The following is a 72,089-nucleotide window of genomic DNA, read 5'->3' on the forward strand; positions in this document are numbered from 1 at the left end:
TGTCAGATCGGGACCCACGCTTTACGCCAGCGTTCTAGCTCAGACTTTAAAAAGCGCTGGGTACCCGCCTCAACTTTAGTACCGCCTTCCACCACAAAACAGATAGACAAACGGAGTGTTTAAACCAAATTCTAGAGGACATGTTACGCGCTTGCGTACTAGATTTTAAGGGAAGTTGGGATTCCATACTCCACCTCATGGAATTCTCGTATAATAACAACTTCCAAGCCACTATTGGTATGACACCGTTTGAGGCCTTGTATGGGAAACGGTGTAGGTCTCCACTATGTTGGGACGAAGTAGGCGAAAGAGAGTTAGTAGGACTCGAGCTGGTTCGACTCACCAATGAGGCTATTCAGAAAAATTCGAGCGAGGATGTGTACTGNTAGAATTACCCAAAACGCTTAAAGGCTATACAATGATCGGGTAGTTGTCGATAGGTTGACCAAGTCAGCACACTTCCTACCTGGGAAAGCTACATATACAGTTGACAATTAGGCAAAGCTGTATGTGAAAGAAAGAGTAAGACTACATGGAGTTCCAGCATCTATATTGTCAGATCGGGACCCACGCTTTACGCCAGCGTTCTAGCTCAGACTTTAAAAAGCGCTGGGTACCCGCCTCAACTTTAGTACCGCCTTCCACCACAAAACAGATAGACAAACGGAGTGTTTAAACCAAATTCTAGAGGACATGTTACGCGCTTGCGTACTAGATTTTAAGGGAAGTTGGGATTCCATACTCCACCTCATGGAATTCTCGTATAATAACAACTTCCAAGCCACTATTGGTATGACACCGTTTGAGGCCTTGTATGGGAAACGGTGTAGGTCTCCACTATGTTGGGACGAAGTAGGCGAAAGAGAGTTAGTAGGACTCGAGCTGGTTCGACTCACCAATGAGGCTATTCAGAAAAATTCGAGCGAGGATGTGTACTGCTAAAAGTCGACAGAAAAGCTACGCCAATGTAAGGCGTAGAAGCTTAGAGTTCGAGACAAGGGGCCTAGTATTCCTCAAGGTGGCACCTATGAAAGGTGTCTGGAGGTTCGGACGTACGGGCAAGTTAAGTCCTAAATTCATTGGATCATTCGAGATTCTCGAGTAGGTCGGTCTAGTAGCGTATAAGTTGGCCCTACCTCCCGCCCTCTCAGGAGTTTCCGNGTGAAAGAAAGAGTAAGACTACATGGAGTTCCAGCATCTATATTGTCAGATCGGGACCCACGCTTTACGCCAGCGTTCTAGCTCAGACTTTAAAAAGCGCTGGGTACCCGCCTCAACTTTAGTACCGCCTTCCACCACAAAACAGATAGACAAACGGAGTGTTTAAACCAAATTCTAGAGGACATGTTACGCGCTTGCGTACTAGATTTTAAGGGAAGTTGGGATTCCATACTCCACCTCATGGAATTCTCGTATAATAACAACTTCCAAGCCACTATTGGTATGACACCGTTTGAGGCCTTGTATGGGAAACGGTGTAGGTCTCCACTATGTTGGGACGAAGTAGGCGAAAGAGAGTTAGTAGGACTCGAGCTGGTTCGACTCACCAATGAGGCTATTCAGAAAAATTCGAGCGAGGATGTGTACTGCTAAAAGTCGACAGAAAAGCTACGCCAATGTAAGGCGTAGAAGCTTAGAGTTCGAGACAAGGGGCCTAGTATTCCTCAAGGTGGCACCTATGAAAGGTGTCTGGAGGTTCGGACGTACGGGCAAGTTAAGTCCTAAATTCATTGGATCATTCGAGATTCTCGAGTAGGTCGGTCTAGTAGCGTATAAGTTGGCCCTACCTCCCGCCCTCTCAGGAGTTTCCGATGTATTTCACGTGTCGATGCTGAGGAAGTACATTACGAACCCTATCCACGTAATAGACTATGAACCACTCCAACTCAATGAAGATCTGAGTTACGAGGAAAAAAAAACCAATAAGAATCTTAACAAGAGAAGTAAAAGCGTTACGCAACAGAAACGTTGTGTTCGTTAAGGTGTTGTGGCGAAATCACCACACCAAAGAGGCCACGTGGGAGAGTGAGGTCGAAATAAGTGAAAAATTCTCCGAACTAGTACAAGAGTTGGGACTTTCGAGGATGAAAGTTCTTTTTAGGGGTAGATAATGTGACGCCCCGTTAGGTTTAATATATATATATATATATGAAAGTGTGTATTAAAATAAAAATAACAAAATAAAGAAAAGAAAAAAAAAACTGACCACCTCCTTTCATCTCTCCCTCCTATAATTGAGAGATGTGTCATACAATAATGGAGAGATCCCGAAGGAAGGCAGATAATGGAGAGATGGTAGACAGAGGAAGAGAGATGTCATTTGAAAAGATTAGTCAGATTTTTTTTATTTTTTATTATTATTTTTTTTGTATAAATTATCTATCATCGCCAGAGTCCATTAAAATTGATCAGAGAAAAAAAGAAAATGGATAAGAAGGAGAGGAAGATAGGGAAAAGAAAAATTTGAAAACATATTCAAATAAAAAAAATCTAAAAATATAATTAAAATATGAGACAGAGAAGGAAAAGAGAAGAGAGAAAGATTGCAAAACGGATCAAATTAAAAAAAAAAATACCAAATTTGGAAAACATAATCAAAAGAGATTTTCACATAAAAAAAACAATGGAAAGAGAGGAAGATTAGATTTGGAAATAGTAAAGCCAAATAAAATCTGGGGAGGTAGAATTAAACCTCTTGAAATAAACTACTTAACCGAATGAAACTAATTAGAAGAACTAAATTTAAAGCTTAAAATAATTAGATATGGGAGTAGAGTTGAAAGGCTAAACAAAATTAGAGTTAAAAGAAAGAAAGAAAAAAAACAAAAAAAAACAAAAGAGAGAGGATTTTAGGAAAGAAAAGAAAGTTAGAACCGTTTGAAAATGATAATTACCGTTCATATGACAAGTACTGTAAATAGAATTAAAATATGACATACAAGAGAAATAAGTGAGAGAAGAAGATATGAGAAATTTTTATATTTATATCGATATAACATTAAATGTTAATTATCCAACCCACTTGAAATATTCATAATATTGACATATTATTAATTCAAGTTTTAAGTTTTATTATCCTATATAATTTAGAAATAATAAAAACATGGAATTCGATTTTTATTGAGACTGTTTAGAGCCGTTTTTCACATGGTTAGTTGGATTATTAATTAAAATGTGACATACTAACAAAAGGCGACGAACGATGCGATAGGAAGCAAACCTCGGCAATATTTGGTGTAGTTCTCGAGAAACGGGAGCTTACGTAAATAAATTAGGGAATTCTTCGGCTAAGGCCAACCAGGTAAGTGGTCTTACTATAGGATAGGCTAAAAATTGTATGAGTTACGATGATTTATGAACTATGTCGTACAATGCGGTATATGAGTTATGATGATGTATGAGTTATGATGATGTGTGAGTTACAATACTTTGTGCCAATATGATGAGTATGATGATTGCGTGACGTTTACCTTAATATGATGATGTCATTGAGCATGCTATATGATGATGAGTGCCATATTGCATCATGTCGTTAGATCGACATAGGACACAACCCTAAGAGCGTGAAAATGATATTAATATAAATATCCACGAGTATGTGTTACCTAGAGTAACAAAGAGATGAGACTAGAGGGTTGTGTCAGAAGAGACATTATGATGGATTTAGAGGGACCTCATGCATATTGTATGTTCATAAGCATAGGGCTACTTCCCCTAGAGATGATGAGTGCGGACGTGCACCATATGATGAGTGCGAATGCGCACAGGTGCGAACGCACACAGATGAGGGTGTTCATGAGGCGCATGACACTATGGGGTTCCGCTAACCTCCGAACGTCGTTAAAGATTAGCTTGACCAGAGGGTCCAGGGGGTGTGCGAGCGCCCTGGGGATTCACACTCGCACGTGTGAGTCGTGTGTAGGGAAGTACTACACATCCAATTTGTTCGAGACTGGAGGCCACCCCTAAGATGAATAGAGCTAGGTCCCTAAATCATGATTGCATGTGTTTGCATTTGCACGGCCCCTATAGTGGGGTCACTTACTGAGTATTCTTTGAAATACTAAGGCCGTGTGCCACATCATTTTTTAGGTAAAGGCAAGACGCACTTGTACGGAGGACGGCGGCATCGCGAGCAGAGACTGTGGCACGTGCATAGGGTAGACTCATATTTAAATTATTAGTTTTAAGTTAGAATAGGTTGTTTTGCATTCCATTGTTTTAAATTATTTTGTATTTGTTTTTATTTTCTCTAAATTTTAGTATTTGATATTTAAACACGTAAAACCATGACTGTGTTTTCCAGAGAAGAAGTTGTTTTAAGCACTTTTGAAGTTTACGTTATAAATGATGTTCATGTAAGAGCTATATTTCCGCTTTATAGATGAGCATGACACGTTAGTGGCGATTCTAGATATGTGGAAATTTAGGGTCGTTACACCTCGACTTATCTACCTCATTCAGCATCGCAAGGCCCTAGTTGTGGCTCAATGGCTCCATGACTCAAATTCAGCTTATCCCGCTCGGGTCTTATATTTGGACCCCATTTTCTATGTTTTGGACCCTCCCACGGCTAACTTTGACCTTATTTAAGGCATTTAAGGTTAGTATGAGCCATTTTTCTTAGTTTTAAATTAAATTAATTAAGAATTCGACTTTTACTAAGGCTATTGAGCGAATTTTGCAAATAGATGAAGTCTCGTCATAAGTGAGAAAGAACTCGAAGGACGAAAGAAAACTAAGTTGAAAAGAGAACGTCGGCTAAAACCATCCAAGTAAGTGACCTTACTATCAGCTCGGTCGGAAGACATTTCTTATGTCTTGTAGCACGTGCCAAGTTGTCCATGCACATGTCATGTAAGTTGATATGATGCGTTATGATGATGCAATATGATGTGATGATGTTATGATATGTTATGATGATGACGACATATTATGATATGATGACATGAGATGTATGATGATTGATATAATATGATGTCATCTCATGTTACGATGATTTTCATGTATGAGACATTATATTACATGTATGATGTGACATGTCACAACATGTATTATTATAAGGAGTTTTACGAGGCACAACCTCTGAGTCATGTTATGATGATAACTGTACGAATGTTTAAGCATGCATGTTACCTAGAGTTAAATGTAAAGGAAGTGTGGGGTTGTGCTGATCGAATGGTTTAAGATGAAAACTATAAGGGACTTCATGTATATTGTATATTCATTTACATCGGGATACTTCATTTTTTATGATGATTACATACGTGTACACTATGATGATGATTATCTTCATCATGCCTTGCATGGTATTTAAGGGTTTATTGTACCTCTAGACGTCCAGCTATAGCCAACTAGCTCGACCATGCAGGCCCAGGGGGTGTGCGAGCAAACTTGGATGAGCCCACACTCGCACGTGTGGTCGCGTGTATAGGGAAGTATTACACCTCAAATTTTTTCGTACAGGAGGTCACCTCTATGATTGTTTTCAATGATAGGTTTTTGATCATTAGTGCATGTGTTTGTAGTTTCCTTAACACCAATAGTGGGGTCACTTACTGAGTATTTCTTAAAATACTCAACTCAAAGTGGTACTTTTATATTTAAGGTAAAGGCAAGACAGCTCTGTACAGTTGACAAAGACATCACATCTAAAAACCATGAAACTTGCATAGGGTAGTTGCGTTTATTTTAGTAGATCATATGTTAGTACAGGGCATTGTTAATTTAACATTTTTGTTAGTTTCTTTTTTGTTTATTTAAATATTTCTTTTATATTGTTATAGGATCCTTTCTTGAATGTATAAATCCATGACATCGTTTTACGAAGTTATTTTAAATGAAGGTTTTCTGCATAAAAAAGTTAGGTAGCGACTTTAGGTTAGTAGAAAACTAGAGTCGTTATAGTTAGTATCAGAACTCTAGATTATAGATTCTATAGACTAGCTTACATGTTTTGTAGACCAAATTTGATGAATTTGAACCTTCCTCGCAACCGGCCATATCCAAAATAGTCTCTGATAACCTGATTTGTAGACCAAATTTTCAAAAGAACGTGCTAAAACAAGCAAAACCCAACACAGCCCATATGCTTCTTTTACTGTATCATTCTAATACCACCAAAATCGGGCTCCTAACATGGTGTATCATCCTAATACCACCAAAATCGGACTCCTAACATGGTGCTTCCCATTAGACCATGCAAGTCTCCCAAACACAGCCCCTCGATGATAATCATTTGGAACCCTCTTCAACACAACTGTGAAGCTCTTCTCTTCACCGGTTCTAGTGAACTTCAAAGTATTTGGCTCTACTGAAACTGAAACTCTTGGTGGTGCCTTGACGTTAGCAACATATGTGCCTGGACTTCCCACATTCTTCACTCTTCTTTTGATCTTCACTACCTCTGATGTCAGATTATCTATCGTGATTGATGGGTAGTTCAAATCTGTTACTTTGAATTTCTTTGAACAAACAAATGAAGTATCATTGGAAAATAGCTTCATTTGTGTTTTGTTGTAGCCTCGAGCACATAGAAAGTTCAAATAGTCTTCGATGGAGAGGTCGTAAACAAGGCCTGGATTCGCTGCTTTGTTTGGATTGACATGGCCTGCACCATATGCAAATGAGTTTGCTTTCTCCTTTCCTGAGTTTAGTATTGGATTTAAGTCATTGGCTTTGGTTCTAGCTGCCAAACAAAAACCATTAGTGTTTCGAGATTTAAGTCAAATATTCCTTATGTAAATACAATAAATAATCTCTTACTATTCATGGTTTGAAAATAAACTAGTTTAATTAGTCCTTGAGTTTTATAATGATGGAAGAATTTTAAGCACCGAACCTGTAGTCATGATTGCAGATTTCATAATCGCTGGACTCCATTTTGGATAAAGGGTTTTGAGAAGGCCAACGATACCAGAAATATGAGGGCATGACATAGAAGTGCCAGATAATATATTAAATGGAACCCGCCGTTTATCAAAAGACAAATGAGTTGGTGATGTTTCTTCTGTAAATGCAGCTAATATATTCACACCTGGTGCAGTTATATCAGGCTGCAAATCAAAAAGAAAAACGAAAAAACACAACAATTTGTAATGATTGGCAATTGGCACATTAAACTTTGTATTAAAAAGTTACTCAACACACCGTCTTTAACCAACCTTGAGTATTGAGGGCTCAATTATATTGGGACCTCTTGACGAAAATCTACCCATAACTGGTGCTGGTTTGACTCCTAATTCTGTCCTCACACGAGTCATGTAAGCCATTGGAGTTCTGATTCAACCACACAACTTGACATATGAGTTATAACTTTAGTGCTACTTCAACTTCCTTCAACTTTTAAATTTGTGTTTAATAAGTCATAACTTTAAGTGTTTAAAAAGTCAATAAAACTTTTAATTTTGTTGTCTATACATAAAATTTTATAAGATGTCAAAATGACCCTTACCATATTTTTTAAATTTTTAAAAAAATTGTACAAAATTGAAAATCTAGAGACTCCTCCAATCATTTTTAAATTGAGTGATGAAATCGATACCAACCGAAAAATTTAAAACAAAACATAATGAAAGTTCATAAATAAATGGGGTAGTCGAATAAGATGGAATATTTACTTGGTAGAGTTGATATATTGGTAGACTAATTCACCATCAACGTAGTTTATATTGGAAGCGGGAAGTAAGTGTGCATCAACCTCAAGTCGATCCCCATCTTCCTCGTCATTAGCAAGAATCATCCCAACAGCACCGGCTTGAGCAGCCACGTAACCTTTTTCCACATTTGTAATGTCCCCACTAAGGCAAACCACAATTTTCTCTTCTACTTTTTTAGGATCAAGAGACCCTTCAAGACATAATACGCTACAAGATCACAATAAAATTTGTTTAATATCATGTGGTTATTGTGGTTTTTTTTTTCCTTGAATCTTGAAACATACACTGTAAGAAAATACTCACGCCTCGATATCAGAGACATTGTTGTTTTTTGCATCTAAAGCACGTATCAATGGATAAAACTTCTGAACTGGCAATATTTTATTAGAAATACTTTCACCCTGGTGTTGACAATCGAAGATCATTAAAGATAACAAAATCATGGTATATATATCATTTAATATCCTGAGGAAATTCAAAATTTGATATCAAATTAATTTATATATTTATATGTTTGAGGCATGAATTTATATAAACAACATTAAGCACATAACTATCTAGTGTTAACAAGTGTAAATAGGTATCCAATAAATGTCAGGTACAAACCTGTTAGTTAAATTAAAGTGTTTGTGTTTCCTAAAAAAGTACCTTAATGTGTCTCTTATCTCCGAGCGCCACGTAAGTGGTAAAAAGCCTGTCAGTGGTGCTAGCTCCTACGGTTATCAACCATGGTGCGACATTTGCAACCGTGCCTGGAGATGGTCCTGAGTTTCCAGCAGAACAAACGACAGTGATGCCGTTCTTTACTGCATGGAAAGATGCTATAGCTATTGGATCATCATGAAATTCTAGAGGACTTCCACCTAGTGAAATAGACAGAACATCAACTCCATCACTAATGGCAGCTTCAAAGCCAGCCAGAACGTCGGAGTCAAAGCACCCACCAACTTTCACACGAGGCCAACATACTTTATAAGCGGCAACAAGGGCTTTAGGGGAGCCTCCTTTTGCAGTACCATTACCATTCCCAAATATGTTTGCTCTTGAAACAAAATGGCCTCCAGCCGTGGATAAAGTGTGTGTTCCATGCCCTTGATCGTCTCTTGCTGTTGCGTAGCTTGAGTTGAGAGGCCCCACGATGGATGCATACCCTTTGTTGAAATACCTTGCCCCAATCAGCTTTCTGAATTTAAAAGCTTTAATTTCACTTCAAGGTCACTCGTAAGCATACAAGCATTGGATACAACAACTTGCTAGAACACAAATACTATAAGGATAGATATATTATAATTTTTATATAAGAAGAAAATTCAAAATTCAATGAGCTTATACATTTATATTCTTAATAACATATAAATGTTGGATTAATATTCATAACAATAGTGTCAGAGCGTGTTTATTTTGCTAATAAAAGTGTCTAATTTGTGGTTAACTTATTAGTAAAATGAAAGTGTTCGTATTTCTTAGCCGAAAATAATTAAATAGAGGTGAAGTAACAATAAGAGATTTTAGGTTAGAGACCTGTTGCAACTAAAGTTGGAGCCACCTTCACAACTTCCTTTCCATCTTTTTGGGATAGGTCCATATCCTTCATCACTGAAGCTCTTTGATTCGGGCCAAACGCCTGTATTAATACCAATTACAAGAAGAGGTATCCAAATTATTACAAAAGCGGTCGAATGTTCAAGAACTTATAAGAGGAAAACAAACGAACCTGTGTCAAGGTTGCCAATGATTGTAGATTCACCAAAATTTGCAAGATTCCAAAGAGAGTTTGGAGGAAGTTCACCATTATTTTCAACTCCAAGAAAACTCCACGAATTTGTTGCATGCAGTTCTCTTCCTTTGTTTTCATGAACTGATACCACACTTGGATGTTCTAAAAAAGAAATGAGAAAAATATCATCATTATTAAATAGAAAAAAACGAGTCTTGCTTGATAACTGTTTATTATTTTTTTTTTTTTTTAAAGTAATCTTTAAACCATACTTTCAAACAATGAGTTCCCTTGTTTTTTTTATTTACTGTTTAAATGTTTTCAAAATTCATGCCAAATTCAATTGTTTCCATAAAAATATAAGAAACCCAATAATTTGGGAGAAACAATTTAGCTTTCAAAAACAAAATCATTATCATAGCTCAGATAAATTATTTTACTTGCTATATCTTCTGCAACTTTGTGATCAAGAACTGCTGCAAAACCATTGATATGTCTATTGTATGAGTAAAAGATTGCTTCTTTAGCTGCTTCATTGCTGTACTTGGAAACAAAACATAAGATTGTAAATGAAGAGTGAGAGTTCAACAAATCTGCATTACATTACATGATTTGGACGTAAAAGCTTCACCTTCCTAACACAGATCCAAGTAAATTGTAGTGGGTTTGGGTTGCAAGTTGAAGATCAACGGCAGAAGGATTCAACCCATGAGAATGTGATCCCAAATAAACAATATAAGACTGCAAAAAAAAAAAAAAAAAATCGAGGGTCTAATAACGCATTTGATATAAACATTAAAAAGCATTTATAAGTGATCAACGACTAACCTTCTTGAGTGCAATGGTGGATGTTTGGAAAAGAGCAAAAAGAAAGAAAGAGAGAAGTAAAGGAGGAAGATTAAAAGCTTCCATTTCTTTTTGGTCTCAAAATAATGGTTCCTTCCGATACTTATCAGTGTTTTGAAGTTCATGGTATGTTGAAAAACTTGTTAGGATAATTATGGTAAGTGAAAATTTTGATGGAATCAAGAAGGGATGTTATCAAATTTGAGCAGGGAATAAATATGGTATACGTTTATGTCCCATTTGACAACACCTTCCAAATTAGATAAAGCTTTTTAAGTAATGGAATCTTTATAAGTCCTTTTGTTCGGTTCGAGTCCCTTAATGGTGTGGGATCTCACCAATCAATTTGTTCGGGGTCAGCATCTAATTCTGATACTATTTGTAACAACTAAGTCAACCACTAGTACATATTGTCCGTTTTGGCCTGTTACGTATCGTCGTCAATAGTAGAGGTTTCCACAGCCTTTTAAGAAATGTTTCGTTCCCATCTCTAACTGATATTGGATCACACAGTTTTAAACTACCTTAAATGACCTAAAAAGTTCATGGAAAAAAGTACATTTTTTTTGTTCATGAGTTTTCAAGCTCGATATTATTAAGGTCTTAGGTTTGAATTTAGTAAAATGTTAGTCCATTCCTTGTTGTCATTGTTGTCGTCGTCCTTGTAGTTGTCGTTGTTGTTGTCGTCCTTGTTGTTTAGGGTTTAGGGTATAGGGTTTTTATTTTTCCTTTTTTTATTTTCTATTGTTTGTTATTTTTCCAACTCCTTGATATTATTAATTCCGTTTTTATTTTATAATTTTTGTTTTCTTTTCACAACTACACAATTTTATTTATTTTCAATTAATTAATTAAAAATTGAAATTTTAGAATAATAATGTGAAAATACATTTCATAATCTGATTTGTAAACAATTTCATTTTTATTTTATTTTTATTTTAGTTTTTTCTCATCTATACAAGACTATTTATTTTCAACTACTTAATTGAAAATTAACTAATTAATTAAAAATTGAGAGTTAAAATAATAATAGAAGGAATATATTTCATAACCTAGAATAACATTTTTTTTCTTTTTTCTAATAAAGCTTTGATAATATCAATTTCATTTTTTTATTTCATAGTATTTCTTTTTTCTTACCTACATAATCCTTTATTTTCAACTAATCAATTGAAAATTAATACTTCAAAAAAAATTATATGAGAAAATTAATTCTTTAAAATAAAATACAAGAGGTATTTAAAATTGTGGTTATCAAATATTTTATTAAAAAAACAATGTATTTTTTTTAATTATAGACATATAAAATTTCATGTCATTTCGAGGTCACTTTGGTCATAAGCTAGTGGTACATAATTAATAGGGACATTTTAGTCATTTTACACCTACCTTTGGTTTAGTACATTATCATAGTCTAGCGGTCACCAAAATTTCATAAATAACCTTATCATGTCACATTCATTCTTCTCCTAAAATTTTATGAACAACGGAACTCATTTAGTAGGTTTGTTGTTCAGGTGCTTCATTGAAATCAATGTTCACGTGGATACTAAGATTGACAAACTTACTCAACCTCAATCCCAAGATCCTCAGTTTTTTTCATGATGATTGTCTTCTTCCATCAACTAGATCAATAGTTCTACTAGTTTACTGCATTACATTGTCGTCCAAGTCAAATTCAAACTTAGCTAAAGGTTTAATAACCGACATCTTTGCCAATACATCCTCAAAGTTTCATTTTAACCATTGTCCTGTGACTCTAACAGAAAGGCACAAACTTTTTTTTTTCAACTCCAAGAAGGAAGCTTAACAAAATTCTCTTCTAAAAATTTGTATCCTAAATTCGAGTACTTTTCTCTTACCTCATCTCCTGGGATCTCTTTCATATACGGGTTTCATCTCTTATCTCCTGGGATCTCTTTCATATACGGGTTTCATCTCAGTATTTTGACGAAGGCCATCTCTTTCTTGCGAAACCTTTCAACTTGCAGATTAAGAATTTTCTAGACTTCCCTTTGTAACTTAAGTCCTTGTTAATTTGACAAGGTTCATAGTTCATTTACGTGAATGAAGTCTGTCAGGTAGTAGTAGTCTACATGCCATCGAACTTTCCGCTAATTTGTCTCCAAAATTTTATTTAAACTAGGATCCTTATATTATGTTTCCAATGATCGATGTCTAGATGCATCTAGTTATCTTTCTACTTGACCATTAATGTTGGTGCAACTCAAGGATATGACGGATAAAGCCCTTACCCAATAAGCCTTGTAATTACGTCTCAAGTTCCTTTAATTATATTGATGTCATGCTATAAAGGCTTTGGAGACGGGGTATTCTTGGTAGGTCTTCTGAAAATACGTTCACGAACTCAGTGTGTTTCATCAAACTTACAATCTTAACCAAAGAGGCCTAGAGGCAGACTTAAAAAGAAACAAGAATCCAATAATAACAAGGTTGAAAAACATAGGAGTAACTTAGAACATGAAGAAGACGGAGTTGATAAGGGACCCAACAAAGTTGACATTACAAAGAAAAGTGCAGATATTCTAACCAAGGAGGTGGGTTAAACATTGCAGATATGCCGGAGTTGGTCTAAGTAAACGTATTCTTGAGCTTAATGCGCAAAAACAATGAGGGATTAGCTCAAGGAGTACTAAAAAAAGGTGCTAATGGTAGTGGACTTCCGCAGGTAATGAAAAACTTAAAAACTGAAGTCCATTTCTTTGAAATCCCACTGTAGTAATACCAATAAAAAGAGAAAATGAGAGACCCAAAGTACTGAGAAAATGATTTGTAACTGTGAAGCTATAAGGTATCATACCCTAAGGATTACGAAATAACGAAAAAGTAAAAGTGGCGGAGATGCGAGGGAAAAACTTTTGTTTAACATTTTCGGAAAGACCACCTATTTGTTCGTTTACCAGGTTTGGCACGAAGCCGGAGTAGGTCTAAGTGAAGAATCTTTAGTAAGGTTAAGTTTCACGAGAATATGAGTCATAAAGACATTTATCAACTTAGAGCAATGTTAGGAATTTCGTTAGTGCTATATTAAGAGCAAGAGCAATGTTAGTAATCACAACTTTTACCTGTTTTAATGAAAGTTTAAATAATTTGTTATACTCGTATGTTCTATTCAAGCAAGTTGTTCATTATCATGGGAGAGAAGAACTTTGAACAAAAATAAAAAATAAAAATTCATTTATGGACTTAATACAAGCTCAACTCGACCCAACTAATGTGCTTCTTTTACTGCCTCTCTAATGTCACAAAAATCGGACTACTAACACGATGCTTCCTATCAGACCACACTAGTTTTCCAAACATATGTCCTTTAGTTTGATTATTTGGCACTCTCCTCAACACAACTTTGAAATTCTTCTCTTCACCAATTTTGGTGAACTTCAAAGTACTTGGGTCTACCGAAATCGAAACTCCTATCGGTGACTCGATTTGAGCAATATACGTGCCTGGACTTCCCACATTTTTTACTCTTCTTTTGATCTCTATTGGATCTGATTTCAAATTATTCATCGAGATTGATGGGTAGTTCAAATCTGTTATTTTGAATGAATTTGAACAAACAAATGAAGTATCATTAGAGAATAGTTTCATTTGTGTTTTATTGTAGCCACGGGCACTTAAGAAGTTCAAATAGTCTTGGGTTGAAAGGTCGTAAACAAGGCCAGGATTTGCGGCTTTGTTTGGTTGGACATGGCCGGCACCATATGCCAATGGGTCTGCTTTCTCCTTTTCTGAGCTTAGTATTGGATTTAAGTCATTGGCTTCGGTTTCAACTGCCAAACAAAACCATTAGCTTTCGAGATTTAAGTCATCATGCAAATCCCATAGCAAATGCATCTTACTATTAATTGTTTGGAAATACACTTTGACATAGTACTAGTTTAACTAGTCCTTCAACTATTAAAATGATTAAAGAATTTTGCATAATGAACCTGTGGTCATGATTGCAAATCTGATAGCTACGGAATTCCATTGGGGATAAAGGGTTTTTAGAAGGCTAACGATTCCAGAAATGTGGGGGCATGACATGGAAGTTCCCGATAATACATTATATAGAACCCGACGTTTATCAAAAGGTGAACCAGTTGGTGATGCTTCATCAAAGAAAGCCGCTAGTATATTCACACCTGGTGCTGTTATATCAGGCTAGAAATTGGGGAAAAAAAAAACTATACTTCAAATTTTGTGACGGTTAGCAGTTGACACATTGAAGTTTATACTATAAAATTAATCAACACAGATCTTAACCAATCTTGAGTATTGAGGGCTCAACTCGGTTGGGACCTCTTGACGAGAATGAAGCCATAATTGGTGTTGGTTTGATTCCCAATTCAGTCTTCACGCGAGTTATGTAAGCCATTGGAGTTCTAATTCAACCACAAAACGTGATTTATAAGTTACAACTTTTGAGTCTAATAAATTTTTTAACTTAAAAAATATGTTTAAAAGCTTCTAAATTTATGTTTATTAGATCATAAAGTTTAAAAGAGTTCGGGAATAAGATGGAGCACTTACATAGTAGACTGGATGTATTGATTGATTAATTTACCATTGGTATAACTTATATGTGAAGCTGGAAGTATGTGTGGAGTAGGAAAAAGTTCATCACCACTTTCCTTGTCATTAACAATAATCATCCCAACGGCACCTGCTTGAGCTGCCTCATAATTTTTGTCCACTTCTAAATCGTTCAAATTATGGCAAACTACAATTTTTTCTTTTACCTTTTCAGAATCAAGAGACCCCATACTACATATTTCGCTGCAAGATCACAATAAATTTTGCTTAATATTTATTATATGACCATTATTACTTTGTTCTTATTATGACGTGGAAACATGTCGATTAAATTATACAAAATACATATTTCAACTATGTTCTTACATTTTCAAAAGTTTTATCGTTTATTTCCATGGCTAACATTATTTACACCTTTACAATAGAAAATTCCTTAAGGCTAGTTTTTTTTTTTAATCTATTTCAAAATTTAAGTGTTAATCTTAAAGACTAGGACATGATTTAATGTATCCAAAATTTAAATAAATTTTGTATAATTTAAATAAAAATATACTTACGGGTCGTTACTAGAGACATTGTTGGATTTTGAACATAAACATAGTATAAAATTATAAATTCAATTGATATGAAAAAATTTATATGCGCAATGCAATTTACTATGTTAAAAAATGGTTCGATACTTATCTAAATATTTGTATAAATAGTGTCAAGTACATAACTTCATAGTACTAACAAGTGTCGGATAAAGTACCTTGAAGTGCCTCTTGTCTCCCAACACCACGTAACTTGTAAAAAGCCTGTCAACTGTGCTAGCTCCCACAGTTATCATCTATGGTGCGACATTTGAGACCGTGCCTGCAAATGGTCCTGAATTTCCAGCAGAGCAGACAACAGTGATGTTGTTCTTCACTGCATGGAAGGACCCTATAGCTATTAGATCTTCAGAAAATTCTTGAATATCTCCACCCAGTGAAACCGACAGAACGTCAACTCCATCACTAATGGCAGCTTCAAAGCCAGCTAGAATATCGGCCATAAAACAATCACTACCCCCATTGGAGGCCAACATATTCTATAGGCGGCAACATGGGCTTTAGGGGAACCCCTTTTGCAATGCCATAACCATTCCCAAACTGCTTACTCCTTGAACGAAATTGCCTCCAGCCGTAGATAAGGTGTGTATTCCATGCCCATTATGGTCCCTTGTTGTATCATAGCTTGAATTCGGAGGTCTAGGTTTCCTAATGGATATATGTCCTATGTTGAAATATTGTGCTCCAATCAACTTCCTTCATTTAAAATCTATAATTTTACATCTACATCACACGTATCAATACAAGCGTTTGGTACAATGAATAGCTAGAACACAAACACGAGAAGGACAGATCTGTTATCATTTTTATATAAGAAGAAAATTTAAAAGTCGATTAGTTTATGCATTTGTATGCTTAAAAAGACTAAGTTAAATGATAAGTTTAGTTCTTCAATTTTTTTTTTTTTTGTATTTATATATATATATATATATATATATATATATATATATATATATATATATATATAAACTAAAATCATGCTTAATAGGTTTTACTATTGTATCAATTTTATTCTTCAACCTTAAAAAATATCTTAAAGTCCTTAAACTTTCGACAAACAATAAATCTTGAAATTTCAATTTTGTGTCTAATAGATCATTGACGCATTTAAGGTTTATTTCAAATTTAGGAACCTACTCAACAATAAATTGAATATTTAGAGTTCTATTAGACATAAAATTTAGTTTTATATCCAACGGATCAATCAATTCTTAAATATCTTAATATGTCTAAAACCTATGAGACACAAAATTAAATGCTTCCGACCTATTACAAATCTTAAAAGATTTTTAAACACATTAATTAAAGTTCAAATATAATACTTTTTAAGGTTAAGATATCTTAAACATAAATCTGAAAGTTTAGGAACTGTTGTTGTGATTTAACAAAGAAAGTGAATTTGATGTAATTTTGCTCTAAAAATATATGCATTTATGTGGCTATTTAGTATTGGTAACAATGATTCCATATGCATCTAATAAATATTAAATTAATATTCACTTTGAACAACTTGTGTCACGTTTTTCATCTATTATACTATCAAAAGTGTCAAATACGTGCTTAGCACATTAGTCAAATGAAGGTGTGTATTTCTTAACGTAAAAGTATTAAATAGAGGTAAAGTAACACTAAGAGATTTGATTTGAGGGACCTGTTGCAAAGAAAGTTGGAACCACCTTCACAACTTCCTTTCCATCTTGTTGGAATAGGTCCATATCCTTCTCACTAAAGCTCTTTGATTCTGGCCAAACACCGGTATTGATCCCAATTACAAGAAGGTACCCAAATTATTACAAAAGCGGTCGAAATGTCTAAGAACTGTTGAGAGGGGAAAAAGTCTGACTTGTGTCAATGTTGCCAATGATTGTAGATTCACCAAATCTTGAAAGGTTCCAAAGTGAGTCGGAAGGAATTCCACCATCATTCTCAACTCCAAAAAAGTTTCATGATCGTGTTGTATGCAGTTTTAGTCCTTTGTTTTCATATACTGATATCACATCAGGATGCTCTAAAATGATAAAAACACCATCATTATTAATTTAGAAAAATGAGTCTCCCTCCGTGACTATTTGACTTTTGAAAATCTAGTCTCTAAATACTACTCCCAGCCTACATACTTTTGGAAACTAAAAAAAGTAGTATGATTTTACTAAGAAAGAAAATCAACAATTAAGAATGAACGAGAATGATTTTACTAAGAAAGAAAATCATTATCAAATAATTAAAATGGATGAATCATTTTACTTGCTATATCTTTGGCAACTTTTTTATCAAGAAGAGCTGCAAAACCATTGATATTTCTATTGTATGAGTAAAAGATTGCTTGCTTAACTGCTTCATTGATGTACTTGGAATTAGAAACAAAAACATAAGAAGGTAAATCAAGAGTGGGAGTTCAATAAATCTGAACTACATTATTTGAAACTAAAAGCTTCACCTTCCTAATACGGATCCAAGTAGATTGTAGTGGATTTGTATTCCAAGATGGAGATCAAAAGCAGAAGGATTCAACTCATGTGAATGTGATCCCAAATAAACAATATAAGACTGCACAACATAAACAAAACGTTTCAATGTCTAAAACCCAGTTGATATAAACATTAAAATGCATTTATAAGTGATGATTGAGTACCCTTCTTGTCTGCCATGGTGGGTGTTTGCAAAAGAGCAAAAAGGAAGAAGGGAGAAAGATTGAAGCCCTCCATTTCTTGTTCTCTCAAAATAATTGTGTTTGTTAGAATGGTATACTCTTTGTTCCTTGGTGCCTTTTATAATGGTGGTCAATGTTTTATGATTGGACTCAAATTTGGAGTTTCATTTTTATGTATAGAAAAGTGATGATGGTAAGAAAATGAAAATGATTTAATAACACACTCCTCCAAAAGCCTAGAATTCAAGAAAGAAATATATTAGACTTAAGAGTAGAAAATTAAGATGATATGGTTGTTAGTTTTTTAGAATTAGCTAAAGGAAGCTAATCTATCTCAACTCCATGTTAGCTAACTAAGAATGGACCCAAAGGACCAAATTAATTATAACTACACAATTGAAAAAAATCATATTAATTTCATGTTGATTTAGATTTGAATTTAATTTCATGAAATCAACATTTTAAGCCTAGATTTGATTGAATAGGCTAGTGTAGAGTAAAAACATATTATTTTTCTAATGATTTGATATACATGCATATTACTTTATACTTTTTTGTTATTTTTAGTTTTGTAACATCTAAAATTTAAAATGGGTTACCTATGAGATGATAATTGATATAATTTGAACTTCACTTCCCTTATTATCAATATCTTTGGAAAGTCAAAAGAACTGTTGAGGTATAGTTCTTCACGAAATGTGGCATGAGACATGTGTCGGTTGTGGGAGTCGAACATCCAAGCAAGAGATTAGAACAATCCAATTCATCCTAGGAGATTGAAACACTTCTCGACCTTCTGTGGCGTACTCAATTTCCCATACATTTGATTTGACCCGTGCAAGTGAGATACACCACTCTAAGGAAGACTCTTAATCAAGACTGCAGTTAGAAATCATTTATTGTGCAGCTTTAGGCATTTTGGCTTGATGGAACTTTGAAGGGTTTTGAAATTGTTTGAAATAACTTAATCCTAAAACGATGTTCCTACATCTATAATATAAATGTTGGATTATGAAGAATACTTGTCACGACCCGAATTTTAAGGGTACAAAACTCGGATCGAAATTAAAATGATGAAAGCGAAAATAAAATAAAATAAGAAAATACGAGAAAATTAAAATCAAATTTATCAAAAGAACCTTCCATTAAAATACAAAATTACATCTAATTATAAGATGATAACTGGTCAAATTTATGAGAAACGATGTAAATGAGTTTGAGATACAATTACAAAACAAAGTACAAAAAACTCACATAAAGATGAACGGACTGTAAGCCCAAAAATAAATAAATAAACAAATAAAAATTATTATTATGTATAAAAAAAAAAAAATAATAAATTAATAAATAAGTAAATAAAAATAAAAAACCATTATTCCCTCTTTTCTCTCCCGCAAGTCACTTTCCCAATAATCTCTCCTCAACACACCTCACAATCCTGCCAAATGAAATAGAAATGAAAAATCTCAGATTTGAGAAAACAGACATGCCTTCATCAAATTTATAGGAGATGGGTTGACGGAGATGATCAAGATTTACGTGGGAGAGGGGAGAGAGATTTGAGATTTCTCCGTAAGTTATATCTCAGATCTCCTTTTCTTTTATCCAATTATTTAGTTTTATTTAGCAATTTAATTAGAAAGATACGTCATAATCAATAGCAGAAACAAAATAGAATCGATTAAATTGACCAGAAGTAATTGCCAACCTAATTGAAAAAGTAACAAACAAAAATAAAAAGAAAGGATTAAACAGATTTAACTAATCAGAATTTCTTCTCTCCGGCAAAAACAAAAACAAGCACAAAAAGGGTTCAGATTCAGTTTTGTTTTGGTAGAAAGAGATATTTTGCTGAGAGGAGATATTGCATCTGAAGAGNAAAGGATTAAACAGATTTAACTAATCAGAATTTCTTCTCTCCGGCAAAAACAAAAACAAGCACAAAAAGGGTTCAGATTCAGTTTTGTTTTGGTAGAAAGAGATATTTTGCTGAGAGGAGATATTGCATCTGAAGAGTCAGTAGTTTTCCTTTTATTTTATTTAATGATATTAAGAGTCATTCTCAAACAAAGAGAGATAATTAAAGGAAAGAAAACACAGTAAGAGACAGAGAGGGAAGACTGTGAATATAATTGAAAATTATCTGGAAAATGTTAAAAGGATATTAAACACCATCAGATAAAATAGAATATCTGGTAAATTTTGATGAGTATTAAATGGTTTGTATGAAAATAATACTATAACAAACATATATAAATATTTCAACACCTAACTCAAGCAAAGACCCTAACGTTCAAGACTCTAACGTTCACATGAAGTATAACACATGGGTCAACATAAATTAGAGAAATAATTTTATAGAGTTCAAACTTGAAACTCATGTCATGGGCTCACATAGGTTGACTTGGAGTTCAATGGACTTTCATCAAGGATAATGACGGAATCGAACTTTCATTAAGGATATATTCGTGACAACGACTTAAGCTAATCAGGTAAGTGACCTTACTATCGGCAAGGTTATATTTGATGTTGACACGTGCCCTGTGATTCTGCACATGTCATATATATTGATATGTGTGAATTGTCTGAGGATCGATATGCTTCCTATATGTTATGTTATGTTATGTTATGTTATTATATGTGGATTGTATGATAATAATTATGGTACGATGTGCTCTAGGAGATGTTTGAGATAGGGTACGAGAAGGATGCACAAAACGAAATGTAACGATAGGAGTAAGATACGTTCATGAAACGTTAGAGTTAGGTTACATACCGGAGTGCTATGGATAGGAGAGATTGATGAAAGAATACGGTTAGGTTATGGGTAGAAAGGGATAGGTTTGTGATAGATTGATAGAACGATAGCGTTAGGGTACGTTCTTGTGACGATATGACTAAGGTACGTCACGTAATGATATGTCTGTGATAGGTATAAGAACGTTAAGGCTATGGTAAGTTAGAGAACGATATGACTATGAAGTGTTTACGTTATGACTTGGTTATGATATGATACATTGTATGCTAGATTATTGTGCTTAAGTACGAAATCATGTGAACGTGAATGTATGTTATTTATGCTGCTTAGTTGATGTGATATGAATGCATGTGACGATGTGTGGCCCTTGTACGATTATGGCTTGTTGTATGAGTATTGGAATGTAACTGAATGAATTGTATGACATGAAATACGGTAAATTGCATGATACATAACCCCGCTAGGAATATGTATGATATGTAACGAAATGAGAATGAGAATGACATGTAAGCATGAAAACGTGACACGGGGTTATGTTCATTAAATGATGACTGTAGGACTAGTGGGACCTCATGCATATTGTGTGATCATGCATTTGGGGGGATACCCCTATCCCATCACGAGGGTACGGACGCGTACATCCAAATGGCAGGACAACGATCGTTATGCCCTGCATAGCGCTGCCGTGACGGTTTTAGTTTTAACGGGTCCCGGTGGGCCCCCAGAGCATGCCCACCGGCTAGGGACAGTGGCCCAGCGGTGTGCGAACTAGCTGGTGAGCCCATACTCGCACGTATGGGCTGCGTGTAGAGTATATGGTACACGTCCACGATTACCTGTTAGGATTACACCGTAGGGAAAACGAAACGAAACGAAACGAAACGAAACGAAAGATAGGTCCCATCATTTCATTGCATGTGATTGTTGCATTTAACCCCAGTAGTGGGGTCACTTACTGAGTATTTCTTTAAATACTCAAGCCATGTGCTACTACATTTTTCAGGTTAAGGCAAGGCATTCCTGTACGGCTGACGACGGCATCGCAACTCGAGATCATGGCACATGCATAGGATAGTGGTATTCATTTTCTTAGACTTAGGATAGAATAGGATGTTTTAAACTTAAACGCTTATTTATTTTATTTCGGGTCTTTTGTTGTGTCGTTTTAAAGATGTTTTCGAAACACGTAAGTCCATGGCTGTGTTTTAAGTTAAAGGTTATGTTTTATGGAATTTAAGTGAAGTCTTCCGCATTCAATGTTTATGGTATGTATATAGTAGCGACTTTAAATTAAGTAGAAAATTTCGGGTCGTTACACTGACGCTCCAAAACGATCCCCTCTATGACTGCGTAGCTCTCAAATACTCATCCACCTCGATCTACAAGATACAAACACCTTAAAAAAGAAGGAGAAAGAAGATGCGTATCAAAATATACTTAATAAGCAACTTACTTGTAGACTCTCATAGCATCCTTGACCTAATAGAAGACCACGAGCTTTACTCTCAGCTCTAGGTGAAGAGCTCTTGTTGTTCACATAATTAAGTAACTAGTTTAGCCTATGCTGCAACAATACTCTGTATATGTGGTTTAGGTGCTACCTTAAAAAACTTTCTCTATTAGGCAGAGACAACATGGTGATTGCTAGCCTACTTGTCATCCATGGGAGGTTAGTTGACAAACCTATCCGATCATGTAGTCGTTCAAGGTTAGGGGGAGCGACACCCTATACATGTCAACTCTATTGACTACCCGCATGATCAATGCCTACCTACAGGACAAATCCATCATGCAAGGTAATCCAAGCAAACTATCAAGTTACACAACTCTAACCAACCTTACGCCTAGCTCAGTGATACCGTATCGAAGTGAAATGGGAAGTAGAAGTACTACAAACATTGTACCAGCTGCTATCGGCCTAGGTAGCTAGATTTGTTTCAACGTTATCATGATGGTTTCTTAAAACGTGTTTTTTATAGGACATATACATCAAATTCATCAAATTTTAACACGCTCACAAAAAAAATGAAAAATATTGATCTTACCTCAGTTTTTTTTACCTTATGCTTTAAATGGTAAAATTAGGATTTTTCTGGTCTAGGTTTTGATTTTAAGGTCTGTATACAAGGTTAAATGTTTTGTTTGTTTTGAATTTTAATCTCACGAAGTCTCTAGTAGACTAAGTATAAGAAAAGAAACTTGCTAACACACTATTTTCAAATATGAAAAAATTACAAATGCTACCCCTTTGAGAAAAAAAAAAAAAAGAAAAAAAAAAAGAAAAAAGCTGGAATCAATCAAATTTAAACCTTCCTAAAAAAAAATTAAAAATTAATGATCATGATTAAATTCTTTTATTTGAGGTTTTAAATGACAAAATTAGAGTTTTCTTGTAAAAATTGGACACTCAAAGATTTTGTATCTTTTGAATTTTAGTTTTCAATCATCTCTAGTAAAATAAGAATAAGAAGGAAAAAAATTCCTAATTTGCCAACGACATTCATTTAAAAAATGAAAAAAGTCGTCAATGATACCCTTTAAAAAAAATATATAGAAAAATGGTCAGTGAACAAAATTTTTAAGATGTTTATTTACTGAATATTTGTGTCACATTCATCGAATTCCTCACATCTGATAGTAAGAATCGTTCTTAATTATCATACAAAATATTTCAGTGACGGGTTTGATTAAGTTTGAGAGGATGGGGGCTTGAAGGAGGAAGCCTCCACCCAGCTTCATTACACCAAACATGAGCTTGAGTTCTAAATCCAAACCTAGAGAAAGCCAAGGCCATGCCCAAATAGGCTCTAATAACTTGATTTGTAGAGGTGAAGCACCAAAATATCCATTATTATTAGATATGAGAAATGTGCTAAAAACAAGCCAAACCAAACACAACCCATGTGGTTCTTTTACTAAATCATCCTAATACCACTAAAATCGGACTCCTAACACGATGCTTCCCATTCGACCATGCAAGTCTCCCAAACATAGCCCCCCGACGATAATCATTTGGCACTCTCTTCAACACAACCGAGAAGCTCTTCTCTTCACCGGTTTTAGTGAACTTCAAAGTATTTGGCTCTACTGAAACCGAAACTCCTGGTGGTGCCTTGACATTAGCAACATACGTGCTTGGACTTCCCACATTCTTCACTCTTCTTTTGATCCTCACTACCTTTGATCTCATATTATCTATCGTGATTGATGGATAGTTCAAATCTGTTACTTTGAATTTCTTTGAACAAACAAATGAAGTATCATTCGAGAATAGCTTCATTTGTGTTTTGTTGTAGCCTCGAGCACATAGGTAGTTCAAATAGTCTTCAATGGAGAGGTCGTAAACAAGGCCTGGATTTGCTGCTTTGTTTGGGTTGACATGGCCTGCACCATATGCAAATGAGTTTGCTTTCTCCTTTCTTGAGCTTCGTATTGGATTTAAGTTATTGGCTTTCGTTCGAGCTGCCAAACAAAACTATTAGTTTTTCAAGATTTAAGTCAAATATTTTTTAACGTAAAATAATGCAAATACAGTAAATAATATCTCTTACTATTCATTGTTTGAAAATACACTAGTTTAATTAGTCTTTGAACTTTATAATGATTGAAGAAGTTCAATTAACGAACCTGTAGTCATGAGTGCAGATCTCATAATTGCTGGACTCCATTTTGGATAAAGGGTTTTGAGAAGGCCAACGATACCAGAAATATGAGGGCATGACATAGAAGTACCAGATAATATAATAAATGGAACTCGTCGTTTATCAAAAGGTGCACCAGTTGGTGATGTTGCTTCCGAATAAGCGGCTAATATATTCACACCAGGTGCTGTTATATCAGGCTGAAAATCAAAAAAGATAAATGAAAAACTCAAAAAAAATTTATGGTTGGCAATTGGCACATTAAACTTTGTACTAAAAAGTTACTCAAACACACCGTTCTTAACCCACCTTGAGCATTGAGGGTTCAATTGTGTTGGGACCTCTGGATGAAAATGTAGCCATAATTGGTGCTGGTTTGACTCCCGATTCTGTCCTCACACGAGTCACGTAAGCCATTGGAGTTCTAATTCAACCACAAAACTTGACATATGAGTCCTACTTCAACTTTCTTAAACTTCTAAAGGACTTCAACTTTCTTAAACTTCTAAATTTGTGTTTAATAGGTCATACATTTAAAAGTGTTGAAAAAGTCATTAAAACTTTTAATTCCTATGTCTAATATATCTGTAAAACTTTATAAGATGTCTAATAACTCATACGATCTTTATTAAAGTTTAAAGACCTATTAGTAAAAATTTGAAAATCCAAAGACTCGTCGAACTAATTTATGAATTGAGTGACGAAATCGAGACATACCTAAAAACTTTAAAACAAAACACATGTAATTTTCCAACCAAAGTTCATGAATAAATGGAAAAGGTGATGGAATATGATGGAATAATTACTTGGTAGAGTTTATGTATTGGTAGACTAATTCACCATCATCGTAGCTTATATGTGAAGCAGGAAGTAAGTGTGCATCAGCCATAAGTCCATCCCCATCTACCTCGTCATCAACAAGAATCATCGCAACAGCACCTGCTTGAGCAGCCACATAACCTTTGTCCACTCTTCCATTGTTCCCTCTATGGCAAACTACAATTTTTCCTTTTACCTTTTTAGGATCAAGAGACCCTCCAAGACATAGTAGGCTACAATATCAAAATAAAATTTGCTTAATATCATGTGGTTACTGTAATTTTGTTTGCCTGAATCTTGAAACATACACGGTAAAAAAATATACTCACGCGTCCATTTCAGAGCTATTGTTGTTTTTTGCATCTAAAGCACGTATCAGTGGGTAAAACTTCTGAACTGGCAATATTTTATTAGAAAGACTTCCACCCTGGTATTGACAATTGAAGATAATTAAAGACAACAAAAAATATGATATATATATAACACCATAAAGAAATTCAAAAGGAATTTATATATTTATGGATCAATACACAATTAGAATTTATATAAACAGCTGTTAAACACTTAACTATCTAGAGTTAACAAATGTCAAACACTAATATGTTAGTTAAATTAAAGTGTTTGTGTTTCATAAAATAGTACCTTAATGTGTCTCTTGTCTCCAAGCGCCACGTAAGTGGTAAAAAGCCTGTCCGTTGTGCTAGCTCCCACGGTTATCAACCATGGTGCGACATTTGCAACAGTGCCTGGAGATGGTCCTGAGTTTCCAGCAGAACAAACGACAGTGATGCCGTTCTTCACTGCATGGAAGGATGCTATAGCTATTGGATCATCATGAAATTCTAGAGGACTTCCACCGAGTGAAATAGACAGAACGTCAACTCCATCACTAATGGCAGCTTCAAAGCCAGCCAGAATGTCGGACTCAAAGCACTCACCAAGTGCCACAGGAGGCCAACATACTCTATAAGCAGCGACAAGGGCTTTAGGGGAACCCCCTTTTGCAGTACCATTACCATTCCCAAAAATATTTGCTTTTGAAACGAAATTGCCTGCCGCGGTGGATAAAGTATGTGTTCCATGCCCTTGATCATCCCTTGCTGTTGAGTTGAGAGGCCCCACCATCGATGCATACCCTTTGTTGAAATACCTTGCCCCAATCAGCTTTCTGCATTTAAAAGCTTCAATTTTACATCGATATCAAATTTGCTTGAACACAACACAAACACGATCAAGAAAGTTCTATTATCGATTTTATATAAGAAGAAAATTCAAAATATGATGAGTTTATGCATTTATAAGTTAGATTAATATTAACTTTATAATACTAGTGTTGAGTGTATATCTACCAACAACAGTTTTTAATTTGTGCTTAACATATTAGTCAAATAAAAATGTCTGTGTATCTTAGTGTAAAAGAATTAAATAGAAGTGAAGTAACCATAAGAGATTTGATGCAAGGGACCTGTTACAACTAAAATTGGAGCCACCTTCACAACTTCCTTTCCATCTTTTTGGGATAGGTCCATATCCTTCATCACTAAAGCTCTTTGATTCTGGCCAAACACCTGTATTGATCGCAATTACAAGAAGAAAAGGTATCCAAATTATTACCAAAGCTGACGAATGTCCAAGAACTTACAAGAGGAGAGGAAAACAAGACCAACCTGTGTCAAGGTTGCCGATGATTGTAGATTCACCAAAACTTGCAAGATTCCAAATTGAGTTTGAAGGAATTCCATCATGATTCTCAACTCCAAGAAAACTCCACGAGTTTGTTGTATGCAGTTTTCTTCCTCTATTTTCATGTACTGATATCACATCCGGATGTTCTAAAAAGATAAGGAGAGAAATACGATCTTTATAAAATAGAAAAAACAAGTCTTGATTAAGTACGGTTTCGTTTTTTAAAAGTAAGCTTATAAACAATACTTTCAAATTATGAGTTTCTTTCGTTTGTTAATTTGTTATTTGCTTTTTAAATGTTTTCAAAATTGATGGTGAATTTCACTTCATTAGAATCGGATGAATTAGTTTACTTGCTACATCTTCTGCAACTTTCTGATCAAGAACAGCTGCAAAACCATTGATATGTCTATTGTATGAGTAAAAGATTGCTTCCTTAGCTGCTTCATTGCTGTACTTGGAAACAAAAACATAAGAGCGTAAATGAAGAGTGAGAGTTCAACAAATCTACACTACATGATTTAAAACTAAAAGCTTCACCTTCCTAACACAGATCCAAGTAGATTGTAGTGGGTTTGTGTTGCAAGTTGGAGATCAAGGGCAGAAGGATTCAAGCCATGTGAATGTGATCCCAAGTAAACAATATAAGACTGCACAACATAAACAAAACGTTTCAATATCTAAAACCCAGTTGATATAAACATTAAAAAGGATTTATAAGTGATGATTGAGTAACCTTCTTGGCTGCAATGGTGGATGTTTGCAAAAGGGAAAAAAGAAAGAATGAGAGAAGTAAAGGAGGAAGATTGAAGGCCTCCATTTCTTTTCCTCTTTCAGAATAATGGTTCCTTCCTCCTCATCCCTTCTTCCTGTATTTATAACGTTGATGAGTGCTTTATTTGAAGAAATTATTAAGAAAATTATGGTAAGAAAATGAAAATTATTTAACAACTCATCCTCCTCCAGAAACATGGAATCAAGAATGAATATGTTATGGTTATATGGTCATGTCCCATTTGACAGCCAACATCATCCTCTTTAATTTTGTTCATACCACCTTCCCAAATAGATACAACTTTTTAAGCAATGGAATCTCTCCATTTTAAACCCTTTTAAATTTATTACAAATTTTAACTCGACATAAATAATAATATAAAAATATTTTAATTCTATTCAACTTGAGCATAGTTCAACCGATTTTAATATGTATAGCACTTGAGCATAGTTCAACTGATTTTAATATGTATAGCGGATTAAGATCATATAAAACTCAAAAAATAATAATTTTTTTTTATATATATATTATCTTAAATGACGTCTTATGTTTGAATATATAGTCTTATCGAACTCAAAACAAAATTATATATATATTTTGTTTGTAAGCTTGATATTACATCTTAGGTTTGAATTTTGTAAAATATTAGTAATGTCGTTTCTTTTGTTTGTTAATAAGCTAATGTATGGTTGATGTATCTTTAATTCTTTGTTAGATTAACGAAAAATTAACATCAAATTCATATTAATTTCATCTTTCCTATGTTTGGATTTAATTTAATGTAATTAAGACTTTAAACCGAATTGTTTTTTAATTATTAGTTTATAATTTTTAATAGATTATATGTATATTCCTTTATAAAGTAATTTCTTTTCTAAATTTGTTTAAAATTGATATTCTATTAAAATATGAGAGTGAATCGTTCAATTTTTTTTTTTTTTTGTTGTTATTTTTCCAACGCCTTGACAATATTAATTCCATTTTTATTGTATAATTTTTATTTCCTTTTCACCGTAATTGCCCAAAAAAATTATAAAAAAAAATTATTAAAAAAAATAATAAATAAATAAATAAAAAGAAACTCTTCTCCATTTCTGTGACAACCTTTCCTCTCCTTCTCCAATTATCTCTCCTCAACCTATATCCTTAAATTATAGTTACTGCAAACAAAAGCAAATAGAAGGAAACAAAAAAAACAACAAAGGAAAAATGAAAATATTTAGCCTTTACCCAGTTACAGATTCACATGTACACGAGATAGATTCACCTGTGGATTTACCTAGTTACAGATTTACCCGAGATAGATTCACTTGTGTATTTACCCAGTTACAGATTTACCCCGTGACAGATTCACCCGTACATGAGATAGATTCACCTGTGGATTTACGTGGAGAGATATTGTCAATAAGTATATATTAAATTTTCCTTTTATTTTATCATCATTCATTTTTTTTAGAAATCACCGCCAATTATACATTCTTCACTAATCAATTATATGTTAGATCAGTTATACTTAGATATTCACTGAATCATTGCAATTGTTTAGCTTTGATTTAGAAACTAAATGTCTATGAACTCTAGTAAATCACGTCTAGTATTAGATTAGTAAAATTTATATAAGTAGCTAATGTTGGATGATTGAAAGTCCCACGTGTGCTAATTTAGGAATGATCATGGGTTTATAAGTGAGGAATATTAACTCCATTCGTATGAGGCCTTTTGGGGAAACCCAAAGTAAAGCCATGAGAACTTATGCTCAAAGTGGACAACATCATGCTATTGTGGGGAGTCGAGAAGATCTTTAAACATAATAAATATAGATAAGAAAGAAAGAAAAAAAAATTAGTGAATTCAATTAAAAACTTGAACTAAATACTTTGAAAAAGAGATTTTTAATAAAAATAAATAAATTTATATATATATATATANATATATATATATATATATATATATATATATATATATATATATATATATATATATATTTTGAAAGAAATAATTTTATCGGAGTTTAAACAAACGGGTGTCATGATTCACAGGTTAACTTGGATTTTAAAGGATAGAATCAAACTTTTATTAACTTGGCTTTACTATTGGCATGGTTATAGTTCATGTTGACACTTGCCCCGTGATTTTGCACGTGTCATATATATTGATATGTGTGAATTGTTTATGGATCAATTTGCTTATGATTTGATATGTATATGTTATAATATGTGAATTATTTATGGATTGATTTGCTCATGGCTTACGGTACGATGTGTTCAATGATATGTTTGAGATAGGATACGAGAATGATGCACTAAACATAATATAATGATAGGAGTAAGATATGTTCATGAAATGTTATAGGTTATGTATGGAAGTGCTATGGATATGAGAGATTGATAAAAACGATATGGTTACGATCAATTGATAAAAGAATATAGTTAGGTTATGGGTAGAAAGGGATAAGATTATAATAGATTGATAGAATGATAGCGTTAGGATACGTTCCTGTAACGATATGACTAAGGTACGTTCATGTAACGATATGACTGTGATAGGTATAAGAATGTTAAGACTATGATAAGTTAGGGAATGATATGACTACGAAGTGTTTACGATATGATATGATATGATTATGATACGACTATGGTACGACATGTGAATGACGGATATATATATGTTGTGATATGATATGAAATATGTTATGGTACGAGATATGTGATAAATTGACATGTTTATGATATGATATATTGTGATACGATGTTATGGTATAATATGTATATGATGAAAATTGTTATGTCCGGAAGCATGAAATGTTATGATATGACATATTTATGTACTTTGAATGATATGATATGATATGATTGACATGCAAAACGACGAACTAGCATGAAATACAACCCCACCGTATGTATGAAAGATATGATAAATGATATGATAAACGACCATTCATCCTTCACGATAATACAGACCTATACGTTACGAGGCAGGAAAACGATCATTGTATTTATCATAATGTTGCAATGATCAAGTAGGAAACCGATCATTATATTTATCATAATGCTGTGACGATCAGGAAAACGATCATTATATTTAACCTAGTGTTGTCATGACGGCTACTATTTCTAATGGGTGTCCGGCATTAGGAGCTCCCAGAATATACTCGCCAGACAAGAAAAGGGGCCAGCAGTGTGCGAACTAACTGGTGAATCTATACTAGTCATTAATTTTTTAGCTCGGTTACCTCAATAATTTATTAAATTTTGTAACATTTTTTTTTTGGTAATTTAGGATTCCCAGTTCACGACCATAAACATTGTAATTTAAAATTTCCCTTTAAGCTATTTAATTTCCGTTAAAAAGATAAATTTTTTAGATTTATTTATGAATTTGTAAAATTACAATATTTTTTCTTACCTCTCAGTTTTGTTTATAATGTCGGGTAACAAATGCTTGAAAAAGGAGTATCAATAATTTTATTATATTATTTAATTTTAAATAATTAATTATGGTTTGACTATTTTATTTTTATTAAGTTCGATTATTAAAATAATTTTAATTCTTTCCAATTTAATTTAATTGATTTTCAATTTAAAAAAAAAAAATCATATAAAATATTTAACATTTTGAACGAAGTCCCACCTACCCGTTCATACTTCCCTTTTTCTTTCGAGGCCTTGTGTGCCTCTCAAATTTTCATTATTTCTTCTTCTCTATCGTGATTGAAACCTCGAACTTCTCATCGATAACTATGCGTTTTCAGTGTTCGGATCCACCCGCAACAACTTCACCAATGACTCGACCTCTTCATCTTTACCATCTGGTTACTTCTACTCCTTCTTTCACGATGTTTTGCCCGATAAATAAGTTCTGTCACTTTACAATAACTTCAGCGACCACGATTTCTCAACAAAATCCTTTTCAAAATAAGTTTTTAAAATTTGTAATCGATCTCAACATTCTTCAATTCCACAATATTAGTAAAATTATTGAACTTTATATATTAAGAATAGATCTAGAAGCAAGATTTGGAACCTAGTTCTAAATTGAGTCACTCCATCATCAAACTTGATCAAGACTTATTAAATGACTCGAATGTAATCTACCATAAAAATTACTTAAAATCTTAAAAAATGACAAATTATGGTCAAATGTTTAAAAAATATCCTTTTAACTCTATTATATTTGAAATCAAATATTAACTAAATTAATGTATATTAGACGTATTAAAGAAAAATATGTAGGGGATACAATTTATTTGATTTTAATATTTATTTCAAATAAATTGATAATGGTTTTTCTTCTCCTAAATCATCCTAAATTCACTACAATTGAGCTTCTTACATGATGCTTACCATCTAACCATTTCAAAGACCCAAATACATACCCTCGATGCTTGTTGTTTGCCACACTCCGGAATACAACTTCGAAAGTCTTCTCTTCATCAGTTCGAGTAAACTTCAACGTACTTGGCTCAACTGAAATTAAAACTCCTGGGGGTACCTCCACCTGAGCTACGTATGTGCTTGGGCTTCTCACATTCTTAACTGTTCTTTTGATTGTCACAGGTCCTGATTTCATATTGGGTATCGAGATTGATGGGTAGTTGAAATCTGTTAGTTTGAATGACTTTGAACAAACGAATGACGTATTGGAGAATTTACTGAGTTGTGCTTTGTTGTAGCCTCGAGCACATAAGAAATTTAAATAGTCGTTGGTGGTAAGGTCATAAACAAGGCCAGGATTTGCTGCTCGGTTGGGTTGCACATGTCCCGCACCGTACGCGAATGGGTTGGCTACAAGCTTGGTTAAATCTAGTATTGGATGCAAGTCATTGGCTCTAGTTTCAGCTGAAGAAGCGAAGGAAATGTTATTACAATGGGAATGAGCACAAATAACTTCTCGAATCACCATGGAACTCTAATTGATTACGCTAAATTTGATTATATCGAACAATTTAACGCAGTTAATTCTTTATATCTTAGCCCAACTATTTACCTAATGATTTGATTATTTGAATGTACCTGTGGTCATGATGGCAGATTTGATAGCTGCTGGACTCCATTTTGGATAAATGGTCTTGAGAAGGCCAACAATACCAGAAATATGGGGACATGACATGGAAGTGCCAGATACTACATTAAATGGAATTCGACGGTTGTCAAATGGTGAACCACTTGGTGATGCATCTTCTGAATAGGCTGCAATTATATTGACACCTGGTGCTGTTATATCAGGCTGAAGAAAAGAAAAAGTGAGATACACACTTAAGATTTCGAGTTGAGCATTGAATATTCTACGGTAGAAACACAATTTAAATAAAAAGGAGAGCAAACATGGAAACCTTGAGTATCGACTCCTCGATTGAACTGGGACCTCTAGATGAGAATGAAGCCATAACAGGTGCAGGTTTGATTCCCGTCTCTGTCCTTACATGAGTCATGTAAGCCACTGGAGTTCTGGTTGTTAAAGTATAACGATAAGTTTTGTGATTAAGACGTTATTAGGAAAGACTTTCTAAGTGCTTAATTTATTAACAACACTTTTTCAAACACTTAAAAGTCATCCAATTTCAATAGATGAAGTAATTACTTGGTGGAGTTGATGTATTTGTAGACGGTTTCACCATCGATATAACTTATGTGGGAGACAGGAAGGATGTGTGCATCGACTACAACATCATTCCCATATTTCTCGTTGTTGGCTAGAATCATCCCAACAGCACCTGCTTTAGCAGCCACAAAACCCTTGTTCACTCTTGCATCGTCCCCTCTAACGCAAACTATAATCTTCCCTTTCACCTTTCTCGGATCAAGAGACCCCTCCACACACAGTTTACTGCAAGGATGCATCACAATTTTCTCATTAGTGTTCTTACCTAAAAAGTGACCATTGTAGTCGAACTTTAAAAGTACATGGACCAAAATGGACGTTTCAAATGCAGAAGAACGAAAATGAACCAAATTAACAGTATATGGATCAAAATAATATTTAAACCTATACTCACGCAGCTTCAACAGACATATTGATAGCTTTCGCATCTGCCGAAGTAATCAATGGATAGAATTGCTGAGCTGGCAATATTTTGTCGGAAAGACTTGCTCCCTAGTGTTGATAATTTGAAGATCATTAAAGATGGCAAAAAAAACATGAGAAAATAGAGGAATAAAATGAGTACCGTGATATTCTTCTCGTTTCCAAGGGCCACATAACTAGTAAATTGTCTGTTGATTGTGCTAGCAGCCACAGTGAAAAGCCAAGGTGCCACATTTTCTATGCTCTGTGGATCGGGTCCTGAGTTTCCACCCGAGCAAACGACAACGATCCCTTGTTGAACCGCATGGAAAGCTCCGATCGCTGCTACGTCGTTGAAAAACTCCGTGGGACCTCGACCCAGTGAAAGTGAGAGAACATCAACACCATCAGTAATAGCAGCTTCTATGGCAGCTAGGATGTCTGCATCCGAACACTGACCACCACGAAATGTAAGCCAGCATACTTTATAGGCAGCAACAAGGGCTTTAGGCGAACCCCCTTTTGCAGTACCATTACCATAACCAAAAACGTTAGCTCCCGAAACGAAACTGCCTCCAGCCGTGGATAAAGTGTGTGTTCCGTGCCCTTCTTGGTCCCTTGCTGTGTCAAAGCTGATATCAAGGGATCCCGCAAGGGAGACAACACCTTTATTGAAATACCGCGCTCCAATTAACTTCCTGTTGCAATGAAAATTAGAGCCACCCTCACAACTTCCCCTCCACCGGGAGGGAATAGCCCCATATCCTTCATCACTGAAACTCTTTGATTCTGGCCAAACGCCTATACCAATCCAAATTTTAGAATGGTCAAAAACTTAGATGTTTTCGTAGCAACATATATATAAGTTATACTTTCATATTCTATTATAACTATATAAAAAAATAAAAAAAATATTATAACTATATAAAAAAATAAAAACAATACTATAAAAAATTCCGAACTTTTAATAACAGGAATGTTTTCATAGAAACATATAAGTTATAGTTTCATATTCTATTATAGCATCCATTATAGCTATTAAAAAAATGTTATAAAAAATCCAGACATAAACCTTTTCATAACAACATATATGAGCTATAGTTTCATACTCTATTACCATCTATTATAGGTATAAAAAATTGCTTTAAAAAATTCAAGATTTTTAATAATATGGGCTGTCACGACATATGAAAAACGCTATAAAAAAATCTATAATAACGTTTTTCGTAAGTTATCGTATTCATTATTTCTTGTAGTGATAATCAGGACTGACCTGTGTCAAGGTTGGCAATGATGGTAGATTCACCAAAATTGGAAGCATTCCAAATGGAATTTGGAGGAGTTCCTCCACCATTCTCTAGCTCAAGAAATTCCCATGAAGTTGTTGTGTGCAGCTTTCTCATCTTGTTCTCATGAACGGATACGACAGCGGGATGTCCTACCATGATATGTAGCCAATTAGGCAGCAAAATGAGTATCGATTCATATTAAGTATTGGATCGAATGGTTTACTTGCTAGATCTTGTGCAACTTTGTGGTCAAGAACGGCAGCAAAGCCATTGATATATCTGTTGTAGGAGTAGAAGATTGCTTCTTTGGCCATCTCATTGCTATACTTGAAAACATAAGAAGATTAAGCAAATTGGCAAATAAAATGTAATGATATAGACTAGAAGCTTCACCTTCCTAACAATGACCCGAGCAAACTGTAATGAAATTCCGTTGCGACTTGGAGATCGGCTGATGACGGATTCGAGCCGTGCGAATGTGATCCCAAATAAACAATGTAAGACTGCACGAGATGAACAAATGAGAAATAGGATCGAAGAAAGAAAAAATCAAAATAATGGTTGATCATTGGCTTGCCTTTTGGGTGGCAATGGTGGATGTTTGCAACAAAGGGAAAAGAAAGAAGAGAAGAATCAATGAAGATAGATTGAAACCCTCCATAGCTTTGTTCTTGAAGCTTATGAATGAGTAACTCCCTCCATTCTTTTCAGCTTTATAATAACAAACCTAAATGGCCTATGCTTCATTTGACTCTTCATTTTTATTTAAAGAAAGTTTTTAAATGAATTGGTGCAATTTTCGAAAGGAAATGAAAAACATTTAAAACCATTCATAGCGGTAATCATCAAATTAAAATCTTTTGGACTAACTCGAAATTTTGGGTTGGTTTAGTCGCTGACTTAAACAATTTGAATAAAGTTCAGAACCCACTACAGCTCTCTATTTTTCGTCCGAGTGTTCGTTGTTTTTTTTTTTTTATATAAAAAAAATATACTACTTATATATCATATATATTATATTGATAATTAAAATCTCTGCATCACTAACATCAATTACAAACGTCAAACCGTTTTAATCTTTGCAACTCTATTTTTGGGCTGATCAGGTTGGACCGACCAAGAAAATGTTAACATGCGAACCGATTCGAATTTTTTGATTTTCCAAAAATTTAACCTAACCTATATTGAAAAAAAAAATTAGGTTGGTTGGGTCCTCGAGTCATTTGAATACCTCGAGTATAGTCCATGACCTCTATTAATCATATTGTATTTTTTTGTTCGGAAATGAAAATTATTATTATTATTTTATAATGATTACTTTTATCCTAACGCGCTGTAATTTGTTTGTTTTTTATATGAAACAAAAAAGGAAAAAAAATGAAGGGATTGTGTATTTATAAGAAGGAAAGTTAATAAGTTTATATAATTTATAATTACCATAATTTAAACGGTGGCATTGAATTAATAATATATTTAACCAAAAATTAATTCAAGGAAAATGGATTTTTTTCCTCTTTTGCCCTTTCCATTAATCTTCCCCATTTTAATTTCTCTAATTGGGTATATGTATTCTAGGAANTTTTTTTTTTTTTTTTTTTTTTTTTTTTTTTTTTTTTTTTTTTTTTTTTTTTTTTTTTTTTGTAGTTTTTAAAAAGGTTTAATGATGTTAATAAAAGTTTTAAAAACTAAAAGAGTATTTTGAAAAGGTTTTGAAAGTTTTTTTAAAATTGTTTTGAAGGTTAACTCTATTTTTTAAATAAAGTATTAATGGTTTCATACAAAACTAAACCATAAGTATTTTTAAAACTTTTTTTTAAGGAATAAAATGAAAAACACCTTAAAAAACGTTGAACAGAGGAGAGAGAAAATTCATCGGAAAATCTCGTCGTGCATCGGGTGAAGAAGAAAGGATCCGACAGATCTAAATACGGGTCGGTTTCACCTGTGGCCTTCCTTGCCTCATTACAGCAGCCTGCAACCAACACGAACCGAGACCCAATCCATATGGTCAACCCACACAGCTTGCAGCACCCGTGACCCATGACCAAAAGCCTCGACTCAGTCCATCTATAATAGTCGTGCCTGCAACAATCTGAGAACCCGAGGCCCAAATCGCAACCCAACATGCAACCCGTGACTGTAGGCCATGACCCATGACCCGTGCCTCAAACCAAGAGGTAAACACAAACGTGGCCCACTCCTATTGTGCCACGTGTCGACCTACATAAAAAAGAAGCCCTCAACTTTGAGGCTCACCTCAGGTACCCCAATTACCCCCTCGAATGTGTTTTCGACCCTAATTAAGGTAATCGAGGTCGTTTTAATGTCGTATTTCACGTATGTCAATTGAAATTACTATTAATTGTGAAATACTAACGAAAGGTGACGAACAATCTAATAGGAAACGAACCTCGACAACATTTGGAGCAGCTTTTGAGGAACGAAAGTTAACGTTTATTGAATTAAGGAGAACGTCGGCTAAGGTCAACCAAGTAAGTGACCTTACTATAGTATAGGCTCGAGACTTGTTTGTTGTATGACGTATTGTAACGATACACCATNAAAAGGGGCCCCCGCCGAACATCAAGAGATTTCGGCGGGATCCACTCAGGCTCCCGTAAACCCTAGGAGTGGCCGCCTCCTTTAGAGAGAAGGGAGCGCTAGTGTGGTTTGAAGCAAGAGGAAGCCGACGCGCCACCGGAGAACGGACGAACGACGACACATCCACCGACGACAGTAGCCAAGCCCTGCGATTTGGACTGTCGGGACTTTTGGACGAGGAAGACGCAGCGCAGGCGTGGGTCGACCCCCGGCATTCCGCAAGACGTCTTAGCCAGCGTGCAGCCCACGTTCGGACACCACCCCGGAGCCTCGTCCCCTTTGTGGCCCAAACCGGAGGTGCGCCAGAAACCCTGCGCCGGCGGTGTTCGTCGCAGCCATCGGTTTCTGCTCCATCGGCGGCTTCCCGAACCTCCAGCTCGGTTAAGTGCAGCTTGGCGGCTCGACATCCGAATAGTATATTGATTCCTAGGTCTTTGACCCTTTCGAAGCCATTTCCACCCTCGTTTCAACCATCTGAGGTCAGTATAACTCCATTTTTGACAAATAGCTTGCGATAGGGACGTACTTGGTAGCTAGGTACGAGGGATAGTTGTGAAGGCGCTCTAAGTGTATCATGTTGTCTTATAGGAGGTAGTTAGGCGCTTGAGTTAGCGTTGTGGGCGACTTCGGTCAAGGCCAAGGAGGTAAGTAACCTTACTGTTGGCGTTAGTTATGTATGTATGTTGGTGCATGCCCTATGACCCTTGCATGCACCATATGTTCTTGCTGTATGCTAGGTTAGATGTTTCTTGTCGTGAAATGCTATGCATGCTTTGTTTATGTATGTGATTCTTGCAGTGAATTGCTATGTATGCCATGTTTATGAATATGATGTTGTGACGCGTTTTGTCGCCCTGTATGTATGATGAGCTTGGTTGACATGTCATGATTGTAATGAGAACCCCACATGCCATGAATGAGATGACTAGTATGCTAGGATATGCTTGCTCAATGTGGACCCGGTTATGCTATGTTATGCTTGCCTAATGTGGACCCGGTTATGCTATGTAATGCGGCGAGGGGATGGAGCGTCGTATGTGTAATGCCATGGAGGTAAACCTTAAGAACCTCATGCACGCTATGGTTGGGGCACTCCCCCGTTATGCTACGGATGGTATGGATGCGTATATTCGATATTGTGTTCGCCACGATATCATGCAGGCCCTCCTTTGTCCGTGGCGTCCGGTATTGTATGTCATACATACCCAACCAAGCCAGGCCCAGGGAGTTCGCTTGCGAGCTCGCCTGGTGGGCCCACAGTCACACACGTGGGCCATGTGCGGGAAATTACCATGCATCCACCCCCGCCCGGACAAGGCAAGGGCCTAAGGCCATGGGAAGGAATGGAAGACAAACCCCTCTCTCAGCTTCGTTCTTCTAACATTGTGCGGCATGTATGGTAATGATGTGCGACATGTATGGGTATTCTGTGTGACATGTATGTGTGTTGCATGCGTCATGTATGTGTATCGTGTGCGACATGTAGATGTATTGTGTGCGACTGCTTGTATCCGAATGTATGAATATATACTTAACCCCAACAGTGGGGCGACTTACTAGGTATTTTATATAATACTCAAGCCACGTGCTACCAATATTTTCAGGAAAGGGCAAGGCTCCCATGTACGGGTGACGGTGGATGATGCGAAGGGCCATGGAAATCTTGAGGAGAGTTTGTAGTGTCGTAGGCGCCTGTTGAATTCTTTTGGGTTCTTAGTTTTGCGAATTGTTTCCTCTAGTTCTCTGTTGACTACTTCTAGGCTAGGTTGTTGAAATTGTTTTCCTAGGTATGAACTACTTAAATTGATGAATGCATTTTCGTTATTGAGACTGTCCCATGTGAACTCTTGTCCTGTTGATTTGACGAGTATAAGGTAACGTCGCTAATTAGGGTGGAGAAAATTAGGGGCGTTACAGTTGGTATCAGAGCCCTAGTGTGACCAAGGCATTTCCATGGTCCTCCAGCAACCACACCGTCACCGTCAGGTATGTGTACATAGTGTAAGAGAGAATTACGGATGTAATTTGTCTTGATGTTGATATGTTCCATGATGTGCCCGATTTATGCTTGTGTGTGTGTCCGGCTAATGCCATTGCGTGTGTACGCGACTTATGCCTTTGTGATTGTTTATGGAAGTGGGGAGAATAGTATGTAACCTCATCGCTATTGCTAGGCGTAGATATGCCACCCAGGACGCGAGGAGGGAGTACCAGTAGGCGAACCCCAGTTAGGGGTAGGAGCGTGAGGAGGCGGGGTCCCGGCCGCGAGGACACCGGGGAGGAGCTCCTCTATTGTCAAGACACACAAATCACATAAAGGAGAACACTCGCACACCCCAAATTATTACAAAAGCGGTAGAATGTCCAAGAATTTATAAGAGGAAAACAAGACTGACATGTGTCAAAATTGCCAATGATTGTAGATTCACCAAATCTTGAAAGGTTCTAAAGTGAGTTTGAAGAAATTCCACCACCATTCTCAACTCGAAAAAAGTTCCATGAAAGTTCCATTGTGTGTAGTTTTAGTCCTTTGTTTTTATACATTGATATCACATCACATCATGACTAAAAAAGACAAAGGAGAAAAATACCATATTATTAAATTAGAAAAATGAGGTTGACTTGATAACTATTTGACATTTAAAAATTAAGCCCGTGAATACTACTTTCAATCTACCTTCTTTTGGAAACTAAAAAACAAAAAGATTTTATTTTTGAAATTTTTATGTGAGAATTCCAATGTTTCTATAAAAATATAAACCCAATAAATTAGGAACAAATTAGTATGATTTTATTTTATTGAGAAAGGAAATCATTTTCCAACAAAATGATAGCCCTAACCCACAAAGAGATGAATTATTTTACTAGCTATATCTTGTGCAACTTATTGATCAAGAACAACCACAAATAGTATGATTAAAATATTACTTTCTTAGCCATTTCATTGTTGTAATTAGAAACAGAAATATAAAAGCGTAAATTAAGAGTGAGAATTGAACAAATCTACCCTGCATTATTTAAAACTAAAAGCTTCATCTTCCGATCTAAGTAGATTGCAGTGGATTTCTGTTGCAAGTTGGAGATCAACAGCATAAGGATTCGACTCATGTGAATCTGATCCTAAGTAAACAATATAAGACTACACAAAATAAAGCAAAAAAATCTTAATGTCTAAAACGATTTAATATACATATTAAAAAACATTTATAAGTGATCCTCGAATAACCTTCTTCGCTTCTTGGCTACCATGGTAGGTGTAGAGGAGGTAGATTGAAAGCATCCATTTATTTTTCGTGTCAGAATAATTGCTCATTCTATTCATAACAACGTAATAGAATTAAAAAACATAGTGCTTAAGGTTGTGAGTCCAAGAAACTCTCCCCTCAAGTTGTTATTTCTATTTCATTTATTTGTTTCGGTATATTTCAATCCCGGGTCAAACCAACAATTGTACCGATCTAAGGCAAATGTTCCATTTCGTTGTAAGAACAACAATCAACGTCTATTGACCAATGTATATTACATCCTGAGTTTGCAGAACAATATTATTAGGCTCGTTTATCAAGATATTCGATAGAAACGGAACTCTGTTGATGAAGGTAAAATGGTCACAAAACCGCTAGTATAAGGTACTAGTGAAAGACCTTCAACATCTTCCAAACCTTATCATTGGAAGCAAGAAAGAGAAGAAGAATGAGTATGCCAGGAGAAGAAGGAACCGAAGAACAAAGCTAAGAAGAAACCAACTAACATAGCTAAGAATAAATCGGAGGCCACTTCAATTAAGAAAGAGCAACCTATAAGTCAATCTGCGCTTCATCAGACTTGCCTTCTCAACCAAAGAAGCCTGGAGGCAAATATAAAAAGAAACAAAAATCCAACAATAACAAGGTTGAAAGAAAGAGGAGTATCTTACAACACGATGAAATTCCTATGCAGAAGAGAGAGGCTAAAGAAATTATACGTTATTAAAATTTCTTATGAAGAAGATAAAGTTGATAAGCGACCACTCAACATTGAAATTACAAAGCAACGTGCAGATATTCTAACCAAGCTCTAGCAAAGGTTAAACTTTGCAGATATGCAGGAGTCGCTCTAAGTAAGAATCTCGAGTAAAGTCAAGCTTAAGGGAAGAATATGAGTCAATAAGTTTGACTTAGTAAAAAAAGCTATTAACTTAAGCAAGTTTAAGAAAATGATAGTGTTCTATTAAGAATTGTTAGTAGTTGCCCCCACTGTGTAATAAGTTTTGGACAATAGTTAGTAATTTATTTAGGAGAATTGTTAGCCCTTTTAACTTAGGGAAAGTTTATAAAATTTGTTTGCGTTTTTTCCTCAATAAATACTCATCAAATTTATGCTCTATCCACGCAATATAAGAAGATTATTGAAAAGCATAGTTGTAAAGATCGATCCTTGGTCTAAGAAACTCTTCCTTCAAGTTGTTATTTCTGATTTTTTTTTTCTCATTATATCTCCGTCCTTGGTCAAAACCAACATTGCTCGGAAACTTCAATAAATTAATTTTTTTTTAGAAAAAAGCAATAAAAGAATCTATTATCATTGAGAACAGGAAAATAAAATTTCAATTATTGAGCTAAAACAAGCTATTCTCAACCCAACTCATGTATTTCTTTCGCGGCTTCCTTAACGTCACAAAAATTAGACTGCTAATGCAATGCTTCCCATCAAACCACACAAGTTTTTCAAACACATACCCATTAGGTTGATTATTTGGCACTTTCCTCGATACAACTTTGAAATCCTTCTCTTCATCAGTTTTGGTGAACTTCAAAGTACTTGGGTCTACCGAAACCGAAACTCCTGGCGGTGCCTCAACTTAGGCAACATACATACCTAGACTTCCCACATTTTTTACTCTTCTTTTGATCTCTACCGCCTCTGATTTCAAATTATTCATCGAGATTGATGGGTAGTTCAATTCAGTTACTTTGAATGACTTTGAACAAACAAATGAAGTATCATTGGAGAATAGTTTCATTTGTGTTTTATTGTAGCCATGAACACATAGGAAATTCAAGTAGTCTAGGGTGGAGTGGTCGTAAACAAGGCTAGGATTCGCTGCTTTGTTTGGTTGGACATGGCCGGCACCATACGCCAATGGGTTTGATTTCTCCTTTTTTGAGCTTAGTATGGGATTTAAGTCATTGGCTTTGGTTTCAGCTGCAAAACAAAATCATTAGCTTGTGAGGTTTAAGTCAAAATGAAAATCTCATAAATGATATATCATACTATTCATGGTTTGGAAATACATTTGAGAAATTAATTAGTTCTTGAACTTTTAAAATAATTGAAATTTTTTTCCTAATGAACCTGTGGTCATGATTGCAGATCTGATAGCTGCTAGACTCCATTTTGGATAAAGGGTTTTGAGAAGGCCAACGATACCAAAAATATGGGGGCATGACATAGAAGTGCCTGATAATACATTATATAGAACCCGATGTTTATCAAAAGGTGAACCAATTGGTGATGCTTCGTCAGAGAAAGCCACTAATTTATTCACACTTGGTGCTGTTATATCAGGTTGGAAATTAAAAAGAAAAATGCAATACTTCAAATTTTGCAATGGTCAACAGTTAATCCATTGAACTTTATACTATAAAATTACTCCACACATATATCCCACCAACCTTGAGTATTGAGGGCTCAACTGTATTGGGACATCTTGACGAGAACGAAGCCATAATTGGTGCTGGTTTGATTCCTAACTAAGTCTTTACGCGAGTTATTTTAGCCATTAGACGTCTGATTCAACCACAGAACGTGACGTATAAGTTACAACTTTTACGTATAATAAATTTTTAACTTAAAAAAATACGTTTAATAGATTCCTAATTCTTAAGCTTCTAAATTTATGTTTATTAGATCATAAAGTTTAAAAGAGTTCGAGAATAAACATAGAAGTTTATGAAATAAGGAGTAATTATTTAATAGACTTGATGTATTGGTTGATTGATTCCAAGTGTGCGCAAAAGTCCATCCCCTCTATCCTTGTAATTAACGAGAATTATCCCAATAGCACCTGCTTGAGCAGCCACATAACCTTTGTCTACATCGCTGTGCAATAGGAAGTAAGTGTGCAGCAGAAAAAAGTCCATCCCTAATATCCTTGTAATTAACAAGAATTATCACAACAGCAGCCTGCTTGAGCAGCCACATGACCTTTGTCCACATTAGCTCCCAAATTAACTCAAACTACAAATTTTTCCTTTTACCTTTTTAGGATCAAGAGACCCTTCCATACTTGTTTGGCTACAAGATTATCGGCGCCCATATTCAAGTGTTAATTTTAAAGACTAGGGCATGATCAAATGTATTCCGAATTTAAAGATATTTTGTATAATTTAAATAAAAATATACTCACTCGTCCTAATGAGAGATGTTGAATTTTGCATCTATAGCATGGATCAACGGATAGAACTTCTTAGCTGGCAATATTCGATTAGAAAGACTTTCACCCTGATATTGATAATGAAAAATTATTTAAGACAACATAAACGTAGTACATAGAAATATACACAATCGACAAATATAGAGACACGTATACGAAAAAAAATTATATGCCCAATGCAATTAACTATGTTTAAAAAGGTTTGATACTTACCTAAATATTTGTATAAATAAGATCGAGAACATGACTATATAGTACTAATAAGTATCGGATAGAGTACCTTCAAGCGCCTCTTGCCTCCCAACACCACGAAGTGATAAAAAGCCTGTCAATTGTGCTAGCTCCCACAGTTATCATCCATGGTGAGACATTTGAGACCATGCTTTCAGTTGGTCCTGAATTTCCAGCATAACTAATAACAGTGATGCCATTCTTCAAGGCATGGAAGGACAAGCCATTAGATCGTTAGAAAATTTATTAGCATCTCCACCAAGTGAAACCGATAGAACATCAACTCCGTCACTAATGGCAGCTTCAAAGCCAGCTACAATATCGGCGATAAAACACGCACCATCCACCGTTTAAGGCCAACATACTCTATAAGCGGCAACAAAGGCTTTAGGGGAACCCCCTTTTGCAGTGCCATAATCATAAATGCTTATTCCTTTAACGAAATTGCCTCAAGCTGTGGATAAGGTGTGTGTTCCATGCCCACCATCGTCCCTTGCTGTTTCATTGCTTAAGTTGAGAGGTTTAGGTTCCACGATGGATATATATCCTTTGTTGAAATATAGTATTCCAATCAGCTTTTTGCATTTAACATCTTCAATTTTACATCCACGTCACACGTATCAATACAAGCATTTGATATAATGACTAGCTAGAACACAAACACGACAAGGATAGATCTATTATCATTTTTATAAGAAAATCTAATACTTGATGAGTTTATGCATTTGTATGCTTAGAAACATAAGTTAAATGACAAGTTTAGTTCATAATTTTTTTTTTCTTTGTATTTTTATATATATAATATATTGTGATCCGATGTTATAGTATGATACGTATATGATAAAAATTGTTATGTCCGGAAGTATGGAATATTATGATATGATATATTTATGTAATTTGAATGATATGATATGATTGACATACAAAACGACGAACTAGCATGAAATACAACCTCATCGTATGCATGACAGATATGATAAATGATATGATAAACGATATGTGAAATGATATGAAAAACGATATTGTAACGACTCTAAATTTCCACATACTCAGAGTCGCTACTAACGTCTCATGCTCATCTATAATGCGGAAATAACATGAACATCATTTGTAACGTAAACTTCAAAAAACGTTTAAAACAACTTCTTCTCTGGAAAACACAGCAATAGTGTTACGTGTTTAAATATGAAATACTGCAATTTAGAAAAAAAATATAAAATAATTTAAAACAATGAAATGCAAAACAACCTATTCTAACTTAAGACTAGGGATTTAAATATGAGTCTACCCTATGCACGTGTCACAGTCTCTCGCGATGCCGCCACCCTCCATACAAGTGCGCCTTGCCTTTACCTAGAAAAAAATGTGGCACACGGCCTGAGTATTTCGAGGAATACTCAGTAAGTGGCCCCATTATAAGGGGTCATGCAAATGCAAACACATGCAATCATGATTTAGGGACCTATCTCTATTCACCATAAGGGTGGCCTTCAGTCTCAAACAAATTGGATGTGTAGTACTTCCATACACACGATTCACACGTGCGAGTGTGAATCTCCAGGGCGCTCGCACACCCCCTGACCCTCTGGTCAAGCTAATCTGTAGCAAAGTTTGGAGGTCAGCGGAACCTCATAGTGTCATGCACCTCATGAACACCCTCATCTATGTGCATTCGCACTCATCATCATACTGGGCGCGTCTGCACTCATCATCTCTAGGGGAAGTAGCCCTATGCTTATGAACATACAATATGCATGAGGTTCCTCTAAATCCATCATAATGTCTCTTCTAACACAACCCTCTAGTCTCATGTCTTTGTTACTCTAGGTAACATATACTCGTGGATCTTTATATTAATATCATTTTCATGTTCTTAGGGTTGTGTCCTATGTCGATCTAAAGACATGATGCAATATAGCACATCATCATATAACATGCTCAAGATGGAAAACATGGTCATATTAAGGTAAATGTCACGCAATCATCATACTCATCATATTGTCATAAAGTGCATCAAGCATATCAAGTACTGTTGGGTTTTATGTCCTAAAACTCATAGTTTGTAAACAAAAACATATTCTATTTTCAATAAAGTTATTATTGTTGTTTATTCAGTAAAGATTGTTATTGAATAAAGTGGACTTTACGATCATTAATCTAAATTCAATAAACTAAGAACATTCTGGCTATAGTATGATTATTTGAACTATTTGTAGAGACATAAGAGTGAATCAAGTTCAAGTATATAGTCAAAATGATCTATAGTATAAGGATAAGGCTGAGTACCTTATTCTGGGGACACTATGGATGCGGCCCACTTTTGTATATGATATAAACAATGTGATCACTAAATTGTACATGTGGAGACATGTGAGTGGGGGCGTCCTATGCAATGAGTATTGCATAAGATCGGACCATGAAGAAAACCACTCTCACTTTATAATGTCGTTTACTGTTGAGACTGATTTTCTTTTCATTCGATAACCTAGGTAACTCGGTTTTAATCCTGAGCTAACCATGAACTCCTGTTTATTCGGAATTATCCTTAGATTTGCATGGGTGAGAGTGGCTCTAGTTCGCCGACTCAATAGGCCTCCCATTTCAGGGGTAAGACTGGGTGAATGGCTGGGGACGTGGGGTGCAAGATGGAATTCACTCCTACCCACTTTTAGGGATAGAAGAGAGGTAGTTCCCTTAACTGTTGACTCTAGGTCTTGAACAAGGGCCCCACCCACTCATTGGCCTGAGAGGGATTCGGTTTATTGGTTGGACCATAAACCAATTGTTCATAAGAGAATCAGTGAGACATAAGAAACAAGAAGTAACTTCAGGGGTAAAACGGCTAATTGACCCAGCTCTAGTTACGAACAACTTGTGAAGGATCGACTTACTAATCATGGTTATATCAAACGAACAGAAATATATCTATAGTGAGGGGAGTGCAACTACTAGGCTATAGTGGAGTGTCCTAGTAGTTAACGGAGTGTTGTTGATTAACAAGGTTAATGAGTTTAACTGGTTAATCTTGGATCATTGGAGCCCATGATCTATAGGTCCATTAGGTCCCTCTGCTAGTTCATATCGGACTAAACAATAGAACAGTTTGACGAGTGAGTTCGAAGTGTTCGAATTCAAATTAGGGAATATGCGTTACATATATACGATATATTTAACCGCATTTTTGTTTTATTTACGAATTAAACAAAAAGAGAGAATTTGAGATATTTAAATAAAATTTAAATATTTTAATCAAATATGTGTTGGAATTGATTGGGATTGTCTTTTAAATTAATATTAAATATTAATTAAATAGTTTAATTAATCATTTAATATTACTTTAATTTGAAATTAATTATTCAAATTAATTGTTGAATTAAAATGTTGACTTCATTTAATGTAAAAATCGTTAGTGAAATTTTGAAATTTTGAGGCGTCAAAATTTGGTTTAACCAAACTTGCATGCTTGCCAAATAAATCCCACAAATTTGAGTGGAATTTTGAGTGTCAAAATTTGGTTAACTCAAACATGTATGCTTGCCACATAATCCTAAACATTTGAGTGGAATTTTGAGTGTCAAAATTTGGTGATGTCAAAGAACATGCAAACATGACTCTTTAAAATAGAGTGATCACAGTACATGAAAGGTCTTCTTTTTTGGGAAAACCATGAGAAAAACCTATCACAAACACTCTCTTCATATATACAAAATCCCTCCCAAGTTTAGTCACTCAGCGGATTCCACAATCCCATTCTATTAATGATATTTAGTAATAATTATAGTTTACCATATATATTATACTTGATATTTTATTACTAGAGGTATCTTTTCCTTATTGTTATTTCCATATCCTTATAATTTATTTGATTATAAATAAGATAACTTGCACACCTGGTGCATTAATCAAACATTCTCATGGTATCAGAGCCATTTTGGTTTAGCAACCCGGATCCTTTGTTTTCAATGGTTTTTGAAATCTTCTACTGTTCTTCTCCACCACCACTGCTGGCTTTGACGCCGCAGGGGCAGTTGTCATGGCTGCCACATGCAGAGCCGATTGATTACTCTTCAGCTCCATTCTTTTGACCTCCAAATCATCCTTCGCCATACTCTGTACATACAACCTCATCTTTTTCAAACATAGCCTCTTTCATTTTCTTCCCAATTTTCCCTTCATCCTTCACAGAAATCCTAATCTTAAGATCTTCATCAGCGTTCTCTTCAGAAATATACAGGATCTCGATAATTCCATCGACCTTATGCAGAGATTTACCTTTGGAATCTGGGCGCCGCACTGGCCTCTTCGCCAACCAAGTTGCCGTCGCCCTTCTCGCCAAAATTGGCTCCTTCGCCCAATGTGACGACTCTTCTGGATNTCAGGGGTAAGACTGGGTGAATAGCTGGGGACGTGGGGTGCAAGATGGAATTCACTCCTACCCACTTTTAGGGATAGAAGAGAGGTAGTTCCCTTAACTGTTGACTCTAGGTCTTGAACAAGGGCCCCACCCACTCATTGGCCTGAGAGGGATTCGGTTTATTGGTTGGACCATAAACCAATTGTTCATAAGAGAATCAGTGAGACATAAGAAACAAGAAGTAACTTCAGGGGTAAAACGGCTAATTGACCCAGCTCTAGTTACGAACAACTTGTGAAGGATCGACTTACTAATCATGGTTATATCAAACGAACAGAAATATATCTATAGTGAGGGGAGTGCAACTACTAGGCTATAGTGGAGTGTCCTAGTAGTTAACGGAGTGTTGTTGATTAACAAGGTTAATGAGTTTAACTGGTTAATCTTGGATCATTGGAGCCCATGATCTATAGGTCCATTAGGTCCCTCTGCTAGTTCATATCGGACTAAACAATAGAACAGTTTGACGAGTGAGTTCGAAGTGTTCGAATTCAAATTAGGGAATATGCGTTACATATATACGATATATTTAACCGCATTTTTGTTTTATTTACGAATTAAACAAAAAGAGAGAATTTGAGATATTTAAATAAAATTTAAATATTTTAATCAAATATGTGTTGGAATTGATTGGGATTGTCTTTTAAATTAATATTAAATATTAATTAAATAGTTTAATTAATCATTTAATATTACTTTAATTTGAAATTAATTATTCAAATTAATTGTTGAATTAAAATGTTGACTTCATTTAATGTAAAAATCGTTAGTGAAATTTTGAAATTTTGAGGCGTCAAAATTTGGTTTAACCAAACTTGCATGCTTGCCAAATAAATCCCACAAATTTGAGTGGAATTTTGAGTGTCAAAATTTGGTTAACTCAAACATGTATGCTTGCCACATAATCCTAAACATTTGAGTGGAATTTTGAGTGTCAAAATTTGGTGATGTCAAAGAACATGCAAACATGACTCTTTAAAATAGAGTGATCACAGTACATGAAAGGTCTTCTTTTTTGGGAAAACCATGAGAAAAACCTATCACAAACACTCTCTTCATATATACAAAATCCCTCCCAAGTTTAGTCACTCAGCGGATTCCACAATCCCATTCTATTAATGATATTTAGTAATAATTATAGTTTACCATATATATTATACTTGATATTTTATTACTAGAGGTATCTTTTCCTTATTGTTATTTCCATATCCTTATAATTTATTTGATTATAAATAAGATAACTTGCACACCTGGTGCATTAATCAAACATTCTCATGGTATCAGAGCCATTTTGGTTTAGCAACCCGGATCCTTTGTTTTCAATGGTTTTTGAAATCTTCTACTGTTCTTCTCCACCACCACTGCTGGCTTTGACGCCGCAGGGGCAGTTGTCATGGCTGCCACATGCAGAGCCGATTGATTACTCTTCAGCTCCATTCTTTTGACCTCCAAATCATCCTTCGCCATACTCTGTACATACAACCTCATCTTTTTCAAACATAGCCTCTTTCATTTTCTTCCCAATTTTCCCTTCATCCTTCACAGAAATCCTAATCTTAAGATCTTCATCAGCGTTCTCTTCAGAAATATACAGGATCTCGATAATTCCATCGACCTTATGCAGAGATTTACCTTTGGAATCTGGGCGCCGCACTGGCCTCTTCGCCAACCAAGTTGCCGTCGCCCTTCTCGCCAAAATTGGCTCCTTCGCCCAATGTGACGACTCTTCTGGATTTAACATTGTCTTTGTCCATTGCTCTAGGTTTCCCCTTCTACTTCTTGGGGTTAGACATATTCTCACAAGAGCAAAGGCAGCATCGTCGCTAAGCGACAATTCCTCTTCATGGGTTAGACATATTCTCGCCGAAGCCAAGGCAGCATCGGCGCTGAGTGGCGATCCCTCTGCAATTTTCGATGGCCAAGAAAGTGTTTAATTACGCCTCCTTTGAACCAAGTTGTTGACATCTTCACGAAAAGTGTTTCTCAACCTCTTTGAATTTTTTAGATTCAAGCTTCACGTTCGTTCAAATCTGACGCTCAGCTTGCGGTGGGGTGTTAAGGATATTTAGTAATAATTATAGTTTACCATATATATTATACTTGATATTTTATTACCAGAGGTATATTTTCATTTATTGTTATTTCCGTATCCTTATAATTTATTCGATTATAAATAAGATAACTTTCACACCATTTAGGTGTGGTGGATCAATCAAACATTCTCACGTTCTAAGGCCGGAGGATAGTGGAGAAGACACTAGTGGTGGTTCAAAACCGGTTCGTGAGGAAAAAGGAATTTAAACTACAAAAGGTTAGTATTCAANATATGTTATGTTCTAAAAGTGCCTAAGATTCAAATGGCTTCCGCATGTGTTATATTAACACCATCAAGTATGTCATTCATCAAAATATATATATACTACGCACATCATCAAGCATCATAACTCATACAGCATCATAACTCATACATTATCATATACTCATACATTATCATATACTCATACGACATCATACAATACAACTCATACGTCATTATAACTCATACAATTTTTAGCATATCCTATAGTAAGGTCACTTACTTGGTTGGCCTTAGCCGGAGTACTCTCTAATTTAATTAACGTAAGCTCCCGTTCCTCAAGAACTACTCCAAATGTTGCCAAGGTTTGCTTCTTATCGCACCGTTCGTCACCTTTTATTAGTATTTCACATTTTAATTAATAATCCAACAAACAATGTGAAATACGACTCTAAACGGCTTCAATAAAAATCTAATTCCATGTTTTCAATATTTATAAATAGTATTGGGTAATAAAACTTAAATTTAAAACCTGTAAATATTATTAATATTTCAAGTCGATTGGATAATTCAACTTTTAATATTATATTCTATAATACAAATATAATAATTTCTCGTATTTTCCCTTTCCTTTCCACTTTATTTCTCTTGCCTTATATTTTAATTTTGTGTTGCCATTTTTAATCAAATCTAATTTTCTTTTCTTTTCTTAAGAATATCTATGCAATTACTCAAAATATTTTCAAAATGTTTTCAATTATTCTAATTTTCTTTTCTCTCCTAAAATCTTCTTTTTGTTTTTTTTTTCTTTTTCTTTTTTTAAATTCGAATTCTTTTAAGGCGTTCAATTTACTTCATATCTAATTCTTTTAATCTGTTTAATTCTATTTTCATATCTAATTCTATTCTCATATCTAATTCAGTTTAATTCTTACTCCCATGCCTAATTCTTCCCAATCTGCAATAGATTTATTGGTTTTATTATTTCCATTTTTTTTCCTCTTTTGTTATGCTTGGATGATTTGTTTTCCCATCTTCCTCTCTTTCTCTATATTTTTTTCTCTTCTCGTTGAGTTTTCTAAAAAAAAAAATTATTATTTGAATATGTTTTAGAGATCTTCCTTCTCCATATCTTCCTCTCTTTTTTATTTTTTTTTTCTTTAGATTTTAGTGAGAGTATTCTGACCAATTTTGATGGACTCTTTTAACTAGGATTCAATAATTTCTCACTCAGATCTAAATGACTGCAACAGATCATTTATAACTCATATCTAATAATTGCAACAAATTAATAACGGCAACAGATAATTTCTAACTCAGATCTTATAATTGCAACAAATTAACATCCTTTGATAATAAGGAACTATTAATCTTTTCACAGACATCTGTCTTACATTATTTGCCTAATCATCTCTCCATTACCTTTCTTCTGGATCTCTCCATTCTTGTCTAATCATCTCTCCGTTATATGTCTTCCTTCTCCCTATAACTATTTCTATTTGTTTGCTGAATTATCCATGCCGAATAAGAGAAGAATTATCAATAAGAGAGGTATTTTAGGGAAGGGACAGAGAGATCAAAGGAGAGGTGGTAGGTTTTTTTTTTTTTTCTTCTTTATTTTGTTATTTTTATTTTAATATATATATATAGATATATTAAACGTTACAGATATGATATATTTATATATTTCTAACTCATTACAACCGACTAGCGTTCCATACCTATCATATTTGTAACGTTTAATATATATATATATAGTAAACGTTACAGATATGATAGGTATGGAACGCTAGTGGGTTGTAATGATAATGAAAATGGAAAAATGTTAGGACCTTATGCATTATTGTGCTAAGGGGATACCCCTTGTAACGACCATAAAGTTCTACCTACCTAGAGTCGCTACTAACGTAGCATGCTCATCATCTATGCAGAAATATAGCTCTGGAAAGAAAACATCATCTCTAGTATAAATGTCGAAAACATTTAAAACATTTTCTATCTCTTGAAAACACATTCATGGTCTATCTCTAGTATAAATGTCGAAAACATTTGAAACATCTTCTATCTCTTGAAAATACAGTCATGTCTTACTTGTTTAAATACGAAATGCTAAACTATTAGAGAAAATAAAAAATAATATTAAAAAAAAAAAAGAAGAAGATTAAAAAAAAAATCATTCCCCACTTCTCTCTATGGACCACTCATCCTTCACGATAGTACGAACCTGTACGTTACGAGGCAAGAAAACGATCATTATGGTTATCATAATGTTGCCATGATCAAGTAGGAAACCAATCATTATATTTATCATAATGCTGTGACGGTCATACAAGAAAACGATCATTATATTTAACCTAATGTTGTCATGACGGCTACTACTTCTAAGGGTGTCCAGCATAAGGAGCTCCCAGAATATGCTCGCCGGACAAGGAAAGGGGCTCAGCAGTGTGCGAGCTACTTGTGAGTCCATACTCGCACGTATGGGTTGTGTGTAGATTATATGATACACATCCAAGCTGCTCGTTAGGAGAGTACCGTAGGAAAATAGAATGTTATGATAGATCCCATCATTGCATTCACATGTGCTTACATTTAATCCCAATAGTAGAGTCATTGACTGAGCATTCTTAAAATACTCAAGCCTCGTGCTATTACATTTTTTAGAATAAAGGCAAGGCGCCCTTATGAGGCCGACGGAAGCGGAAGCATCACAAATTCCATGACGTAGTATATGCATAGATTAGGATAGGTTGAATGGTATTTGCATTAATAATATACAACTCCACATTAAATATAAGATTAAATGTATAGTAATTACCTTATGTTAAATAGAAAAAATTACGTGGTTACAACTCCACAAATTTATTTATTTTCAATTAATTAATTAAAAATTGAAATTTTAGAATAATAATGTGAAAAATACATTTTATAATCTGATTTTATTATTAATTTCATTTTTATTTTATTTGAATTAAAATAATGATAGAAGAAATATATTTCATAACCTAAAATAACATTTTTTTTTCTTTTTTCTATATAAGTTTTGACAATATCATTTTCATTTTTTTAGTTCATAATATTTATTTTTTCTTACCTACATAATATAATTTATTTTCAACTAATCAATTAAAAATTAATACTTTAACATAAAATTTATGTCATATTATTAAAATAATTTTAATTCATTAAAATTTAATTTACTTTTTGTTCATGTACCTTAAATTTTAGGATTTTCAATTTAATTGATAATAAATCTTAACATTTATTTTTAAATAAATGAATTTATGTTGAAAATGAAAGAATAGAATAAATTATATTAGATGAGATATATTATAAAATAATATAATTGAAAAAAGAAAATAAGTTAAAGAGTTATTAAAAAAAAAAAAGAGAAAAAAAAAGTTTATTTTGTAATTTATTAATTATATTTTGATCTTAATTATTACAATTATTTTATTTTCTTTTTATTTTTAAAATTTCATGTGTGGGAATCATTCACTATTTAACCGATTTTCAAACATATTTATAAATTTTCTAAGAAAAATATATCTAAAAATGTTAGAAATATGTAATTTCGAACCTATAAAATTTTGAACTATGTGAAATTTAATAGCTTTTGAATATAGCATTTTGAACGAAGTCCCACCTATGTGTTCAAACTTCTCGTGTTTCTTTCGAGACCTTGTGTGTCTCTCAAATTTTCAAAATTTCTTCTCTATCATGGTTGAAATCTCAAACTTTTCATCCGTAATTATGCATCTCCAGTGTTCGATCCACCCGCAATAACAACTTCTCCAATCACTCGACCTCATCATCTTTACCATCTTTACCATCTTCTACTTCTACCCCTTCTTCCACGATGTTTTGCTCGAAAAATAGCGACCACAATTTCTCAACAAAATCCTTTTCAAAATAAGTTTTTAGAAGTTTGTAATTGATTTCCACGTTTACTGCTCAACATTCTTCAGTTCCACACTATTAGTAAAATTACTGATCTTTACAAGTTCAATATAGATCTATGTTAAGAATGAGATAGAAAATATAATTAGGAAGGTGTATATTATCATTGATATTGATATCCTTTAAATAGGATACAAGCGAGTACAAATGAGGAAAATATAAAAGAATTAAATACTGATAATAAAATAAAATATACTCTAAATCAATTCATAAATGGAAGAATATTAAGATATAATATCTAAGATGTAATAGCCAAAAAATAAATAAACAAATAAAAATAATTATAATAAAGTAGTTAAAATAATAATAATAAATAAATAAAAACAACATTTCCCCACTCCTCTCCACTAACCTCTCATTCCTTCCCACAATTATCTCTCCTCAACCCATCCTAGTCAGAAAGTAACTGCAAACAGAAAAAGAAAAACAATAATGGTCAGATTTACTTGGAGAAAAAAAAAATGAGAATAACCTTTACCCATTGAATGGTCACATTTACTTGGAGAAAAAAAAATGAGAATAACCTTTACCCAGTTGAGATTGACTGAAGATTTACGTGAAGATAGATCTGATCAACAAGGTATGTATTAAATCTTCATTTTCTTTTACCTTTTTTTTTTTTTAAGAAATCACAACCAATTAGAGTTAGATTTTTGTTGAATTATTACCATGATCCATCTTTTAGTTAGAAACTAAATGTCAATCATTTATACGGATTCTAGTCAATCACGTCATATTAGTAATATTAGATTAAATTTTTATCAGTAGCCAAATGAATAGATTAAAGATAGAATGACCAATAAAACTTTTGAATAGAAAACACTTAGATAAGGAAAGATTTGGAAACAGAGATCACTGGAAATTTGGAAGGCATGACAACAGAATTAAAAGGAAACAGATAAAAAAAAAGATTAGGGGAATTAAAAACCACAAACTAAATGTAGAGGGAAAAAGGTAAACACGTTAAATACAGAGAGCAGTAAAGCCCAGAATAACCTGAAAAAGCTGTATCTACTTTCTTATACAATAGTATGAAAAATAAGATTTTTAATAAAAATATAATTATAGATATATAATATTTCAGACGTTTAACAATGTACCAATGTAAAGTAGAGAAATAATGATGTAGAGGTCAAACCTGAAACTAATGTCATGGGCTCATATAGGTTGACTCGGATTTCAAAGGACGGAATCGAACTTTAATTAAAGATATATTCGTGACAACGACTTAAGCTGACCAGGTAAGTGACCTTACTATCGGCATGGTTATTTTTTATGTTGACACGTGCCCTGTGGTTCTACACGTGTCATATATATTGATATGTGTGAATTGTCTGTGGATCGATATGCTTCCTATATGTTATGTTATGTTATAATATGTGGATTGTATGATAATAATTATGGTACAATGTGCTCTACGAGATGTTTGAGCTAGGATACGAGAAGGATGCACAAAACAAAATGTAATGATAGGAGTAAGATACGTTCATGAAACGTTAAGGTTAGGTTACATACCGGAGTGCTATGGATAGGAGAGATTGATGAAAGAATACGGTTAGGTTATGGGTAGAAAGGGATAGGTTTGTGATAGATTGATAGAATGATAGCGTTAGGGTACGTTCTTGTGACGATATGACTAAGGTACGTCACGTAATGATATGTCTGTGATAGGTATAAGAACGTTAAGGCTATGGTAAGTTAGAGAACGATATGACTATGAAGTGTTTACGTTATGACTTGGTTATGATATGATACATTGTATGCTAGATTATTGTGCTTAAGTACGAAATCATGTGAACGTGAATGTATGTTATTTATGCTGCTTAGTTGATGTGATATGAATGCATGTGACGATGTGTGACCCTTGTACGATTATGGCTTGTTGTATGAGTATTGGAATGTAACTGAATGAATTGTATGACATGAAATACGGTAAATTGCATGATACATAACCCCGCTAGGAATATGTATGATATGTAACGAAATGAGAATGAGAATGACATGTAAGCATGAAAACGTGACACGGGGTTATGTTCATTAAATGATGACTGTAGGACTAGTGGGACCTCATGCATATTGTGTGATCATGCATTTGGGGGGATACCCCTATCCCATCACGAGGGTACGGACGCGTACATCCAAATGGCAGGACAACGATCGTTATGCCCTGCATAGCGCTGCCGTGACGGTTTTAGTTTTAACGGGTCCCGGTGGGCCCCCAGAGCATGCCCACCGGCTAGGGACAGTGGCCCAGCGGTGTGCGAACTAGCTGGTGAGCCCATACTCGCACGTATGGGCTGCGTGTAGAGTATATGGTACACGTCCACGATTACCTGTTAGGATTACACCGTAGGGAAAACGAAACGAAACGAAACGAAACGAAACGAAACGAAACGAAACGAAATGAAAGGAAATGAAAGGAAAGATAGGTCCCATCATTTCATTGCATGTGATTGTTGCATTTAACCCCAATAGTGGGGTCACTTACTGAGTATTTCTTTAAATACTCAGGCCATGTGCTACTACATTTTTCAGGTTAAGGCAAGGCATTCCTGTACGGCTGACGACGGCATCGCAACTCGAGATCATGGCACATGCATAGGATAGTGGTATTTATTTTCTTAGACTTAGGATAGAATAGGATGTTTTAAACTTAAACGCTTATTTATTTTATTTCGAGTCTTTTGTTGTGTCATTTTAAAGATGTTTTCGAAACACGTAAGTCCATGGCTGTGTTTTAAGTTAAAGGTTATGTTTTATGGAATTTAAATAAAGTCTTCTGCATTCAATGTTTATGGTATGTATACAGTAGCGACCTTAAATTAAGTAGAAAATTTTTGGTCGTTACATAAGATATATTTCATAAATAATATATCTCAACACTCCCCCTCAAGTTGGAGAGTGTATGTCAATCACATCCAACTTGTCTTTAACTTGTCTTTACGGTAGATCAATAACACCCAAGTTGTCTTTCACTCTTGTCTTCCCAGTAATGAAAATATCCGTAAAAAATAGACCGTCTTTGATTGGTTTGCATTTTTAGACTTTCAAGAAATTATTGAATTTTCAAGAAAGATGCAAGACTCAGAAATAGGCCGCAATGATTAGCTCGAGGATTGGTAACTTGTCCCATTTAATTTGATTTGGAAGAAGTGAATATCCTCCCTGATCACTTCTTGGTCCATGCATAAATGCTTTAGAAATAGACTGCAATGATTGACTCGAGGATTGGTAACTTGTCCCATTTAATTTGATTTGGAACAAGTGAATATCCTCCCTCATCACTTCTAATACCATGTTAAGAATGGGATAGAAAATATAATTAGGAATGTGTATATTATCATTGATATTGATATCCTTTAAATAGAATACAAGCAAGTACAAATGAGAAAAATATAAAAGAATTAAATACTGATAATAAAATAAAATATACTCTAAATCAATTCATAAATAGAAGAATATTAAGATATAATATCTAAGATATATTCCATAAATAATATATCTCAACAATTTAGAACTTTATCCTAAATTGAGTCACTTCATCATCAAACTTGATCAAGACTTATTGAATAGCTCGAATACAATCTACCACAAAAAGTGCAGAAATGACAAAAATGATGCTCAAATTGGTAAGGACAAAAGTTCCAAGTTGAAAGAACAATTTCTTTTATACGTCATGATCTTTAAAATTCTAATTATATAGGTATTTATAGTCTCCCTACAAAATAAACTTTAATAAAAATATTTTTGAATTTTACATTTTATTTCAAAATAGTCGTAAATAGTTAAATTTTTTAATAATATTCTTAAATTTGTAATAAAAATCGCAAAAAAAATATCCTTTTAGTCGATCCAAATATATTAGATAACGGATTCAAGCTATAGCAAATAAGACAATTTAGTCGATGGAGTTAAATAGTGTCGATCTCAAGTTAAGCACAGATTCAAGCTATAGCAAATAAGACAATTTAGTCGATCCAATTATTTGCATTTCATTCGGTTTAAGGTGAAAGAGGGAAAGAGAAAGATACATATAATGTCTTAGAAACCATAGTATTTGATAGGAAAACACTTTTTCAACCACCACCACCACATGTTTTTTCTTCTCCTAAATCATCCCAAATTCACTACAATTGAGCTTCTTACATGATGCTTACCATCTAACCATTTCAAAGACCCAAATACATACCCTCGATGCTTGTTGTTTGCCAAACTTCGGAATACAACTTTGAAAGTCTTCTCTTCATCGGTTCGACTAAACTTCAACGTACTTGGCTCAACTGAAACTAAAACTCCTGGAGGTACCTTCACCCGAACTACGTACGTGCTTGGGCTTCCCACATTCTTAACTGTTCTTTTGATTGTCACAGGTCCTGATTTCATATTGGATATCGAGATTGATGGGTAGTTGAAATCTGTTAGTTTGAATGACTTTAAGCAAACGAAAGACGTATTGGAGAATTTACTGAGTTGTGCTTTGTTGTAGCCTCGAGCACATAAGAAATTTAGATAGTCGTTGGTGGTAAGGTCGTATACAAGCCCAGGATTTGCTGCTCGGTTGGGATGGACATGTCCCGCACCGTACGCCAATGGGTTGGCTACAAGCTTGGTGGAATCTAGTATTGGATGTAAGTCATTGGCTCTAGTTTCAGCTGAACAAGCGAAGGAAATGTTATTACAATGGGAATGAGCACAAAGAACCTCTCGAATCACGATGGAATTGTAATTGGTTACGCTAAATTTAATTATATCGAACACTTAAACACAACTAATCCTTTAGATCTTAGCACCAAGTATTTACGTAACGATTTGATAATTTGAATGTACCTGTGGTCATGATTGCAGATTTGATAGCTGCAGGACTCCATTTTGGATAAATGGTCTTGAGAAGGCCAACAATACCAGAAATATGGGGACATGACATGGAAGTGCCAGATACTACATTAAATGGAATTCGACGGTTATCAAATGGTGAACCACTTGGTGATGCATCTTCTGAATAGGCTGCAATTATATTGACGCCTGGTGCTGTTATATCAGGCTGAAGAAGTAAACAAAAAGAAAAAAAAATACACACACTTAATATTTCGAGTTGAACATTGAATATTCTAAAGTAGAAACACAGTGTAAACGAAAAGGAGAGCAAACATGGAAACCTTGAGTATTGACTCCTCGATTGAATTGGGACCTCTAGATGAGAATGAAGCCATAACAGGTGCCGGTTTGATTCCCGTCTCTGTCCTTACGTGAGTCATGTAAGCCACCGGAGTTCTGGTTAAAGTATAATGATAAGTTTCATGACTAAGAGTTTATTAGGAAAGACTTTCCAAGTTTTTAATTCTTTTTGTATTAAAAACACATTTTTAAACACTTAAAAAAGTCATTCAATTTTAGTAGATGAAGTAATTACTTGGTGGAGTTGATGTATTCATAGACTGTTTCGCCATCGATATAGCTTATGTGGGAAACAGGAAGCAGGTGTGCATCGGCTATAAGTTCATTCCCATCTTCCTCGTTGTTGGCTAGAATCATCCCAACGGCACCTGCTTGAGCAGCCACGTAACCCTTGTCCACTCTTGCACTATCCCCTCCTCTAACACAAACTATAATCTTCCCTTTCACCTTTCTCGGATCAAGAGACCCCTCCACACACAGTTTACTGCAAGGATGCATCACAATTTCCTCATTAGAGTGCGACTAGTATCAATGTCCTTACCTAAAAAGGGATTTTATTAGTCAAATTTTAAAAGTACATGGACCAAAATGGACGTTTCAAATGTAGCGGGACGAAAATGAACCAAGTTAAGAGTATATGGATCAAAATAATATTTAAACCTATACTTACGCGGTTTCAACAGAGATATTGATAGCTTTCGCATCTTCGGAAGTGATCAATGGATAGAATTGCTGAGCTGGCAATATTTTGTCTGAAATACTTGCTCCCTAGTGTTGATAGTTTGAAGATCATTAAAGATGGCAAAAAAAACATGAGAAAATAGAGGACTAAATTGAGTACCGTGATATGCTTCTTGTTTCCAAGGGCCACATAACTAGTAAATTGTCTGGTGATTGTGCTAGCAGCCACAGTGAAAAGCCAAGGCGCCACATTTTCTACGCTCTGTGGATCGGGTCCTGAGTTTCCACCCGAGCAAACGACGACGATCCCTTGTTGAACCGCATGGAAGGATCCAATCGCTGTTACATCGTCGAAAAACTCCGTGGAACCTCGACCAAGTGAAAGTGAAAGAACGTCAACACCATCAGTAATAGCAGCTTCTATGGCAGCTAGGATGTCTGCATCCGAACACTGACCACCATGAAATGTAGGCCAGCATACTTTATAGGCAGCAACAAAGGCTTTAGGTGAACCCCCTTTTGCAGTGCCATTACCATTTCCAAAAACGTTAGCTCCCGAAACAAAATTGCCTCCTGCCGTGGATAAAGTGTGTGTTCCATGCCCATCATGGTCCCTTGCTGTGTCAAAGCTACCATCAAGGGATCCTGCAAGGGCGGTGTAACCTTTATTGAAGTACCGTGCTCCAATTAGCTTCTTGTTACAATGAAAATTAGAGCCACCCTCACAACTTCCCCTCCACCTCGAGGGAATAGCTCCATATCCTTCGTCACTGAAACTTTTTGATTCTGGCCAAACGCCTATACCGATCCGAATTCGAGAAGAAAAATCTTAGAAATTTTAAAATGGTCAGAAACTTAATACAAATGCTATAAAATGTTTTCATAGCAACATATATAAGCTATATTTTAATCCTCTATTATAGCATCCATTACCGCTATAAAAAAAACTTTATAAAAAATCTTATAACATGAATGTTTTTCTAGCAACATATATGTAAGTTATAGTTTCATACTCTATAATAGCACTGACCGCTATAAAAAAATACTATAAAAAATTTCAGACATTTAATAACATGAATGTTTTCATAGCAACATATATATATATAAGCTATAGTTTCATACTCTATTGTAGCATCGATTACCGCTACAAAATAATGCTATAAAAAATTCCAGACTTTTAATAATTTGAATGTTTTTACCTAACATATATAAGTTATAGTTTCCTAATCTATTATAGCTATAAAAAAACACTGTTTTTTAATAACATGAATGTTTTCCTAGCGTTTCATACTCTATTATAGCATTCATTATAACTATAAAAAAAATGCTATAAAAAATTTTAGACTTTTAATAACATGGATCTTTTCATAGCAACATATATAAGCTATAGTTTCATACTCTATTATAGCATCCATTATAGCTATAAAAAAACGCTATAAAAAGTCCTAAAATTTTAATAACATAGGCTGTCACGACATACGAAAAACACTATAAAAAATCTATAATAACATTTTTCATAAGCTATCATATTCATTACTTTTTGTAGTGATACTCCGAACTAACCTGTGTCAAGGTTGCCAATGACGGTAGATTCACCAAAATTTGCACCATTCCAAATGGAATTTGGTGGAGTTCCTTCACCATTCTCTAGTTCAAGAAATTCCCATGAACTTGTTGTGTGCAGCTTTCTCATCTTGTTCTCGTGAACCGATAACACAGCGGGATGTCCTACCATGATAGGTAGCCAATTAGGCAACAAAATGAGTATCGATTCATATTAAAAATTGGATCGAATGGTTTACTTGTTAGATCTCGTGCAACTTTGTGGTCAAGAACGGCAGCAAAGCCATTGATATGTCTATTGTAAGAGTAGAAAATTGCTTCCTTGGCTATCTCATTGCTATACTTGGAAACATAAGAAGATTAAGCAAATTGGCAACTAAAATGTAATGACATAAACTAGAAGCTTCACCTTCCTAACAATGACCCAAGCAAACTGTAATGAGATTCTGTTGCGATTCGGAGATCGACCGAAGACGGATTCGAGCCGTGCGAATGTGATCCTAAGTAAACAATGTAAGACTGCACGAGATGAACATATGAGATATACGATCGAAGAAAGAAAAAACCAAAAGAATGGTTGATCATTGGCTTGCCTTTTGGGTGGCAATGGTGGATGTTTGAAACAAAGGGAAAAGAAAGAAGAGAAGAATGAATGAAGATAGATTGAAACCCTCCATAGCTTTAAGCATGAAGCTTATGAATGAGTAACTCCCTCCATTCTTTTCAGCTTTATAATAACAAACCTAAATGGCCTATGCCTCATTCGACTCTTCATTTTTTTATTTAAAGAAGGTTTTGAAATGAATTGGTGCAATCTTGGAAAGGAAATGAAATGAAAAACATTTAAGAGAATTCATTGCTCTAAAAGGTTGGAATCCTTAGCCATGTTCATATAACAACATTAAAATCTATTTATCAACGAGTTTCCTTGGTTTAGTGACGACTCAAGCAACTTGAATAGAGTTCAGAACCCAGTACAACTCTCTTTTCAGCTTGAATTGTCGATTACACGCATCAGTTACAATCACGCATCACTGACATGACATCAGTTTCGATTGTCAAACAATTTTAATTTTCATAATAATCTTAAAACTAATATTGAGTTGCAACCCTATTTTTGGGCAGGTCACGTTCGCCCAACAAAAAAAAAAAAAAAAAAATGTTAACCTGCTAACCGACTTTTATTGAAGAAAATAATCTGGATTGGTTGGGTGCTCGAGTCATTTGAATACCTGAGTATAGTCCATAACCTCTATTAATCTTATTGTATTTTTTTTTTTTCGAAATGAAAATTAGTATTATTATTTTATAATGATTACTCTTATCCTAACGGGCTATATTTTGTTTATTTTTTATATGAAACAAAAAAGGAAAAAAATAATAATAAGGGATTGTGTATTTATAAAGGAAAGTTAATAAGTTTATGTAATTTATAATTACCCTAATTTAAACGGTGGCATTGAATTAATGATATATTTAACCACAAATTAATTCAAGGAAAATGGATTCTTTTCCTCTTTTGCCCTTCCCATTAATCTTCCCCCATTTTAATTTCTCAACTGTTATGTGTATTTTAGGAAGTATTTATTTCCATTTATTATTATTTATTTTTTTGCTTAAAANGACGGATTCGAGCCGTGCGAATGTGATCCTAAGTAAACAATGTAAGACTGCACGAGATGAACATATGAGATATACGATCGAAGAAAGAAAAAACCAAAAGAATGGTTGATCATTGGCTTGCCTTTTGGGTGGCAATGGTGGATGTTTGAAACAAAGGGAAAAGAAAGAAGAGAAGAATGAATGAAGATAGATTGAAACCCTCCATAGCTTTAAGCATGAAGCTTATGAATGAGTAACTCCCTCCATTCTTTTCAGCTTTATAATAACAAACCTAAATGGCCTATGCCTCATTCGACTCTTCATTTTTTTATTTAAAGAAGGTTTTGAAATGAATTGGTGCAATCTTGGAAAGGAAATGAAATGAAAAACATTTAAGAGAATTCATTGCTCTAAAAGGTTGGAATCCTTAGCCATGTTCATATAACAACATTAAAATCTATTTATCAACGAGTTTCCTTGGTTTAGTGACGACTCAAGCAACTTGAATAGAGTTCAGAACCCAGTACAACTCTCTTTTCAGCTTGAATTGTCGATTACACGCATCAGTTACAATCACGCATCACTGACATGACATCAGTTTCGATTGTCAAACAATTTTAATTTTCATAATAATCTTAAAACTAATATTGAGTTGCAACCCTATTTTTGGGCAGGTCACGTTCGCCCAACAAAAAAAAAAAAAAAAAAATGTTAACCTGCTAACCGACTTTTATTGAAGAAAATAATCTGGATTGGTTGGGTGCTCGAGTCATTTGAATACCTGAGTATAGTCCATAACCTCTATTAATCTTATTGTATTTTTTTTTTTTCGAAATGAAAATTAGTATTATTATTTTATAATGATTACTCTTATCCTAACGGGCTATATTTTGTTTATTTTTTATATGAAACAAAAAAGGAAAAAAATAATAATAAGGGATTGTGTATTTATAAAGGAAAGTTAATAAGTTTATGTAATTTATAATTACCCTAATTTAAACGGTGGCATTGAATTAATGATATATTTAACCACAAATTAATTCAAGGAAAATGGATTCTTTTCCTCTTTTGCCCTTCCCATTAATCTTCCCCCATTTTAATTTCTCAACTGTTATGTGTATTTTAGGAAGTATTTATTTCCATTTATTATTATTTATTTTTTTGCTTAAAACATGGAAGTTACTGTTTTTAATGAGATGAAAAAAAAAAAAATCTAGACTTTTGATGGAAAATATAAATTAAAAAAAAAATATATCATAAAGGTTTGAAAAATATTCTTAAATTTTAAAAAATTTAATAATAAGCTAGTTTATAATTTATTTAAAAATGTAACTTTTATTACGGTATAAAAAGTTCCAAACGAATGTTTAAAAAATTATCTATAAAATTTTAAAAATAATATTAATATTCGTTATTTTTATAATAAAAAAAAATCATTACGGTTAAATACGTCGACGTCTATTGTTCAAATTATTTAATAGAAGAAATAATTAAATCAATCAAATTTCGAGACGCTAAATAAATGCTTTTTTAGGATGTTAGAGAGAGGATAATGAGGTTTACTATTATTTTAAAAACGTTTAGGGTATTTTTCAATTTCTTAAAAAAGTTTACAAGATATTAATAAAAGAAAGCTTTGAAAACATTTTGAAAGTTATTTTTAAAATTGTCGTGAAAGTTCAATCATATTTTTGAAATATAGTATTAATGGTTTCATTCCAAACAAACCGTAAATATTTTTTAAAACCTCTTTTTAAAAAAAAAAATTTAGACTTGGAGTACTATTGAAATTTTTGAAAGTTTATGGATACTTTTTAAGCAATAAAATTAATGCGTTGTCTCCAATGGACGCGACCCATGACCGAAAGCCTCAGCCCAGTCCATATATAGTAGTTGCGCCTGCAGCAATCTGAGAACCCGAGGTCTAAATTGCAACCCAGCCTGCAACCCGTGATTGCAGGCCGTGACCTGTGACCCGCGCCTCGACCCGTGCCTCAAACCAAGAGGTAAACAGAAATGTGGCTCACTCCTATCGACCTACAGCAAAAAGAAGCCCTCGGCTTCGAGGCTCGGCTCAGGTACCCTAATTTTAGCTTAAATCCCACCGTTCCGACCCTCTCGAACCTGTTCTTTTACCTTAATTAAGGTAATCGAGATTGTTTTAATGTCGCATTTCACATATGTCAATTGGAATTACTATTAATTGTGAAATACTAACTAAAGGTGATGAACGATCTAATAGGAAACGAACCTCGACAACGTTTGGAGCAGCTTTTGAGGAATAGAAGTTAACATTTATTGAATTAAGGAGAACGCTGACTAAGGCCAACCAAGTAAGTGACCTTACTACAGGATAGACTAGAGACTTGTTTGCTGTATGACATATAACGTATGAGTTATGACGTATGATGTCGTATATGAGTTATATGATGATGCTTGATGACATGGTATGATGACTATTATGTATTTGATGACATTATGATGACGATGTATGATGATTATGATGCATGATGTTGCTACTTTATGACGATTTTTTCCATATTAAGCACGGTGTATGTTGTGAATGCCATGTTGTATCATGTTGAGAAATCGCCTAGGACACAACCCTACAGAGTATGAATAACAATGTTAAGATGAATAACTAATGCACATGTATTACTAATATTAACATAGAGATGAGACTAGAGTTGTGTTAGGAAGACGTTTTAAAGACGAAAAATAGAGGGATCTCATGCATGTTTGTTTGTACATAAGTATCGGGATACTTCCCCTTTTATGATGATGAGTGTAGAAGAGCACGTTACGATGATGACGGTGATCATGTAGAGCATGACACTCGGGGGTCCGCTGACCTCCAAACGTCGCTACGGACAGCTAGCTCGACGATGGTGGGTCTAGGAGGGGTGCAAACTGCCTGGAGATTCACACTTGCACGTGTGGGTCGTGTGTAGGGAAGTACTACACATCCAAATTAGTTCGGACGAGAGGCCACCCCTAAGATGAGATAATGATAGGTTCCTATAGCATTGTTCCATGTAGTTGCATTTTTTCATGACCCCTATATTGGGGTCACTCAGTGAGTATTCCTCGAAATACTCAGGCGGTGTGCTACATCATTTTTAAGGTAAGGCAAGGCATTCATGTACGGTTGACGCGTGGCATCGCAAAGTAGATATCATGGCACGGGCATAGGATAGAAACATATTTAAATTCCTAGACTTAATTAGAATAGGTTGTCTTGCATTTCATAATTTTAAATCATTTCAATTTCATTTTTATTTGCATTTCATTATTATGTGTGGATTACTTAAGATCATGACGGTGTTTTAAACGATGAAGTAGTTTCATTAGTTTCGAAATTTATTGCGTAAACATATGATGTTTATGAAACTTTTGAAAGTTGAAAATTATATTTTCGAACCTACAAAGTTATTTTTATTAGTTTTGACTTATAATGCATTTATTTTATTAGGTCTCATTAATTTTTAAATTTTAGGAAATGTATCAATTCAAAGAACTTATTAAAATGGTTGTGTTTAATAGTCTAGCATCAATTAGTTCTTAAAATTTTAAATAGTTTAATAGATTTTTTTAGTTTTGACTTTAATAAGTTTCATCTTAAAAGTTTATAAATATATTAAAAAAAAAAAAAACTTAAAGAAATCACATGGTGCAGAATTAAAATTTGGTACGAAGAAGACAGAGTTGATAAGCGACCAAGCAACATTGAAATTACAGAGCAACGTGCAAATATTTTAACCAAAGTCCTAGCAAAGGTTAAACTTTGCAGATATGCAGGAGTCGTTCTAAGTGAGGAATCTCGAGTAAAATCAAGCTTACGAGGAATAATATGAGTCAATAAGTTTGACTTAGTAAAAATAGTTATTAACCCGAGCAAATTTAAGAAAATGATCGGTGTTTATTGAGAATCGTTAGTAATTTAATCCAGAGAATTATTAGCCGTTTTAACTTAGAAAGTTTAGAAAATTTGTTAGTATTTTCTCCCCAATAAAAAGTCATCACAATCATGCTCTATTATCATTTAACTGTGTACACGAAAATAAAACTTTAATTATTGAGCTAAAACAAGCTAAACTCAACCCAACTCATGTGCTTCTTTCACTGCTTTGTTAATGACACAAAAATTGGACTGCTAACACTATGCTTCCCGTCAGACCACACAAGTTTTCCAAACACATATCCATCCATTTGATTATTTGACACCTTCTTCAACACAACTTTGAAATCCTTCTCTTCACCAGTTTTGGTGAACTTCAGAGTACTTGGGTCTACCGAAACCGAAACTCCTGGAGGTGCCTCGATTTGGGCAACATATGTACCTGGACTTCCCACATTTGTTACTCTTCTTTTGACCTCTACAACCTCTGATTTCAGATAATTTATCGAGATTGATGGGTAGTTCAAATCTGTTATTTTGAATGAGTTTAAACAAACGAATGAAGTATCATTAGTGAATAGTTTCATTAGTGTTTTATTGTAGCCATGAGCACATAGGAAGTTCAAGTAGTCTTGGGTGGAGAGGTCGTAAACAAGGCCAGGATCTGCTGCTTTGTTTGGTTGGACATGGCCGGCACCATAGGCCAAGGGGTTTACTTTCTGCTTTTCTGAGTTTAGTATTGGATTTAAGTCATTGGCTTTGGTTTCAGCTGCAAAACAAAACCATTAATGAAAATCTCATAAATAAAATATCTTACAATTCATTTGAGAAATTACTAGTTTAATTAGTCTTTCAACTTTTAAAATGATTGAAGAATTTTGCATAACAAACCTGTGGTCATGATTGCAGATCTGAGAGCTGCTGAACTCCATTTTGGATAAAGGGTTTTGAGTAGGCCAACGATGCCAGAAATATGGGGACATGACATAGAAGTGCCTGATAATACATTATATTGAACCCGACGTTTATCAAAAGGTGAACCAGTTGGTGATACTTCGTTAGAGAAAGCCGCTAGTATATTCACTCCTGGTGCTGTTATATCAGGCTGGAAATTAAAAAGAAAAATGCAATACTTCAAATTTTGCGACCATTAGCAATTGACACATTAAACTTTATACTATAAAATTACTCAACACATATATCTAACCAACCTTGAGTATTAAAGGCTCAATTACGCTGGGACCTCTTGATGAGAATGAAGCCATAATTGGTGCCGGCTTGATTCCCAACTCAGTCTTCACGGGAGTTATGGAAGCCATTGGACTTCTGATTCAACCACAAAACTTAACATATAAGTTATAACTTTTAAGTATAATAAATTTTTAACTTAAAAAATACGTTAAGTAGATTCCTAAATCCAAAGTTTCTAAGTTTATGTTTATTAGATCATAAAGTTTAAAAGAGTTCGAGAATAAACGTGGAAGTGTATAGAATAAGATGGAGTAATTACTTAGTAGACTGGATGTATTGTTCGATTGATTTTCTATCGGTGTAGCTTATATGGGCAGCAGGAAGTAAGTGTGCAGCAGGCAAAAGTCCATCCCCAATATCCTCGTAATTAACAAGAATTATCCCAACAGCACCTGCTTGAGCAACCACATGACTCATCTCCACAGGATCGCCCAAATTAACGCAAACTACAATTTTTCCTTTTACCTTTTTAGGATCAAGGGACCCTTTTGCACATGTTTGGCTACAAAATCACAATAAATTTTTGTTAATATTATATGGCTACCATAAATTTATTCGATAGAAACATGCCGATTAAATTATATAAAACAATCTTAAATTTTAAAATATATTTAAATAATGTTCTTAATCTTTAAAAATTTTATTTTAACCTTCCTAAAAAATTGTGGGAATATAACATAACATCATTTTTAACTTTAAAAAAAAAACATAATTAATTTTTATGGTTTATTTCAACTCAAAAGATATTGCTAACATGATTTACAAATTTACCATAGATGGTTTCAATAGAAAATTTCACAAAAATCAAATGTTAATTTTAAAAATTAGGACATGATTGTAATGTATCCACAATTTAAACATATTTTATATAATTTAAATAAAAATATACTCACGCGTCGTTAGGAGGGGTATTGTTGAATTTTGCATCTAAAGAACGGATAAGTGGATAGAACTTATTAGCTAGCAATATTTGATTAGAAAGACTTTCACCCTGAGATAGACAATGAAAAATTATTGAAGACAACATAAACGTAGTACATAGAAATAAACTCAATTGACAAATATAGAGACACGTATACGAAAAAAATTTATATGCCCAATGCAATTAACTGTGTTTAAAAATGGTTCTATTCTTACCTAAATATATGTATAAATAGGATCGAGAACATGACTATATAGTACTAACAAGTGTCGGATAGAGTACCTTTAAGCGCATCTTGTTTCCCAACACCACGTAAGTGGTAAAAAGCCTGTCAATTGTGCTAGCTGCCACAGTTATCATCCATGGTGCGAAATTTGTGACACTTTTTTCAATTGGTCCAAAATTTCCACCAGAACAAACAACAGTGATGCCATTCTTCACGGCATGGAAGGACACTACAGCCATTAGATCGTCAGAATATTCAAGAGGAAGTGCACCGAGTGAAACCGATAGAACATCAACTCCGTCACTAATGGCAGCTTCAAAGCCAGCTACAATATCGGCCATAAAACACGAACCATACAACGCTGGAGGCCAACATACTTTATAGGCAGCAACACGGGCTTTAGGGGAACCCCCTTTTGCAGTGCCATTACCATTCCCAAAAAAGCTCGCTCCATCAACGAAATTGCCTCCAGCTGTGGATAAGGTGTGTGTTCCATGCCCATCATCATCCCTTGTTGTTTCATAGCTTGAGTTGAGAGGTTTAGGTTTCACGACGGATATATATCCTTTGTTGAAATATCGTGCTCCAATCAGCTTCCTGCATTTAAAACCTTCAATTTAAAACCTTCAATTTTACATCTATGTTATAGGATCAAGCATTTGATACAATGAATAGCTAGAACACAAACTGGACAAGGATAGATCTATTATCATTTTTATATAAGAAAATTGAGAAATGGATGAGTTTATGCATTTGCATGCTTGGAAATAAGAGATTTGATGGTAGGGACCTGTTGCAACCAAAGTTGGAGCCACCTTCACAATTTCCCTTCCATCTTTTTGGGATAGGTCCATATCCTTCATCACTGAAACTCTTTGATTCTGGCCAAACACCTGTATTTATTCCAATTACAATAAGAAGAGGTACCCAAATTATTACAAAAGTTGTCAAATGTCCAAGAACTTAGGAGAGGGAAACAAGTCCAACCTGAGTCAATGTTGCCAATGATTGTAGATTCACCAAAATTTGAAAGGTTCCAAAGTGAGTTTGAAGGAACTCCACCATCATTCTCAACTCCAAGAAAGTTCCATGATCGTGTTGTATGCAATTTCAGTCCTTTGTTTTCATATACTGATATCACATCAGGATGCTCTGAAAAAAAGAGAAAACACCATATTATTAAAATAAAAAAACTAGGTTGGGTGTATAACTATTTGACTTCTCAAACTTAAACTTGGGACTACTGACTGACAAAGTTTTGGAAACTAAATATCGAGTATGATTTATTAAGAAAGATAATCATTATCAAATAATATGATAGCCATCGTCATAGATATGGATGAATCATTTTACTTGCTACATCTTCTGCAACATCTTGATCAAGAACAGCGGCAAAGCCATTGATATTTCTATTGTATGAGTAAAAGATTGCTTCCTTAGCTGCTTCATTGCTGTACTTGGAAACAAAAACATAAGAGCGTAAATGAATAGTGAGAGTTCAACAAATCTACACTACATGTTTTGATACTAAAAGATTCACCTTCCTAACACGGATCCAAGTAGATTGTAGTGAGTTTGTGTTGCAAGTTGTTGATCAAGAGCAGAAGGATTCAAGCCATGTGAATGTGATCCCAAGTAAACAATATACGACTGCACCAACATAAACAAAACATTTCAACGTCTAAATCCCGATTGATATAAACATTAAAAAGCATTTATAAGTGATGATTGAGTAACCTTCTTGGCTGCAATGGTGGATGTTTGCAAAAGAGCAAAAAGAAAGAAGGGAAGAAGTAAAGGAGGAAGATTGAAGGCCTCCATTTCTTTTTCTCTCAAAATAATTGTTTCGTTAAAATGTTATGTTACTCTCACTTCCTTAG

At 34.5% G+C, this 72,089-nt stretch overlaps 5 protein-coding genes and 2 pseudogenes across 6 annotated transcripts; all 7 read right to left on the reverse strand.

The window, feature by feature from the left end:
* Positions 1 to 6,070: 6,070 nt before the first annotated feature.
* LOC111810766 (subtilisin-like protease SBT5.4) lies at positions 6,071 to 10,287 on the reverse strand. Its single transcript, XM_023697544.1, has 11 exons — positions 10,204 to 10,287; positions 10,007 to 10,116; positions 9,816 to 9,913; positions 9,373 to 9,537; positions 9,180 to 9,282; positions 8,307 to 8,841; positions 7,962 to 8,059; positions 7,620 to 7,865; positions 7,164 to 7,278; positions 6,842 to 7,055; positions 6,071 to 6,688 (listed from the first exon to the last, which is right to left on the reverse strand). Exons 1-11 carry the CDS (start codon positions 10,285 to 10,287, stop codon positions 6,147 to 6,149), a joined length of 2,310 nt encoding a protein of 769 aa, XP_023553312.1. The 3' UTR covers positions 6,071 to 6,146.
* Positions 10,288 to 13,467: 3,180 nt separating this feature from the next.
* On the reverse strand, positions 13,468 to 18,089 carry LOC111810473 (annotated as a pseudogene).
* A 5,592-nt stretch (positions 18,090 to 23,681) lies between these two features.
* Positions 23,682 to 27,967, reverse strand: LOC111810770 (subtilisin-like protease SBT5.4). Its single transcript, XM_023697549.1, has 11 exons — positions 27,644 to 27,967; positions 27,448 to 27,557; positions 27,261 to 27,358; positions 26,889 to 27,053; positions 26,687 to 26,789; positions 25,864 to 26,389; positions 25,551 to 25,648; positions 25,209 to 25,454; positions 24,712 to 24,826; positions 24,389 to 24,602; positions 23,682 to 24,223 (listed from the first exon to the last, which is right to left on the reverse strand). Exons 1-11 carry the CDS (start codon positions 27,725 to 27,727, stop codon positions 23,682 to 23,684), a joined length of 2,301 nt encoding a protein of 766 aa, XP_023553317.1. The 5' UTR covers positions 27,728 to 27,967.
* Positions 27,968 to 31,970: 4,003 nt separating this feature from the next.
* Positions 31,971 to 35,642, reverse strand: LOC111810767 (subtilisin-like protease SBT5.3). Of its 2 annotated transcripts, none has more exons than XM_023697546.1 (10): positions 35,552 to 35,642; positions 35,368 to 35,477; positions 35,198 to 35,295; positions 34,959 to 35,123; positions 33,849 to 34,486; positions 33,693 to 33,775; positions 33,263 to 33,508; positions 33,015 to 33,129; positions 32,695 to 32,908; positions 31,971 to 32,520 (listed from the first exon to the last, which is right to left on the reverse strand). In XM_023697546.1, the coding sequence occupies exons 1-10, from the start codon at positions 35,633 to 35,635 to the stop codon at positions 31,982 to 31,984; spliced, it is 2,292 nt and encodes a 763-aa protein (XP_023553314.1). In that variant the 5' UTR covers positions 35,636 to 35,642; the 3' UTR covers positions 31,971 to 31,981. The 2 variants fall into 2 exon arrangements, with proteins under 2 accessions (XP_023553314.1, XP_023553313.1); XM_023697545.1 differs by having other exon boundaries at positions 33,678 to 33,775.
* Positions 35,643 to 42,172: 6,530 nt separating this feature from the next.
* LOC111810475 lies at positions 42,173 to 44,908 on the reverse strand (annotated as a pseudogene).
* Positions 44,909 to 59,004: 14,096 nt separating this feature from the next.
* LOC111810769 (subtilisin-like protease SBT5.4) lies at positions 59,005 to 62,987 on the reverse strand. The gene is made up of 10 exons (XM_023697548.1): positions 62,904 to 62,987; positions 62,720 to 62,829; positions 62,550 to 62,647; positions 62,311 to 62,475; positions 60,908 to 61,545; positions 60,737 to 60,834; positions 60,302 to 60,550; positions 60,048 to 60,162; positions 59,719 to 59,932; positions 59,005 to 59,543 (listed from the first exon to the last, which is right to left on the reverse strand). The coding sequence occupies exons 1-10, from the start codon at positions 62,985 to 62,987 to the stop codon at positions 59,005 to 59,007; spliced, it is 2,310 nt and encodes a 769-aa protein (XP_023553316.1).
* A 4,998-nt stretch (positions 62,988 to 67,985) lies between these two features.
* LOC111810763 (subtilisin-like protease SBT5.3) lies at positions 67,986 to 72,041 on the reverse strand. The gene is made up of 11 exons (XM_023697540.1): positions 71,947 to 72,041; positions 71,750 to 71,859; positions 71,563 to 71,660; positions 71,197 to 71,361; positions 71,000 to 71,102; positions 70,266 to 70,806; positions 69,955 to 70,052; positions 69,321 to 69,563; positions 69,022 to 69,136; positions 68,702 to 68,915; positions 67,986 to 68,579 (listed from the first exon to the last, which is right to left on the reverse strand). The coding sequence occupies exons 1-11, from the start codon at positions 72,028 to 72,030 to the stop codon at positions 68,032 to 68,034; spliced, it is 2,319 nt and encodes a 772-aa protein (XP_023553308.1). The 5' UTR covers positions 72,031 to 72,041; the 3' UTR covers positions 67,986 to 68,031.
* Positions 72,042 to 72,089: the final 48 nt, after the last annotated feature.

This window comes from Cucurbita pepo, chromosome LG14, assembly GCF_002806865.2.
Source record: "Cucurbita pepo subsp. pepo cultivar mu-cu-16 chromosome LG14, ASM280686v2, whole genome shotgun sequence".
Taxonomy (NCBI): Eukaryota; Viridiplantae; Streptophyta; class Magnoliopsida; order Cucurbitales; family Cucurbitaceae; genus Cucurbita; species Cucurbita pepo.

Excerpts from the sequence above, each read along its gene's own strand:
- LOC111810769 (XM_023697548.1), bottom strand. The coding sequence starts at position 62,987 with ATGGAGGGTTTCAATCTATCTTCATTCATTCTTCTCTTCTTTCTTTTC. Across the intron at positions 62,648-62,719 it reads CTTGGGTCATTGTTAGGAAG|CAATGAGATAGCCAAGGAAG; the intron begins GTGAAGCTTCTA and ends TTCCAAGTATAG. Across the intron at positions 60,835-60,907 it reads GAAACAAGAAGCATATCACG|GGAGCAAGTATTTCAGACAA; the intron begins GTACTCAATTTA and ends TATCAACACTAG.
- LOC111810763 (XM_023697540.1), bottom strand. The coding sequence starts at position 72,030 with ATGGAGGCCTTCAATCTTCCTCCTTTACTTCTTCCCTTCTTTCTTTTT. Across the intron at positions 71,860-71,946 it reads CCACCATTGCAGCCAAGAAG|TCGTATATTGTTTACTTGGG; the intron begins GTTACTCAATCA and ends ATGTTGGTGCAG. Across the intron at positions 71,362-71,562 it reads TGTTGCAGAAGATGTAGCAA|AGCATCCTGATGTGATATCA; the intron begins GTAAAATGATTC and ends TCTTTTTTTCAG.
- LOC111810766 (XM_023697544.1), bottom strand. The coding sequence starts at position 10,287 with ATGGAAGCTTTTAATCTTCCTCCTTTACTTCTCTCTTTCTTTCTTTTT. Across the intron at positions 9,914-10,006 it reads CTTGGATCTGTGTTAGGAAG|CAATGAAGCAGCTAAAGAAG; the intron begins GTGAAGCTTTTA and ends TTCCAAGTACAG. Across the intron at positions 6,689-6,841 it reads ATCTGCAATCATGACTACAG|CTAGAACCAAAGCCAATGAC; the intron begins GTTCGGTGCTTA and ends TTTGTTTGGCAG.
- LOC111810767 (XM_023697545.1), bottom strand. The coding sequence starts at position 35,635 with ATGGAGGGTTTCAATCTATCTTCATTGATTCTTCTCTTCTTTCTTTTC. Across the intron at positions 34,487-34,958 it reads CATTGCCAACCTTGACACAG|GCGTTTGGCCAGAATCAAAG; the intron begins GTCAGTCCTGAT and ends GGATTGGTATAG. Across the intron at positions 33,776-33,848 it reads GAAACGAGAAGAATATCACG|GGAGCAAGTCTTTCCGACAA; the intron begins GTACTCATTTTA and ends TATCAACACTAG.
- LOC111810770 (XM_023697549.1), bottom strand. The coding sequence starts at position 27,727 with ATGGAGGCCTTCAATCTTCCTCCTTTACTTCTCTCATTCTTTCTTTTT. Across the intron at positions 27,558-27,643 it reads CCACCATTGCAGCCAAGAAG|TCTTATATTGTTTACTTGGG; the intron begins GTTACTCAATCA and ends TATGTTGTGCAG. Across the intron at positions 24,827-25,208 it reads CAATACATAAACTCTACCAA|AACTCCAATGGCTTACGTGA; the intron begins GTAATTATTCCA and ends TGGTTGAATTAG.